Here is a 72089-nt window from a genome sequence, read left to right on the forward strand (position 1 = left end):
GCCCGGCTGCGGCGGTGATTTCTGGATTGCGGTGATGCGGGTGCAATGAAGCGGGGTGGGCACCCGCTATGGTGGTAACAATGCCGGGTGGGCACCGGCTTCCAGAAATACAGCGCTCCTAGCGCTAGGGAGAAAACGTGAAAGCGCTCTCAGCGCTAAAGGCCAACAACAAGCTCCCAGGCGCCTTAAGGAGGATACACATAAAGCGCTCCCAGCGCTTAGGGATTCCCACAAGTTCTAGAACCAAAGTCCTTAGGAAGGTAGGCAGGGGGCAAGGCTGGGCCAGGGGCCAGCTCACTGGGTCCTCCAGGGCAGGGAGGCAATCCCACGTGGCGGTTCCTCCTGGCCTCCAGCAGCAGCAGCCCCCCCTCCTGTTAGGATCCAAAAACAGAACAGTTTCTGTGGGGACACAGCCCCATTTTTATACAGCAAACCCCTTTGTTCTGGGTTCAGGGTGAGGGGGAAAACCAGTCGCAGCTGGTTGGGGAGCACCCTTGATGTGCTCAGCCCCTCACTCTATTCATTGGCAGGGCTAGGGTCGTCAGTCGCACCGCAGGGGGCGGGGCCAGCATTGTGTGTGGAAAACCCTGTCCTATTCAGGATCCAGGTGTACTCCTCCCACCCATCTAGCTGCTGATCTCCCCATTCACCACTCGGTGACTCATCCTGACTCTGGGGAATCCCTAGCCCGTCACATGACACGACCAGCCAATCACGCGACAGACACACTGCACACAGAAGTGCCCACTTCTAGAAGTGGCACTTCCACACTAGGTACATGCACGCCGCACACATCATCGCGCAGCGTTCACTCCCACGAGTCCGCACATACCAAACTCGGGCCTGCACACCCCACGCATCAGGAACTACTAGGGACACATACACTCCCCATGCATTCCTATGGGAGGGCAGGCCTATCTCACCACATGCACTCAGAGCACGCACGCACTTTACCCTGGGACACAGGGAAAGTGCGCAGAGACCAAACAATTACCACACCAAGTCATCAGTAAAAAGCAAAAAAAGTTCAGGGGTGAACCTGCCAGAAGGGCCAAGTCCAACACTACACCATCACATTCATCTTCGGAAACAGAAGTGAGGGGATTGTGGACCAGCACAAGAAGTACTCAGGAGTCTCACACATAACTATCAGACCAAACATTGGTGTCGCCATGTTGCGGGGATTCTGTACATACACAGAACTATGCACAGGAAAACAGGACCTCGGTGTGTACGGGTTAAGCCTTCCTACCGCCACAGTACCCCAAATCCCAGAACCGACTAGCTAGAGTGTCTCATTCATTCTCCTACATAATCACAAAACTACAAATGATTAGACAACCCAGTACACAAAACTCCAGACTCTCTCAGGAATCGCGGTAGCAAGACGTAACCTTTTGCTCACTCACTCGTACTTGTCCACAATAAGAATAGACAGAGTTACTGTTATAGTTCAAAATGTTTATTTTAATTATAGTGCTCTCTAATGCAGTTTATGAGCCATTACCAGCAGCAAAACGCATAAACCTAAAAACATTAGCATTGTAGCAAATCCATACACTATGAAAGGGAATGTCATCATATACGGACAGTGTACAAAGGACTATGAGGCCTAACCACCCTCTCCTTGGAAAGAATACTTTCTATTATATAAAGGAAGATCTCTGGGCTTTGTCAGCAGACCCCATACCTTAGTGCCTAGATGGTAGCTCTACATCATAGGAACTGCATAGCTCTTCTCCCTGGAAAGGTCCCTCTCCGAGTGTGTGTTAAAACAACATACCATCCCTTAATATCAAAACATGAGTCTTCAGCAAACTCAACTGTGTTAGCGTGTTTTGTCTAGGTGCTAGGAACTGACCAGAACAGAATAACATGGGGCATTGTTTTTCGACCTTGCGCTCCGTGCTCAGACTAAACTCCAGGAACAGGCAGAGAATACAGAAAGCAGACAGTTCTCATGTGAAAGGCACAAACAGAGTCTTGCAAAATAAAGTCATGTGGTAACGTGCGCAAAGCATCATAACGGCAGCAGAGTTCATGCTAACTTAACAATATCAACAATGACCCCAACTGCCATATGACAGTGGTACCTCCCACCGGGGCTGCAAAGGCCATACTGAGAAAACTGGGTGAATAGCTGTTAACCACACAGTACACGTTTACAATTATAGGAGACCTCAGCTTGACAGCACAGGGAGACATGGACAGGGTAACACAGACCCAGACTATTCCCAAGCCCGATACATGCTTAGTGGCCTTCCTGGGTGCCATGTGGCTGGCAGACCTGTGACAGGTCCAAAACCTAGATCAAAAACAATACTCATATACAGCCAACACCATGCAGTCTTTGGTAAGGCTGGACTATCTCCTAGTCCTCCAGCAACAAATCAGGTGGTACGGCAAAACGCAATACCTGCCCAAAGGTATCACAGACCATGCTCATGACCTTACAAACATGACTAGGGGGTTTGAGGACATGCTGGAGATGCGACTCATGGCACTGGTTGACTGGGACACCCAGAAATGCCTGACGGAGTCCTCCAAAAGTTACTTTGAAGATAACAAGGAGTCGGTGGATTCAAGAGTGACCTTGTGGGATGCATACAGGGCAGTGGTTCATGGGTAATTGATATCCCATACTGTGGGGAAAAAAAGGAAGCAAGAGTGTCGAGACTTGGAGCTAAAACTGGTGCTGGGAGAGGCAGAACACATCAAATTGCCAATGCCGGAATTGGCGATCCAAATCGAAAGGCTAGGTGGAACTACCACGCTCTAGTGAAGCAGGGGGCTAGGGTTCGCTATCAGGCGAAACAAGGGCAGATTTATGAGCACGGGAACAAGGCAGGGAAGCTCCTGTCCTGGCTAGTGAGGAGAGAGGAGGGACAAAAATTGATACACAGATTGGGAAGGAAGGACAGAGTGATAGTGGAGACGCCGTCGACCTTAGCGAGGGAGATGGCGACGCACCTACGAGAAGTGTACAGATAGCATGCAGCGTGCTATGAGAAGGAGTTGATAGACTTTGTCCAAGAATACCCTACCCCTACACTGGGAGAAGTGACTCGGGAAATGTAAGAAGCCTTGATGTCAAATTCACAGATAGTAGAGGCTCTGTCCGACTTAGGGAAGGCACCGGGTCCTAACGGCATCCCTCCAAAACATTTTAAGGGATTCCATGCTCAGATAGTGCCTCACTTGGGGGAGTTGTTCAGGGGTGCCAGATGGATGGGAAAACTGCTGAATGATCTGCACCAAGCCATGCCTGTGCCAATGTAGAAGGCAGGGAAGCCACAGGAGTACTGTGCAACCTATCGACCTACCTTGCTGCTCAACGTGGAGGTAACGGTCTTGGAGCGGGTTCTCGCAAGCCGCATGTTGCAAGTATTGGAAACCCGTGAAACAGCCAATATGTCGGGCTTCATGCTACATAGAGTGATTTGCCTAGCTCGAAGAGAGAGACTCAGGAAACCAGCAGTTGATGCTATCCTTATAGGAGGAAAAAGTGTTTGACTCCATGGAATGGCCTTATTTAATGGCAGTACTGGAGAGAATGGGATTTGGATGGAATTATCCAGGGTGGATCAAACTACTCGATTAAGATACTGTAGCCAGGGTGCTGATAAATGGAACACTGTTGGAAGAAATATCAATAGAAATGGGGACACCCCCTTGCTGTTTGCGGTGACCGTCAAACTGCTTGCTTTTTTAATCTGCAGTATTGCTCAAATCCGAGGCCTACAATGGGTCCCAGACTGGGAGTATGTAATATCCCTATGTGCAGATGTGAACCTTCTTTATGGGGTGGACCCAGGCCACTCCCTCCAGTGCATATGTGAGATTCTGTTGTTCTTTTGGGTATACACTGGGCTCCAGATTAAATTGGTGGCCTCTCGCCTTGCAGTCACCTTTCAATCCAATGGGTGCCAGCCGGAATCAAGTATCTAGGTATCTATATCATGACTGAATAGGAACGGTTCTGTGGGGATAACTTAGGTAGGATCCTGGAGGCATATAGTCAGGGCATGGGCTATTGGAGGACCCTTTCGTTTTTCACTGATTGGCAAACCAGCATTTTACAAAATTATTTATTTGCCCAGATTCCTTTATATTCTCCAAAAGGCACCCTATGCCCTTCTGAATAGGGTCTTCCAACAGGTAGAGGAGGTCACTCGTACGTTTCTTAGGGATCGGGGTCCTGTGGATTCCCCTAGTGACGCTGATGAGGAAAATATGGGCTAGGGGCATAGCGCTGCCAAACCTGAGGCTGTACAACTGGGCAGAAACCCTTGTGGTGGCAAATGTCTGGCTTTTCATGGACAAGCGCAAGCCATCCATCTTAGCAGATAGCAGGCCCTTAGAACTGAAGGTCTAGCTTTGTCACCATTACTAGGGGGAAGGGAGAGGCAAGAGGGCTCCCGCCACAGACAGCAGTTGTGATGGACACCTGGAAGAGGCTGATGCGAGCCACGGGCTGGCATTTGAAGATAACACTGATAACATCCCTCTGGAAGTTGGAGGCATTGTGGGATCTTTGGGTGATTGAGGGCCACAGAAAATTGGACCTACTGGGCATCTCAGTGTTGGGGGATGTCTGGAAGGAAGGTTAGTTGAGCCTCTTCACAGAACGATGGGCTGAATACGATGTGACAAGCAGTCAATATTTGAGATACCAGCAGATGCAATCTAGCCTTAAGAAACATGACCTTCATTTGGATGACCCACCAGAGGAATCCCCTTTCAGTACAGGATCCTGCTCTCTCCCTTGCATGGCCACACTATATCACTGGTCTACACAACCTTCCTGGCTCACAGTCTCCCCCAATGGACTCACTTAGACACAGGTGGGATTGGGACCTAGGCAGAAAAGATAATGATGCATGGGGTGAGGCCTACTGCTACCCTTGAGAGGTGGCAATGCAAGTGGTCTTCCACCTAGTACAGCTAAAATTGTTAGATAGAGCCTACTATACGAGGGTGACTATATACAAAAGGGGACATTGTGAGACTGACCTGTGCCTGACAAGTTGTTGGGGGAGAGGAACCTTGCTCCATACCATGTGGGATTGCCTGCCAGTGATGAGGTACTGGGAAATGGGTGGAGAGAGGATATCAGGAGTAACGGAGATGCAATTGCACCTCATTACTCAGTTAGTCACTTTGGTTATCTAGGGAGAGCAAACACTGGAATGATAGGGAGAGCAAACACTGGAATGATATGCATTGCTCTTCTGCTATGCTGCCCTGGCAGTCACAGGTTGAGACATATTCAAAGGATGGGGCGTCCCTATTGTGCCCTCAGTCCGGAAATGGGAAACAAACCTGCATTGGTTTATGAGGGTGGAGGAGCTTGTTTATTAAGCCCACTCCTGCCTCGCAAATTTGAAAAGATAAGGAACCCCTGGAAGAACGCAGACCCATTTAATTTATGGGGAATTGGTAGCCTTAACTGACTCAACTATCCATCTTCAGAGGCTGCCTGTCTGGACAAGTCTGGGGTGGGTGCGAGGGGCTTGTTGTATGTTGTACATTACAAATGCTTGTAAAAAGTTTAATAAAACATTGCTTGCCGATAGTAGTGAAGGGTCTGGCCTCCAGTTTCTCCAACACAGGTGAAATAAAAATGAACAAAACCCTGAATTATTAAAAAAACTCAGGGGCATATCTACAAGGTGGCGATATAAAATTATCACCGCTTTTGTGTCCGTTTTCAGCCGAAAAGCGGCGATAATTTTATCGCTATATTATCAAGGTCACACTATCTCGTGAAACCTTCCCTTAGCGCCTGAATTCCTAACGCCCATCTTTGCATCTCTAATGAGATGCAAAGTGGGCGTTCCTCCCCAGGATAACGGGAGAAATGTCGCTAAGCGACATTTCTCCTATTATCAAGACTCACGCAAAGCAGCATAGCGACAAGAAAAGTAGAGATAACTTCTGTAATCGCTACTTTCCTTATGCCTGCTTTGAAACTGACTTAGCCATGATATCCTACGTAAGGTGGATATCATGGCTAAGTATGTGAGGCCCTATCAGCAAGCTATCATCAAACTTCGTGGGATTATCGCTGGGTTTCCAGCGATATTCTCACGTTTGGCAGTTAACGTTAGGATTTTTATTGCTTTTGAGATAAGCGTTGCTAATAGCACGCTATCTCAGCGATAAAAATTCACGCTATCCAGTGATAATTATCCTAGCGCTAAGTGCGCTTAGCGATAATTATTACCGGTTGTTGCTGATATGCCCCTCAGTTAGGTCGCATCTGACTGAATACTACTTATAGATAGATATACAGGTCAAAACGTCAACAAACTATACAGACTCACCTGAGCAACATGACTATAGTCAGACAAAAGTATTGGATCCTTGTACTTCGGCTATTTTAACTGTGCATTGAGTCCCTTGTCTGAGATATATCACTTATTAAGTGGTGTTAACTGACAATATGTACTTCACCTTCTCAGAAAAAACATTATATGCTTGTGTGTTAATTAACTTCACAATGAATTTGATTTGCCTATGAGAGGATTGTTATCCAGCCTCCACCTGGCCGGTAGCCAGATGCTTCCTACTTTAGACATCAGCATAAATCAGTAATCTCAAGAACTGACTTCATTTATAACATCAATGGGAGCATTTGAACTCAAGAGTATGTGTTTTGGGCTTTTATCTGCAGTCTCTGTGTTCCAGAGAACTATGTCGTCAACGTAGGGGAACATTGCAGGTGTTATTACTAGTATTTGGAAAATCCTGTGTGGAACATGATAACAGAGTAAGGATGGCTTTGAGAAAGTTTTGAGACAGTTTAAGGACAGTGAGGCTTGAAAAGTGATGATTTGGATGTGAAGAAATGATCTAGGACTCTCATTTGAGCCACAAAGAGAACTTGTTAATGTCATTGTAAAACCTTCACTCTTTCCTAGGTATAGCTAATTTTTATAACAAGTTTACGGAGTAGCTTGCAAGGACATTTAACATAAGATGTGTGAGAAGCAAGAGCGAGCTTTCTCAAGAACTGACTTCATTTATAAGTCTCAAGAAGTAACGTAATTTATAACACAAGTAGGAGCATTTAAATTCAACAGGATACATTTTGGGCTTTTCTCTCAGTGTTGGGGAACGCTGCAGGTGTTATTTCATCAGGGCAATATACTAGTAGTTGGGAAATCCTGGGAGGAACTTGGGGGCATATGATCAAGACAGGCGATAAAAGTATCGCCACTTTAGCGGCAGAAAACTGCAGCTAAAACGGCTATAATGGGCTTGATAATATGCTCTATGGAATTCCAATTGAAGCCCATGTTAGATGTGAAGGACGTCTAACATGGGCTTCAATTGGAATTCCATAGAGCATATTATCAAGCCCATTATCGCCGTTTTAGCGGCAGTTGTCTGCCGCTAAAGCGGCGATAATTTTATCGCCTGTCTTGATAATATGCCCCATAATGAGAGAGTAAGGATTGTTTTGAGAAAGTTTTGATAATGTTTAAGAGCAGTAAGGCCTGAAAAATGCTGATTTGGATGTGAAGAGATTATATAGGGCATCTAGTTATATCTAGATGGGCTGAGCCAAAAACAAAACTTGTTTATACCGTTGTTAAACGAATAGCTCCTAAGTGACAAGGGGTGAACTACACTCTTTTCTAAGTATTGCTGAAAGTTATAGCAACTTTATTGAGAATCTTGCAAGAGGACACTTAACATGAGAAAGTGTTGAGTTTGTGTGGGATGCATTGTGTAAGAAGCAAGAATGAGTTTCTGAATTTAGTTTTTTTAAAACAGCAGACCAAATTGTGGGGCATTTATACCAGGAAGAAATATAATAGCAGTGACAGAGGAAAGATCGAAAGGTTTGCGAGATGTGCTTTCATAGAATGGGGAAACTGCTGAGGACGTAATTGCATCTACATCCAGACACTTGCATAGTTCAGAATTAAAATAATGAAACTATTTAGTGACCAAGAAAGAGTCCCTGATTGCAAAGGCGGGGGGGAAGGCGGAAGTGGGTAGAAAATAAAAATTTGAAAAAAAAAAAAAAATTTACCTCCTCCTCGTGTCGCCAGCACGCTGCTTCTCCGCCGCCTCTCCTCCGTCGCAGCAGGAAACACCCGGGTTCCCCTAAGCCAATCACAATGCTACAATGCAGCATTGTGATTGGTCTGAGCGCCGTGATTTGGAGCCCAGATGGGGACAGGGAGCCTGGGCATGTACCCACCAGGCTGTGTAATGCAGACTGGCGGGGAAGATGCAGAGTGTGCAAGACTGTTTAGCCGGTCCAAGATGGCTGGCCAAACAGTCATGTCCACTAAAAATGTGCTCACCACTCCACCCCCTGGCCCCTGCTCTGGCCAGCCCCACCCTCCCGCAGGAAAAATAAAATGATAACAACGTCCCATTATTATCATTTTATTTTTCCTCTGCATTGCTCTGAAAGCAGTTGGGCGACGCTCCTCCACCTTAGTGAAAGAGCTGCCCCTGCCTGATTGTACATTGGGTAGTGGGCAAGTTCAGAAACTTCCTATAGGGCACTGTCTTCTGTTTTGTACCAAAAAGGGTTTAGTGGCACTGTCTAGTAGAATAAGGAGCTGGGTAATCAGTTTAAAAGCATTTACTTTTGATGTGGAATATATTCCTGGAACAAAGAATAAGTCGGCAGATTGCTTGGGTAGGCTTGTGGATGAAGCTATTGATGAAGAAGGTGCAAGAAAAATGTTAGAAGACAATAAATAGTTTTTAGGAGAAGATCTGTGTGATCACGTGTGCAATGATTGCAGATGATGAGGGGTGAAAAGCTTTGGAAATTGATCCAAAGGTGTTGTTCAAGGAAGGTTGGATGCTTGAAAAGTCATGTGGGGTCAAGAGAGACCTTTCTTGGCTGTCAGTGAGGACCTGGCAGAGGTTAGGTGTTATTTGTTCCAATGTTGATTCCCCCAGTGATTCTGAAGGAAAAGTCCATTGATCTCACACATGACTGGCATTTTGTTGTCAGTAAGACAGGCTGAGGCAAGATTTTGTGTGGCCAGAGGTTAATCTTCTAGTGCAAAGACTGATTGGAGATTGTCTGGAGTCCTAGTACTAAATACAAAGAAACCACTAATACACCTCTGCAAACTTCGCACTGGGCAATGGGAGGAGGTGGCAATTTAAATGATGGCAACATTGGTAGGGCAAGAGCAGAACTCCTCATTGACTTATGGTGGTTGATCTATTTTTGCAGTGTCTAGTGATAAAGTGTGTTAGCAAAATTAGAACTTGTGATGTTGTGACATTTTTAGAGGATGTGTTCCTGAAGCAGGGTTTCCCCACTTTATGTTTCACTGATAATTGTGTGTAATTCTGCCCAAGAGTAATGCAATCTTTTCTTGAGTAGCAAGGAACCAAACATCGTGGATGTGGTTTTATCACCTTGAACTAATGATGTAGTAGAAAGGATCACTAAAACTCTCAAAGAGCGCATTCAACTAGCTGGATTGTGGGGCTTGCTTCATAAAGAAGGGTTGAAAAATCTACTTGCTACCTACACATTTCTCCACATCAAGTTACAAGCAATTTAGAGGCAGAAAGCCTAATAGTAGATGGGTTCCTGTATGATGAAATGACACAAGGGGTGGATAAAAACTGATATGAATAATACTTGGCAAGATAAAAAATAGTATTTACAGAAAAAACGTGAAAAGAAGAATGAACAAAGGCGGCTGAGTAGAAGTTAGAGTTGGTGATTGGATGAAAGTGAAAGTCCTCACTGGAGCTGACAAATGGTAATAATAAACAAACCCATGAAAGTTTTAAAACTCATTTGCATATATTGGGACAGAAAATTCCCCCTGTATGGTGGCAAATGTGTACCCCTGCCTTGCGTGCCCCAGCTGCATGGATATCAAGACCCCTTATAATGACTTTTGATCATGAGTGGACACAGATCTTGCATGTGTGCCATGATCTAGGCCTGCCTCATGTTAATGTGGTCTTGTTGGACAGTGAATGGTGCACCAAGCACTACTATCATGATGGTAGAGAGTTAAGTGACATGAGCACGTGGTGCAGCATACTCGGTTTGCGTTTCATAGTGATTAGTAATGTGAACAAGCCTTTTTACCTGTATCACAAGAGTGGTGACTAACTCACTTTTGGCCTACTTAGATTATGTGTAGGTTGGCCAGCACATGACACACTTGTGAGCATGCTGGGACGTGAATGTACCTGTGTAAGGTATATACCATAGAGGCTATTTTGAAAACACAGGGCCCAGAGAGGCTAGGAGAGATGGTGACTGCAACCCTAGAGAGGTCATGTGTATTGCTGACATCCTGAGGGCTGAGGTGGGAGCACAAACTGAAGAATTGGAAGCAGAGTATCCTCTGTGCACATCAAAGGTCTCTTTATTCTAGGAAGAGTCAGTGGAACCTAGGCTCATCATCAGGGAGATGGCAGGATCGACAGGGGTGGCACTGTGGATCTGGGAATCTTGATATAACAGAAGTCTTGGGCCTTTGAACCTTTATGATACATATTTCAGTTGAGGTTGATAGCCAGGTGTGATCCCTGTGATTTGCTTGACCTGTTGAGTAGGTCACTCAGAATTAGAGCCACTGCTCATGTGGTAGACAGTCCCTTTGATAAAGGGCAGTACAGAGGAGACAGCACTTCAAAGGAGCCTACACACAGAGCCAGAATTTCAAAGGAGCAGACACTAAATCATATTTGTATGTGGAGTTGGATTATAAAGTTGGGAGCCTGAGACCCACAAGTTGTACAACAACACTGTTCATCATGAGAAAGGAGAAAGAAGAACGGCAAGACTTCTAGCTGCTTGAACCAGGATTCGGAACTAAGTTCTGCTAGTCTCCCTACTGGGTGAGGGGCTATCATCAAATCAAATCAAATCAGGGATATATATTTAGCGCAGCATATCACCCGAAGGTCTCATGGCGCTTTGCGGAGGCTCAGGAGTTTGGTTTAGATAGAAGCCAGGAAATCAAGACCACTTTCTCTGACCCTGATGGGCCGGTTTTCTGCCTACCTGCCAAAACCAGTGAATTTAGTGTGGAGGAGAGTTCCTGGAGGGAGTGAGGGCCAGTGGGGATCCTGGCGAGTGGATCCCAGTGAGTGAAGTGTAAGTTGCCCGGTCTGGTAGGCTGCCCACCCAATCTTGCCATTGTTGATGCCCCTAGTGTGACCATGAGGGGGGACTGCCATAACGTGTGAGCAGTCACCTCTGTGTGTGTGCCAAAGTCAGTGGACCACTGTGAAGTGTTGGACCTCACCAGGAAGGGGGCCTTCATGAAGATAAAGCTGGTACCCCTGTGCGGCCCAAAGTATGTGACACTCCAGTGCGACTGGAGGTGGGCCGATGTATGTCAGTGCTGATCCTGTGATTCATCGTGCTGAGGAAGCTAGGGGGACCACTTACCAATTATCGCAGAAGCCAGGCAAGTATGCTCATCACAGTCAGCCTGAATTAACACCTGGGTCTCAGTTTTCTGTGATCACAGACAATCATTTACATTCAGAACTTTTAGGCACAATTTCTACTTAAAACTTTTAAAATTCATATCTCTGGTTCCCCTTCTTTGAATTTTGTCATTTTGGTGTCATTTTGTTTACGAAATGTCATTATATTCTTCTAATTCGGTATGGGATTTTTAGTGTATGGCACTTTGACTTTATTCATGTTTTGGTACTGCATAAATACTTTACAAGTTGTCCTAAATTAAGCCTGTCTACTCTATGCCATATTCCAGAGGTTAGCTCAGTTTCATTTATTGACTTAGATAGTTCACCCGGACTCAGGTTGTGGTTGTTTCTTGAAGTGGGTTGTCACTCACTTGAAATATTAGTCCAGTTTTGTATGCAATTATTCACTATTATTCACTTTTTTGTAATGTCCTGATCCTGCCTAAATCACTGCTATGTAATCTGTATATTTGTGACTATAATGTTTGTGTTGCTTCTCCTTATATTTGTCTCCCATATGTCCAACCTTCATCCAACAGATTTCAGTGGCAAAACATCAATGTCATATAAACCATACATATTTGACACAACCCTTGACTCCACCATGTGTACAATATGGCTACAACCCACAAAATATTTCAGCACGATCTCTATGATGGGAGGGTGTAAGTTTGTAACCCATCTGTACCGGGCATTGAGGGAAGATAGACAAGGCAAGACCCTTAAGATAGAACAAAGATGGCAGGAGATTAGCGAACAGCCGCTGGCGCCGTAAGATTGGAAGAAGATTCAGGAGGGAGATCGTAAGGTGTCAATAAGCACTAGATTCAAGCTAATACAGTTTAACATAGTACATATGACTTATCTTTACCCCAGATAACTACATATGATTAATACAACAAGCAACCCACAATGTACTAGATGCCGGTGCACGCAGGGCAGTTTTGTGCATATGGCCTGGCAGTGTCCCATATACAGGATTATTGGACAAAAGTACTAGATCAACTCAACGAAGTGACAGGATGGAAGATAGCTCTGGAGGTGCGGACTTGCCTTTTGGGCCAATACCTAGCAAAGAGACGAATAGCAATACATTGGTTGACTCCACAGGGCCCATCCATTGCCAAATGGAGGACAGACCTTAGGTAATGGGCGACGGCAGAAGAGGAGCACATGAGTAAACTAAGCATGATGAGAAACTACCAGAGGTACTGCTGGCCTGGGGGATGATGATTCAGGAGATAGCTGCCGCACCCATGTCCTCACAACTAGGCCCAAGAAAGGGGGAGCAAAGTGATACAGAAGACTCTCCAAGACAGGGAGGGCAAGCTAGACACACGCAAGTTGACTCTTGAAAAGAGAAAAGTAAAATAACATGCACCTAACATTGGATGTCGTAACTGGTAAGGAGATGGGGGGTGGCAGGAGATGTTAAAGTTAAGATCTCCATGTTTGGAGCACAGAGAAAAAATGGAATTGTCATTATACTAAACTGATTGTTATATTGTAACAGATAATGTGATGTATCGAAAATATGACATACATTGGTTAACAATTGAGATTTATGTGACAAAACAATAAAGAAACTTAAAAGAAAAAATGGCTGAGCATTGCAACTTTGGAAACATCTCCAATTAAAGGTCTTGGCACCGTTAGACACACAACACAACTCTAGATATATAGGGCCTCATTTAGAGCATGTGGACATATCCCCATGTCCATTGGTTTAGCAAATGGCCCACCTCTACCGCTCCCAGAAGCGGAACACTCACCATTGCTGCAGCAGATACACTTAAGAATCAGATAAATGCTGAATGGGCTACCCTGTGTTTTTTCTGGCCAAATACCCATTTTGATTTTTACAAGCAACTTCTTAAGCAAGGAGATTGTTAAAAAAAATAGCAATAAACTTGATGCGCAGGGTGTTTTCACATTGCACGTGAGGAGTATTGTTTTTTTTTCTGTCTGAACTCACCAAACCTCTCACGGCTGACCTGGGCATGGAAAACGCGTGAAGGTTGAACCTTATAGGGTGCGGTGAACATTATTACGCGCTGGCTGGTCTGTGGTGGACAGGCCGTAAGTTACATTGTTTCTGATGAAGGAACCGGCTGAGGCTTTGACTCCCCCAGCTGTTAATGAAGCATGAAACCCTTGAGTTTTGTGGGGCAGGAACATCACTACTTGAAAGAGTGCACCTGTCTGCCACACTCTAAATGAGGTCCTTAGGTATTTGAGTGTTTGCCATCTTAATGGTATATATTTTTACGTGTTATTGTCAAATTCCTATCCTACCAGAAATCGAGAGCCATCCTGAAGAATTTCATTTAAATATAAAACACCGACAAGCACAGAGAATGTCACATAATGGGCATCGCATAAACTAATGTAAGATAAAACAACACAACAATGCAAAACACAAGAACATAACTTAAAATACCCTATCAGAACTATAGCAAAAGTGGTTTAATAAAATTTCCATTGAATAAGAGACTCCTCAGAACTTCATTTTGCCTTAAGGGAAATATACGATTAAAGTGTCCTAATTGAAGCAAATTATTAATTAAACTGGTTTATTTTCAGGGCATATTTTACACAGAACTGTACCTACCTTTTGTCAGTGCAAGCCAGCCATTCAAAGAGATCTGTGAGGAATGCAGAATGGGTTAGTTTATTAATTTAAACAGCGACGACAATGATGAATACGTTTAATATGCAACTAATTAGAAGAATAGTACATTGTCCTAAGGGTAGTGTCTATAAATCATTCGTAGGCCTGAAAACAACTGCGCCGTGTGATTAACTTTTCATTTTTGTCTTTATGTATGCATTGCACTTTACATGTATCAACATTGCAAATATGCAGCACAGTGTAAAGTTGTGGGTCCTAGGACCACATGCTACATAATGATGAACACAGACACAGTGGTAATGCTTATTTAACTGGCCACAAGCATGTCAACTTGGGCACTTTTATTAACAGGCCCACGTCACTCATGATGCCTGTGTTGGATGGAAGTGGGGTGTATGTGTGTGTGGCCAGACCTCAAGGGAGTGGCTGGTTACCTTGTGCCTGCTGAGACACTAGAACGCATCCAGCAGGAAACTACTGGGCATATCAACAACAACCGGCGATAATCATCGCAAAGCGCACTTAGCGCTTGGATAATTATCGCCGGCTAGCGTGAATTTTTATCGCTGAGATAGCGTGCTATTAGCAACGCTTATCTCAATAGCGATAAAAATCTACACGCTAACAGGCTAACGTGAGATTAACGCTGAAAACCCAGCGATAATCACACGTTACCTTGTTGATAGGGACAGGCAAACTTAGCCATGATATCCTCCTTCCATAGGATATCATGGCTAAGTCTGAAAAATAGCAGACGTAAAAAAGCAGCGTTAACCGCGGTTAGCGCTGCTTTTTTTGTCTCTAACAGGGTTAGCGACATTCTTGATAATAGGAGAAATGTCGCTTAGCGACATTTCTCCTATTATTTTACTCTGGAACGCCCCCCTTTGCATCTCATTAGAGATGCAAGGGGAAGCGTAGAGTAAAAGGGTGCTAACATGCAAATTTGCGTGTTAGCACCCTGTTGTTGATAGGGCGCTAGTTTTATCTCTGCTTTTTTGGCTTTTAAAGCCCAAAAAGCAGAGATAAAGCCCTTGTTGATATGCCCCTACATTCCTCCCAAACTTTATTAAAACAAAATAAAGTCCAACCTGTGGGAAGAAATTAAAACAACTAAAACACCACAGCCTCGTGAGGCAGTCCTCAGGACAACAGCGGCCAGGTGCAGTTGGGAGCACCCGGGCATTTCGACACATGGCCATAATTTAACCAGGTACCACTGAGCACGAACAGTGTGAACAGGGGGTACGGATTCTTTAACAGCCTGTCCGCTGGTTCAATGTCCACTTATGCACTGTTGGATAGGCTTGCATGCTCTCGTGGTGATGCTGTTGGTGTAAAACAGTTCAAACATGGTGCATCAGGAGTGTCGATGGAGTCCCAAAAACGGAGTCCTCTCTTGGGGGCATCTGAGCACTGTGGTCACAAGTCTTGCCAGGACTGGGATAGGGTGGATGATGCTTGGAACAATCTCTTCTGAAGCCCTTGTGCCTCCCGAAACCTTGTCGGTGGAGCAGCTTCCAGACCATCTCTCGTACCAGGATACCTCAGTGTAGGAATGTCCTTGAGGTCCTTTTGCGGGGTTTCCACAGGACTGCGTGGACTGTGCAGGGCTGCTTGTGGGCCACCTGGGGGCAGTTGCAGGATCAATGAGAGGATCACTGACAGAATCATGACGAAGTTGTTCATGCAGCTGCCATGGAAGGTGACACAGTGGTCGGTGTGCTTTCCAACAGGACACGGGGGGATGGGCTGTCAGACAGTCTCTGGACACTTGGTTTCTCACTTTGATAGTGGTGCCTCGGTTTCTTGGTGCTTTGCAAATGTAAGGCTCCACCCTGGTGATGAGTTGCTCCTTCGCTGGATTGGCTGGTGCACATGGCAATGATGATGTGGTTCCCATTAGACCTGGACAACAGGTGGTGTTAATTTGCCTGCAGTGAGGATGACTGGAGGGACTTCACAGTCATATAGCACAGTATCTTTGCTGGTGCCGATCTTCTCCCTTGGCATCTGCGGTCCCAAGCAGGGATGCCATCTGACTCAAACTCCTGACGCTCGGGAACTCAGGGCCACACTAGGAAGTGTTGGAGGAGAGACGCGGTTTGCTCTTGCTAGCGGCTTACATGTGATTTTCACATTGAGTTGTCTCCAGGGTTGTAGCTCCGCTTAGTGACTGTCTTGTGTCTGTGTTTGCACTCTGGTAGTGGTTTAAGTTGTCATTCTTATCCCCTGGTTGATCTTTCCAGCGCACCTGTTGTCATCCGGTTCTTCAGGATGACAGAATTGCCACTTTTCTCTTTCTTCACAATGTGGCATCGTGCAATTTTCTCTTCTACGTGTTGCAGTGGTGGCAGCTTGCCACTTGGGGATGTGCAGTTCTCCTCAAGCCTATAATGGGCCAATGGGTGATGCTGTCTTAAGGCAGTGTTGAGGGGACTCCCTGCATAGTCCCCGGCTCACTGAGGGGCGGTGCTTCTACAGTTGAGATGTAGATGCTCTCTTTTCTGCATTCAGGCCACGCTAGATCTCTACTCTCCTCTTTTCTCCAGGGAGTGCTGGGAATGTGCAGCATGTCTTTTGCAGGCACCTGGCAGGCAACCAGGCTCTTTGTGTAACTTGTTTTGTTTCTGTGAGGCTGCTATAGGTTTGTTACTATCACCAGATGCGGTGTGGCGAAAACAGCAGCTAGGTGGCACTGCAGTTTCATGTACGCAGCAGTTACAGAATCAGTGGGCCTTTCCCCCTCATTCAGTGTTTTGTGCAGGAAGGTGCTGGGTTTTGCTCCATGCAGGAGTGGCTACTCTTGTTCCTGCAAGCAGGCCGCTGAAGGAGATCTCTGCACTTCCTTGCAGCGGCAAGAAGGTGACTGCCAGGGGAGCGTAGTGCTCTCAGCGCCCGTCCTTGCCTAGGTGCTGGTCAGGTGCGGTCTTGTCCTGCTGTTCGTGCCGCACTGTTCATGGGTTATTCAGGGTAGTACGGGAGCTCCAGCATGCGGAACCTGCAGAGGTACTCTGTGCACAATTCTGCCTAATTGGGAAGGCCCTCCCCTTTCTTTTCTCACTGGGACGGCAGGAAGCAGACGGGGCAGCTTGCTGGCACTTTGGGGATGGACAGGAAGCACAGGGTCACTCGCCCCTTTCATGCCAGTGACAATCAGTCGCAGGCCCTTTCACCACCTATCGTGATGGGCATGGGGCACACTTTCCTCAAGGCAGTGACTGCCTCGGCTCCGTGCATCAGCGGTGAGGCTGGTGGGTAATTACAGAGAACTCTGCAGGGTCTACATGTGCCGATGGACCGCCATGGCTGGCATAGTACCTTACTGGAGGCAAACATGCGTGGCTCACTTTGTTGGGAGAGTGTTGCTCCTTTCTCCCCCTCATGCCTGGATAAATGGTTACAGGTTGGGATAGCTTATGGGCACTTCACCAGGAAGAGGCTTTGCGTGGGCCCTGGCATACCTTGATGTGCACGCCCAACATTGGTGTCTTGACAGAGGCACTCATTTCTGATTGAGTGTGCTGCTCGCTTTGCATAGTCCCACAGCAGGCAAACGGTAGCAGGAGCAGCGAGGTCTGGGTTCACATCTTCTGGGGGTGATGCACCCGTTTTATGAGCAGGCTGCAGAAGGGACCCCTATCATCCCTTCATTCACGGGGTGATCTCCTAGGCAGCAAGGCATGGGGCCAGAATCTCTTGTTGCCATTGTAAAGTTGTGGGTTCTAGGACCACATACTCTGGAAATAAGTGACGTGGACACACTAGTGCTGCTTAGTTAACTGGCCAAGAGCACGTGCACTCTGGCCCTTTTATTGGCAGGGTCACCTAGCTCGTGACATTTGTGTTTGATGGGTGTGAGGTTTGTGTGTTGCCAGCCCTCAAGGGAGTGAATGGTAATCTTGTACCTGCTGAGACACTTGAACGTGTCCAGCAGGACACTACACATAAATCTTTCTATAAAAAGGAAAGAAAGATTTCTCATTTCCCCACAGAATCTGGCCATTATGAAACTTTCTCTCACACTGCATACTCTAGAATTATACTCATGTTTTGAACATTGTGGACGTGTCCTTAAGATATATCTCCCTGCTTACATTTCTAATCAGAGGACATGAGGGCAGAAACCTTTAAGAAAGAATGGGTGATTATGGCAAAGTTGCAGAGCTGCTACGTTCTTCAATTAGGTGAGGTAAGGCAGGATGTGAATTTCTCCACCAGTGTTGACAACTAAGAACTGAAAATGCTCGAAAATGCCTGTTTCATGTGTGAGGTTCACACCAGAAGTATAAATAGGATTATTCTGGGAATCCAGAATTCTGAAAATAAATAAATACAGCAGTTGCTGTTAAATGAAAGTTTTTCGTTTTTAGGTTTCGCGCCTAGCGATGCACTGCGCAGCAGTGCTCGCGCAGCGAGAGTCCTTTTGCCTGGGGTTCTGAAATGGACTCTGGAGTTGTACACGCTCGTGCGTGTCTTTTTAGTTTGGTCTTCTGTGATTGGGCTTTGAGTGCGTGTTTCTTTAAAACAGATCACACAATAGGCCAAAGGCAGGCGCATTGCTCTGCCCATGGCCCATTGGTGTCTGTTACGCACACCAAAGCCCATGTGGTTTCAATTATCGTGCCCAGACACAGGCGCGATAATTGAAAGCACACTTGCGAGCATGTCCTTTTTTTTTTACAAGTGCCACTTGTATTCAGATGGAGCTGGGAGCAGAGGAGCTGCAGCCACTCCTCGGGCTGTAGCGGGGTAAGTCACTCCTCTCTATTTTTTTATTACTTTTAGCGCATAGTTGGCAACATCATCCCGGCACCTTGCCTTTACCAGCTCTCGCTACTCTACTCTGTGTGCGCTGGCTGCCGCCCCTGGGACATGAGTGCGTGTCCTACCTCAGGCTCTTACTGGGTCTCATGAACTGTAATTGGAAAGTTGGCCGTAGAGGGGTGGGCGCTCTTCATAAGGGGATCTGCGCAGACCTCCGCTGGCACAGGGTCCGCTCTGGAGGAGTTGTGAAAGTTTCTGGCATCGCCCCTAGCTCTGAGCAGTTTGGGTTTTGCAGCAGGCGAGCAAGGGCATTCACGCTGCTTGATTTGTATATTGATTTCCATACACCCTGTGTGCGTCTTATAAGTCGGACTGAGAGTGGCCTTTCACCCCTTGCTGCGATGGAAGCATGTTGCTTGCTCCTGCTGGTGGGCAGGAGAGGAGCTGCGTTTTCTCTCTGACCTGTGGTCACAGAATAAGGGCGAATGCGCGCAAGCCTTCTATTTCCAGTGCAGAGAATAAAATGGAACAAATGTCAGACTTACTCCGATACCTGTAGGTTCCACTGTGCGATACAAATGGAGTTTGACTAACAAGATGTTATCCCGCCCCTCCCCCTCTGTGGTGTCGCGGTGAATGCTGCCCACGCACAGAACATGCCACTGTGAGGCGGGGGTCTCTTTCCCACCAAGTGAATGGGATATCGCAGGCTCTGTCAGCCCGTTTTTAGGCCTAAATGTGCCTCATGTTTGTCCATTATAACAGTAACGTATCCCAACTCATTCCCTCCCCCAACATACTTGCGGGAGCCAGCGTGAAAATGCAAAACTGGGGGAGCTTTTAAAATGTAACTGTTAAGAAAGTTTGAGAATTCTGGAAGAGTCATGTTCTGCTATTGCACAAAACCTTTGTTTGCTCCATACACACCGCCTTCAATGATCCTGAAATGAAAATTATTTCGTATCTTTCATTCCCGTTTTCTTCTTTGCTCTTTTGATTTTGTCCAGGGCCACTTTTTAATTTGTGAATGAAAGGTATGTGTGTGTTTATTTTCCGCCTGCGCCTTGCTTACAGATTCCTCTCTCCCTTGGTCAGCTGGACAGGTGTCTGTGATGGCTCCCTCCTTTGATGCCGGGACAGGTTTTTCAAGTCCTCTTTGGTACCTTGTTGTAACCGTGGGAGAAGCGGAGATGAAACAGCTCTCAGTCATTAAGTGTCTTTTGACCTCCCACCTCCCGCGTGTAACAGAACTGGAGCTAAAACAGGTGTGTCCGTGCTTTCTTCGATCCTGTGCTTCGCTGCGTTGTCTGTCTCGGGGAGTAGGGTTGCGATTGGAACCAGTTTTCCTGAGTGTGTAGTTCAAGAGCTAGCAACCCTGCACAGGAGTGCACCAGCTTCTACTTATTGTGAGTGGGCTGGCTTGTGAGAAAGTGACTATCACTTCACTGCAGCATCACTTCTGTGGTCCACGGGGATGGAGGAGGTGTGTCGCAAGAGGACGTGGGAGACGGTCTCAACACATTCACCGGCTGTTTCCGGTGTGGAGGGGCTAGGGGCTGGGGTGAGAGAGACAGCAGTGTGAGAGAGTGTGTGTGAGACAGCAGTGTGTGTGAGACAGCAGTGTGAGAGAGACAGCAGTGTGAGAGAGACAGCAGTGTGAGAAACAGCAGTGTGAGAGACAGCAGTGTGTGTCAGAGACAGCAGTGTGTGTAAGAGACAGCAGTGTGTAAGAGAGACAGCAGTGTGTGTAAGAGAGACCGCTTTGTGTGTGAGACAGCAACAGCAGTGTGAGAGGCAGCAGTGTGAGAGCCAGCAGTGTGAGAGAGACAGCAGTGTGTGTGAGAGAGACAGCAGTGTGAGAGACAGCAGTGTGAGAGAGACAGCAGTGTGGGAGACAGCAGTGTGAGAGACAACTGTGTGAGAGAGACAGCAGTGTGAGAGAGACAGCACTGTGTGAGACAGCACTATGTGAGACAGCAGTGTGTGTGAGAGAGACAGCAGTGTGTGTGAGAGAGACAGCAGTGTGTGTAAGAGACAGCTGTGTGTAAGAGAGACAGCAGTGTGTGTAAGAGAGACCGCTTTGTGTGTGAGACAGCAACAGCAGTGTGAGAGGTAGCAGTGTGAGAGGCAGCAGTGTGAGAGAGACAGCAGTGTGTGTGAGAGAGACAGCAGTGTGAGAGACAGCAGTGTGTGTGTCCTAGGGAGAGCATGGTGTGAGAGAGACAGCAGTGTGAGAGACAGCAGTGTGAGAGAGACAGCAGTGTGGGAGACAGCAGTGTGAGAGACAACTGTGTGAGAGAGACAGCAGTGTGAGAGAGACAGCACTGTGTGAGACAGCACTATGTGAGACAGCAGTGTGTGTGAGAGAGACAGCAGTGTGTGTGAGAGAGACAGCAGTGTGAGAGAGACAACAGTGTGAGAGACAGCAGTGTGTGTGTGAGAGAGACAGCAGTGTGAGAGACAGCAGTGTGTGTGTCCTAGGGAGAGCATGTGTGTGAGAGAGACAGCAGTGTGAGAGACAATAGTGTGAGAGACAGCAGTGTGAGAGACAGCTGTGTGAGAGACAGCTGTGTGAGATAGCACTGTGTGTGAAAGAGACAGCAGTGTGAGAGACAGCAGTGTGTGTAAGAGACAGCAGTGTGTGTAAGAGAGAAAGCAATGTCTGTGAGACAGCAGTGTGTGAGCATAGCATAGCATAACAAAACACAACATAGCATAGCATAACAACACAACAAAACATAGCATAGCATAACAAAACAAAACATAGCATAACAAAACACAGCAAAACAGCATAGCATAACAAAACAAAACATAGCATAATAAAACATAGCATAGCTTAACAAAACAAAACATAGCATAACAAAACACAACAAAACAGCATATCATAACAAAACATAGCATAGCATAACGAAACAAAACATAGCATAACAAAACACAACAAAACAGCATAGCATAACAAAACATAGCATAACAAAATATAGCATAGCATAACAATACATAGCATAGCATAACTAAACATAGCATAGCATAACAAAACACAACAAAGCATAGCATAACAAAACAAAACATAGCATAGCATAACAAAAACACACAACAATATACTTTTTAGAAAAGAAAAACAATATAAACAAGCATTTGCAATGCAATAGGTCTCGCATTATTAAAGTTTGAGCTATTGGCATTGCAAAATAATGGAACACCAATAGCTCAAACTTTAATAATGCAAGACCTATTGCATTGCAAATGCTTGTTTGTTTTTTACAGTAAATCGAGAGGACCAACATGCCTTTTCTCAGGGTGGTGAGGAGCCCTCTGCACCCTAGTTATGGCTGCATTTCACTACCGAGCCCTGCAGACACCTTTCAGCTGCTCTTTGCCCTGCCTCTACAACTGTTCCAGAGAGAATGGATGCCTGCTGGTAGTGACAGACGCAACTTATAGGGGAATACATTATGCTCATCGTGTCGCGCATTACAAAGAGGCCTATGGGAATCTTCCAAGTACACAAAGCGCTGTTTTAACCTTGTCAACAACAAGACAGACTGACCTTAAAGGTTACAGATTTCAACATACCCCTTTCAGATTCAGTTTGCACAAACCATTTGGGAATCCAGATACTTTTAAGTCTGCAACCAAGACCTCATTCCTGTGCCCGGATGGACTGTTATTGCTTTTTGGGTCCCTAAGCGCAGCTAATCAGTTTGCACATTTTTACAGCTTTGGGTGCTTTCCATGGCACATTAAGTGTGTATCAAGACTGTCATTTAATGTTAAAAAAAAAGGTGTAATTGCTTTTTGTTCATTCGCATGGGCCTGTGGGCCCTGTAAAAGGGAACGCCAAAGATCCAGAAGGCAGTAAGTATTCGAAGAAGATTATAGGCGAGCAGTGGGAGCAGGGCGGCTAGCGAGCCAGCGAGGAATTGTCTAATGCTGATGACTCCTTACTAATTCAATCTTGGTTTAATTAAGTATATATTTCCTAACACGAGAGAATCTGACGTTGGAGCAATCTCGTGGCTGGGAACCATTCTCTCATTATACGTTTCCTATGCAATCTTCCCTCTAACAGGAAAAGCGTCCCCATTCAAAGATATTTCTCTGATAATTATGTCTACAACGTGCACTGCTCCATTTCGTGAAATTGTGCCTTTTGTATCTAATGCAGTACCTTAATGTTAAAAGCAAATAAGCACCTGTGTGTGCATGTGTCATGCACAAATTAAATATATCATTGTTTACAATCTCTGCTTCTGGAGTGAATTTTGTTCTTTCCAAAATACGCAATTTCAATGCTTGCATATTTGAACTGTTTTGAAAAGGCACTCACATAGAACAATCCCATTTGCAGGTGGCAGAGTGCATACTGATGACACTTTTTCGCCAGCACTATGGAAGTAGCTAAGATCATTTTCCACAAATGTAGGCAGTGGCAAGAACAGAAAACAAACAGGGCTCTCACAGTCCTCTTCAGTGTCAGACCTTCCTACAGGGCAATGGCGATTCTCCAATTAAGACGCAAAGAGAATCTTGATTTCATTAAACACAACGGAAGGTACCATTATGCAATAACCTTTTATTGCTGCCCCAACATGCAGCCCTTGAAAGAACATTAATACATCATTAACCATAGAATGTTCGAAACATATAAGCATTCAGTGCTTCATCATCTTTTTATTGGCTGCTCCTTAACAGATAAGTGCCTTAAATGTTATGTGATTTACTGCAATTAGATTTCTAGGGCCATATTATCAAGGCACGGCGATAACATTAGCGCCGCTTTAGCGGCAGGAAACTGCCGCTAAAGCGGCAATAATGGGCTTGATAATATGCCCTTGTGAATTCCCATAGAAGCCCAGGTTCTGGTGTGAACCTGGGCTTCTATGGGAATTCACAAGGGCATATTATCAAGCCCATTATTGCCGCTTTAGCGGCAATTTCCTGCCGCTAAAGAGGCGATAATGTTATCGCCGTTCCTTGATAATATGGCCCACAGTCCTTTGTTCTAGATTTTGGGTACTCTTGAACAGTGACAGCTCCTCCGCTAAGGTGGAGGAGGATCACCCCACTGCTCCAAAGGAAAAATACAATGATAATAACATATCGTTATTGCCATTGTATTTTTCCAATGAAAGTCAGTGGCTTCCGGAGTGGGAACGGGGCTGGGCAGCGCAGGGAAAGGAATGGTTTGCACTCCCTAAGTGCACATGACTGCTTGGCCGGCCCTCTAGGGCCGGCCAAGCAGTTCTGCACGCGCAATTTGCATGTTCCCCACCAGGCTGCATTACACATCCTGGTGAGGAACATGCAAAGCCTCCCTGTAGCCATCTGAGCTCCGAACTACGGTGCTCAGACCAATCACAACGCTGCATTGCAGTGTTGTGATTGGCTGTGGGGAGCCAATCACAACAGCGTTGTGGTTGGCTCAGGAGAGCCTAAACCCCGGGTGCTTCCTGCTGCTGCTGCTGCTGGCCGGGACTGGTGCTGGAAGATGAAGAGGACGGAGGAGAGGCATCCGTCTGTCTGTTTCAGTTAAGTCCTTTTTGTTTTTTTCCCCTCCCACACCCGTCTTGGACTGTTTCAATTTATGGATGGAATCCCCTATTGTCAGAATTCAGTTTGTTTGCGTATGATTCTGATATATATATATTTTTTTAGATTCATGTAGAGAAATATTCAATATTTCCCATACAGATTTCCAGTAAATAGCTCTGATTCTGTCTGTTTTGGGATATTCTGGGGCTTTCTAGGTATGTAAAATATTCATTGTGAACATTTGGACACTAATAGCTGAGGCAATACAGACACGTCTACTGGCGTCGAGAGTGGTAGGTCTTTGGACCGCATTTGGCCTCCTTCGAGGCTCAGGACACCCATTAATTTGAATTCATTTAATGTATTTGGGCTGCTGCTGGCCGAACTAATGCCTGCAGGTCACACCTGCAGGCATCGGTTCGGCCAATGGGAAAAGCAGACTCCTCTGTCTCCGGGCCATCTTGCCTCATAGGATTTGTTTTTTAAAATGGGTCCTTCATTGGATTCGGATTGGGGAAATAGCTTTGGTGCTTGCGATCACCCGTAACTAAATCGCCATTTTGGGAGACGAGGGCCTGTGTTTTAACTCAAAGTGTTCCCATGCGATGAGGGACTGTGACCCGATCTACGGCATAATGTGTTGCACTGTCACACTTTGTAAATGAGGGCCACATTTTTAAGCTATCCAATTCACTAACGGGGCCACTTTTATCTTTGTGCCTAGGCCTTGGTCTGCACTAGGGAGGCGTTCCATGGGCATTGTGGTGGGTGTTCCCACACAACACCCATGGATTTTGACGCTTCCCCACATTTGCAAGACTATGTCAACATAGGGATGCACCAAAACCTTACGCCTCCCGATGTGAGGTGTAACAAGGAGAAATAACTTTATTTCGCCTCATTTATTCCAATTTCTATGTGTGCTGCATTGTGCAGCACACATAGTAAGAGGAACATGCCTCAATGGTTGGTTTCTGTGCAGGAAGGTGCTCCTTCCTGCACTTGAACAATCCTACCAACAAAACAGGTACCCTTGCACCATGGTGCTAGGGTGCCTGCATTGGCGATAGGCAGCAAAAACAGTGCCAGTGCAGGAGCAAAGGACAGGAATGCCCTGAATTTGATCAATATGGTGCATCTCTGCCCTTTCACTTTTATGTAGAGCAAAGCAGCTTTCTATCCCACCCCAATCCATGTCCTCTTCACTTTCTAATCTATAGTGGATCAAGTAGAACATTTTTCAGGGGCAAAGGGTGTGGCTAAAAGTCAACCCTGAGATGTCACTGGAGGTCCAAAGATGTGTGATGTCACTTCTGTTACCTCTTAATTTTATGGTATGTCGACCATCGTGAAAAAACAAAACTGAAAAGGTCCCTTAGCCGTCTTACCGGCCACGTGTGAAAATCAGATACTCCCAGTATAAAGGCATGTCTACAGCAACTTCCAGTTCTATCAAGACAGAAAAGCACTTGCCCATGACACAGAATAACTCAAAAAAGGAGAGATACTCTGCTCTTGTATAGCTACATAGACAAAGAAAACAGTCACTTTGTAAGAAAGTCACACAAAGGGACTATCTTTCCTGTTTATTTGGAAACAGCTAAAAAAGAGAATATTGATATGGTGAATAAATGAAAATGCATAACAATGTTTTTCTTTAAAGTGGGTTGTAGATTCCCACCTACATTTTGTCTGTTCTCTTTGGTTGCAGACTACTAATTGAGTTTCACACTGAAAATATAGAACATATGTCTCTCACAGCAAGTAGTAGTTCATATCTGGGATTTTGGGTCATTCTAAGTATAAATTGTGTGAAGCTTTACAAATCTGTATAACTTTGTTCAAGGTTTCGATACAAGATTGCAAATAAAGTTATTGTTCAATGGCTTAAAATTATGACTTCATCTGGAGCTACACATTTCAAAAAATGACACTGCGAAGACCTACTCATATGTGGGATATATTATTTTGATAGACACTGATTTACCCTGCAGTGCATTAGGCATGCATGCAGCCCTATGCAATTATCTTCCAAACCCCGTGGTCAGCTCACTTTAAAACACATTTATAGCATTCCATTTATATTGAGTAATGCAGCGCTGCATTATTGATGTGTGGTAATAATACATTACATCATAGAAAGACCTAGTGGGATAATTTCAAACAGAAATGTGTAAAACTTGCATTAACGTGATAATTCACAAGTGGGATAAAATAAAGGGTATTATTCAGGAGCTCACTTTTTCTCGCTTTGAAACGATTCTTATTATGGTCCTCTCTTACTCAAGTCATGGATATGAATGTGAAAGGTTATAGCATGAGAACACCTTCAGAACAGGAAGTTTTGAAACCTCCTTGACATTCCATATTACATGACTGTTAATATCATATCTTTCTAACAAATACATATGGTTATAAATCTTAGCACAGCTTACCAAATGTTACCTAACTTTTATGCAATTCTTTTCCTTTTTGTTTTTTGATGCTTTATTTGCTTGCTATGTATGACATTGATTGTACTTTGTATCTTTCACTTAATAAAATTACCTTTTAAAACTTAAAAAAAAGTGTACATAAACCCCTATATTTTGAGTTTTCACCTCTGAACCAAACGTGGTCGTATTGTGCTACTAGCCCTGATTTCTCGTGCTACTTCAAACGCAGGTCTGGATTTACCACAATGTGAGCACATAGCGGTGTCACCACGCCAACTGAATTCACGGGCAATGGCGTTAATCAAGCCGCTGTCTGGTGACTTCAGATGAGCGCTAAGAACAGTATCCATCAATTTCACATGGCTAATGGATGAGAGTTTGTCTTTAGTAGCTGAGGTCTCCCAGTTGAGTAGATAACTCCATTTTAGTCCTGGTTAATTCTGATTATTAATCTCTCTTTTGTAGTTTAAAACAAAAAGTATCCGGGCGGAGGATGGTCTCCCTCGGCTTTCTGTGATGTTTCATTATTTATGGCGATGTAAAGACCAAACATGGCTGTAGTGCTCTTGGGGATGCTGCTGGTGTTGGTGGCCATCAGTAGCTGCAGATGATGGTGCTGCCCCTTCTGGCGTTCCCATTGCACACATTACACTCCCGCTCAATGTCAATGTTACTTGAATAGAGTGTGGCCTTGTAAATGAGAAGACACATTTCTAGATACCCTTGCACCGCATTACAGGATCAAACTAGCTCTCAGGAGTAACCTTACGTGTGTGCAGCCTAACATATTGTACTACTCAAGGATGTATTTAATAAGGGACTGCATGGATCACAGGGCCAGAGGCCTCCCTCCATTGGCCTGCGCAGTCTTACACCGCTGCTACCTTGTCCATTCCTAAATTCAAGCTGGTGTGGCAGCAGTGATACACTCTCCCCTGCGCAGTTTCACCTGCACTAGGGCTGCACTTCATGTTTAGGTCTCGCCTAGCATTGCAGCGAGGCATGCAGTATCCACTATAGTTTGGAAGCTTCGTGGAAGCTCCGCCCACTCTCCAGCCCATCTTCTTGATTAGCGTAGGTTATAAATGCTGCCTTCCGATTGGTTTTAAACTTGTTAGTCCCTCCCCATGACAGCCATGTCAGTCATTTGTATCCTTCCATGGCTACTGGCCCCTTCACTGCACAGACTACTTTCTTTCCCTTCGTACCCAGTCCGTGACTTCTTGGGTGCCCCACCCCCTTCCCTCGCACTCTCAGTCATGCTCATGCTTGCTTGCCCGCACTCCCGTTTTAAATGCAATGTCTCGGGTAAATGCGATTGCTATTGTATTGCCAATGCTTGTTTGTGTCTGACATTCCTCTTCGCCACTCACATGGCGGCTGTGGCCCGTGAGCGGCTGGACCATTACTTCCGGGGCCTTGGATTATTAATACCGTGCTCTGCTGCGCTCACTGCTAATAAACCGCACTTCAAGGGGACACTGCGAAGCGCGCGGCTGCAGGCTCAAGACCCCGTGCGTGCAGGGCGTCAGGATGTGGGGGCTGAAGAATCAAATTGACATCTCTAAAATGTGCTTCTTGACTCTATTTAAGTTAAGTTTGCGCTTTAGTTATTTAACTAAAACAGTCTTGGCAGGACCAAATGCGCGATCCGTACATACAAGTAAACATATACATACGAAGAAGATTTCAAAAGTACTTGTTGCACAGGAAATGTGGTTTCCCTTCACGCTAGCATCACGGCTCAGTTTTTGCGTGTGTATCCTCACTTACCATCCAGGGGCCCCTCCCTTCTCTCTGCCTGTCAGAGGAGTGCTCGGCAGGAGCACCCCTCCCTCTGTGTTTAACTTTGACAGGAGGCGGGAGAGGTGAGGGTGCTGGTGCCGAACCTGGACCCAGAGCCCTGGGCAGTAGCCCTGCCTTTTGCACGTGTTGGGACTCGGTGTTGGAGCGGGACCCTCCTTCTTTCCCTTTCACTTCAGCTACATCGAAGACCCCCGAAAGACACCAGAAGGGGGGAGCCCCAGCCCGGTGTGTTGTGGTTTGCTGGCTGCAGCGGCTGTTGCAGCTCAGATGTCACTCGGCGCATTTCTGCATGTGTCAGAAACTTCAAGGCCCATATTTGCTCTCTGGTTTACATTTCAGCGCATTCTATGTTGCTTTTTTTTTCTCCTTGCCGGGATCAGAGAGGGAGCGCTTCGCCTTCTTACACCGTGTTATGATTTTGATGACAGCTAAAATGTCACCAGTAACATTTTGTAAGAAACTGGGGGAGTGTGTTTGGGTTCATTAGCACACATTTTGGGGTATATTAATCATGTCTTCCAAACTCATATTGCCTAGGAGGCGCCCCGATGTGGAGGGACCTTTTTACATGCATCTAAACTATTGAGTCTACACATGTAATTGCCCCAATGTTGTTCAATGCAAAGGAACTGCTTGTCCAATAAAAAGAAAGCACCCAGCTTTGTGGGACCTGCAAGCATATGTGGCCAACTCATTGTCTCTGGGAACTTTCACATGTGACCCAGTAATGATAATGGTGAGCGGCAGGGAGCCATGCTGTAATGCCAGATGCAGAACACAAACACGTTCGAATACTGCAACAAAGCAACAATCGTAATAACCTCTCGCCCTAAGGTGAATAATTAACTGGCATTTGGGTCGGAAAAGTAATTGAAATGTGTCATAAATCAGCATTTCCCATGTTTTTATTTTGTGAAGCAACCACATAGTAACCAGACCTGTAGGGTTTGTAATAGGTTAAGTTAGAAGGTGGTAGATGGTGCTGTCAACCTAGCTGTTCTGCCACTTAAGAAGGGACTCAGCTGCCATGGGGCCTCATGCCATGTGTGACATCTCTCATTAGTGATGCAGATTTTAAGCCCAAACTACTAATGTTAAAAGGGAAAATATAAGCCCCACGACACATCTTGTTGCGGGGGTCTAAATGCAGGACTGGTTTGAGATTCCACACATTACATGGACGCAAGTTCCAACTGCTTGAAAGAGGTGAGTCTGCAGGCCTTTCCTATGTTTACCTGGTTAGATGTGTCCAGGAGACAGGAGTGTCTTGTTAGTGGCAGTCCCGTGTCTTAATTTGTGAAAGCACTGCATTCTGGGAAGTCAAGTCTTCTTTGTGTTGTTAAAGCCAGCTGTGGAAACACATTGAACAGTGATTTGTAAGTGTAAGTCCAGGACCAAAAATAGACAATGACTCACTATAATAGCTAGGAGTAGAGAAAGTGCCATCAGCGCCCTTTGAACTGATGAAATAACGGGGTTGACCCCTATTTCCCCAACCTCAGCCACTCACCTGCCTCATATATGCTGCTGAGAGGTAGGTGGAAAGAATTATACGGAAAGTCCTCCAGACTCCTAGAAGTCGTGCTTACTTTCTCTTCCTTCTGCTGCCTACAGCAGGAAGGACCGTGACACTGGTCCTAAATGATAAGCCGCAGGTAGTAGCTCCTACCCCTTACTGCTCCTAAAAGACGGCCATGGTTGCGCCCTAGTGACACGGTCATCTCTTGCCAATGTACACTTCTAAAGTTTCTTCAGTAAATCGCTTTAGACCTAGACTTGCACTGCACCTGCCTCACCCTGCTGTGCAGAGTTTAGCTGCTATGCAGAGGATAGGTGCTGTGCAGATTTTAGCCACAGTGCTAAAGGGACCAGGGCACCAGTCGTGCTCTGCAGACTTGTGTGGAAGCAAAGGTGGTGAAAACTAGGGCTCCGCTCTTGCGTTGCACCTGCCTCGCTTTACTGTGCTTGGGTAGCTGCTGTGCATGATAGGGCTGATATAAGCAACATTTTTATGAAAAAGAAACTTGGCAAATACGATAATTGTAAGGAGAATCAGGTAACTATAAACAATACTATTTGGGTGCGTCCATACTTAATCCAAGTGGAAAGAAATGCAGTTAAAAGAGTTCGAGCTATTGGCATTAAAAATAACAATGCCTTTTATCTATGTGTTGGGTTTAAAACACATAAATAAAAGCCATTGTCATATACAATGCCAAGCGCTTAAACGCTTAAATGTTGCTGAACCCACAATAATATGCTGCATAGGTAAATTCATATAAGGCCCCAAAAGCGAGACCGATTGCATTGCAAATGCTTGTTTTTTATTGTATTCGATGCCCTGGCTGAGCTGGGCGAACCCAATGGAGACAAAGCGCCACGAGACTCCAGCACAGACCTAGAACACCTAAAGCAGCGAGCTGTATTGGAACCTGAAGTAATACTACAAAGCTTCAGTCTTTTGTCCATCTTTCATGTCCCTTTTGTACATACCACTAAGAGGTTTGTAAAGAGGCCGCAGAAGAATAGAATTTATAAAAGAAACAAAAGCTAGGAAAATAGAACTTATAAAAAATCTTATATAGAAATTATAAAGGACTTATAAAAGAAACAAAAACGAGTACACCGATTTTAGAATGTGCAAGACCGTATTTACTGTTCAATCTACTTTGCAAATATTTATGAGCAATAGTGCGGATTTCAAGAATGTATTAAAGGGAAAAATGAAACTTACAATGACCTTTTTTCGTTCTTTTCAGTACTCCATATACTTATAACTGGCCACTTTGCATACCAGCAGAGTTGGAGGCAGGATTGGTGTTAACACTCAGAGATTGCTGGGCCTCCTGCCCTCTAGCTGATCCCACGTCTCTCAATGATAAGCTGGCCTTTTGAAAATTAAGTCAATTGACGGAAATTGGACTCTGCTGATACTAAAAATAGTCGCGAAAGAGACAAAGGTGTGTCATTAGCAGTCATCACAACCTAAGCAGAGCGCGCATGCCCCAGTGCTGCTTGAAGGACAGTGAATCCGAGGTGTCGCGAAAGTCATCAGGTTCATAAGATCAAATTGATTAAAATATTGTAGGAGCCACTGCTCGGAGGAGCCTCAGCAAACACACCTCACACAATACAAATGAACTGCATTATGCTGACAGGCAGCCACCAGAGATCGGCTGCGGACGTTCAGAACATGTACAGAGCTGCTCAGCTCTGCATCCAGGCGAGGAAGTGAATATATTACACAAAAAAGTACATACTGAAAATAAACAAGATTAAAAATCTACAGAGTTGCAATGTCTTTGTCTACAGGTCGGATGCAATGCGTTCATAGCATCTTACTGTGGCCGCTGCTATGGCTTTTTTTGTACCCCTTTAGCTCAGAAATAGAGGGAAAATGCTGTCTACACCTCTCCTATGAGTGAGTGATTTATATGATGCAATTCTCGCATAACTGGCAATATATATATTTTTTATATGAAATATATTTATATTTATAATTACGACTTCCCTGTTTGATTAAGGATTCCTCGGAACTCCAGTGCAAGTTTAAAAGATTTATTTTTCTTCTTATTCGGCAACAACAGTTACGTCAACGCCTTTCGATACTGACACCCACCTTAATCATGACCAAGGTGCGTGTCAGCATCAAAATGCGTTGATGTCCCAAGATGGCTGCCAACACTTCCTCGTTGAACTGTTGGCAGCCAATCAGAATGGTGCATTTCCCTGCACAACATTGTCTTTTTCAGCAAATGCTTTGCGACCAGATAAATCACTATAATTTTCAACTTAAATTTCTCAACAACCACAGAACTGATTTACACCAAATAAGCAAAAGGCACTTCTTTGAACCAACATCTACTTCCCTGCCAATTTTGGTGTAAGTCCATTCAGCGTTTTAGGTTGTAGCCAGGTGTGGGTAAAGTTTCCTATGGGAATTAACACTACAAATGGGCCCCAATTTGTCAGTCCCCACTGCAGGGATCACCCCAAAATGTTCCATGACACACAGAGCCTACCTTGACACTGTCATGAAGATTGGTCAAGTTACGCCAAAGTTAGTTATAGCCAAGTAAAAAAATACTTATCCTCTGGAAACATGGCCCTAACTATAGCTACCTACTGGAGACCACCAGTAGGCTATATATATATATTACCAAACTTCACCTCCCTTCACAGTAAAGCAAAGGACGCAGCTGGGTTTTACAGGTTGTTTATTCGAAATTGGGCATGAGTGGTTTGGGCAGAAAGCCTTTTTCAAATGCCACAGTTCAAAGCGTGGTTTCCTGTTGAATGTCTCTTTATGGGTTCCTCCATCCCCAATGGTAGTGGGCTCACCTGCACTGCATTATCCTGCAAATAGCTCCGTAGTCCAGTGTCCAGGACTGCTTCTCCCATTATCCAGCAGGTTGAAAATCCACTGCAGCGCAGGAGGAAATCACGATGAAAATACAGGGAATAACCAACCTTGTATCCCCTAATCTCAGCCACCCAACTCACAGGATAGTGAGTCTGGAGACATAAGTACATTGACAACGTCTCTCCAAGTAATGTTGGCCCGCCATTTGACAGCAGTTTCTCGGCACCTGGGAGTGTAAGCGGCGGGTCACGGACATCCAATACCTCGGCTAGTTTGCAGTTGCTAGTTGCCCATGTGTGCGTGACCACTTCGTGAAAGGGTCCTTTGTGCGTGCAACAGGCAGCACGACAAAATACTACCAAACTTCACCTCCCTTCAGAGTAAAGCAAAGGACGCAGCGGGGTTTTACAGCTCGGTTATTTGAAACTGGGCATGACCGGTTTCGGCAGACAGCCTTTTTCAAATGCCACAGTTCAAAGTGTGGTTTCCTGTTGAATGTCTCCCTATGGGCACCTCCTTCCCCAATGGTAGTGGGCATACCTGCACTGCATTATCCTGCAAATAGCTCCGTAGTCTAGTGTCCAGGACTGCTTCTCCCATCATGCAGCAGGTTGGAAATTCAATGCAGCGCAGGAGGAAATCACAATGAAAATACAGGGGATAACCGACCTTGTATCCCCTACTCTCAGCCACCCAACTCGCAGGATAGCGAGTCTGGGGACGTAAGTACAGTGACAGTATCTCCCCAAGTAATCTTGGCCCGCCATATGACAGCAGTTTCTCAGCACCTGGGAGTGTAAGCGGAGGGGCACGGAGATCTGATACCTCGACTAGTTTGCAGTTGCTAGTTGCACATGTGTCCGTGACCACTTTGTGAGAGGGTCCTTTGCGCATGCCACAGGTATATATATATATACCACTCTTGTGACCGCCAAACACTTTTATCAGATGCCTCCGTTAGTGTGCCAGTGGCTGCACGCATTTAACATGTCCAATTACTGAAGGTGATTTTTTTTCCATCCACAGGCACTGTAATTGGAAGGATTAAAAGATCTGGCAACCAATGGGAGTGTGTTTTGTTAAATAAATGAAAAAACTGATAACATCAGACCCCCAGTGGAGACAAGCATTGAGAAAGGCGTATTCTTGCTTGGCACAATAAAAGGGCTGTGGAACCCGCTGTGTGCTCCTGAATGTTCCTGTTGGAGCGTTGTTGTTGGACATGTTAAATGTGTGGAGCCACTGGCATACTAAAGGAGGCACCTGATCTGAAAAGTGTTTGACGGTCTCAAGAGTGGCATTTGGTGAAATGTTGAAATGGAGACTGCCCGAACTGTCCCTTCACTATAGGGACAATCATACCCATGGACACTGAGTCCCCATTACTAAATGGTAAGCGTGAGTTACAAAAAAAGCATTTATGGGTGAGATAGCCTCGATGTGATAATTGTGGCCAATCAAGGTGGTCAGAGAGTATCATATTTATGTAAGAAAAACCGCTCATGAAATAATAAATAGAGCTTGAGATATATTCTGGAACTTGCTGTCATTGTGAGAGACATTACCTACTGAAGGTGATTTTTTTCAATCCACAGGCACTGTAATTGGAAGGATTAAAAGATCTGGCAACCAATAGGAGTGTGTTTTGTTAAATAAATGAAATAACTGATAACATCAGACCTCCAGTGGAGACAAGCATTGAGAAAGGCGTATTCTCACCGAAACGGGTCAGCTTGGCACAATAAAAGGGCTGTGGAATCCGCTTTGTGCTCCTGAATGTTCCTATTGCAGAATTGTTGTTGGACATGTTAAATGTTTGGAGCCACTGGCACGCTAAAGGAGGCACCTGATCTGAAAAGTGTTAGGCGGTCTCAAGAGTGGCATTTGGTGAAATGTTGAAATGGAGACTGCCCAAACTGTCCCTTCACTAAAGGGACAATCATACCCATGGACACTGAGTCCCCATTACTAAATGGTAAGCGTGAGTTACAAAACAAGCATTTAAGGGTGAGATACCCTGGATATGATAATTGCAGCAGATCAAGAGGGTCAGCGAGTATCATAATAATTTAAGCAAAACTGCTCGTGAAATAATAGTAAGAACTTGAGATGAATTATGGAACTTTCCGTCATTGTGAGAGACATTACCTACTGAAGGTGATATTTTTAATCCACAGGCACTGTAATTGGAAGGATTAAAAGATTTGGCAACCAATGGAAGTGTGTTTTGTTAAATAGATGATAGAACTGATAACATCAGACCCCCGGTGGAGACAAGTATTGAGAAAGGCTTATTCTTGCTGAATCATGTCTGCTTGGCACAATAAAAGGGTTGTGGAATCCGCTGTGTGCTCCCGAATGTTACTATTGGAGCGTTGTTGTTGGACATATATATAAATATATAGCTCAGGGTGTTAAGCTCTCTCTCTCCACAAGGCTTACTCAGTCTTTCATCTTTCAGAGATTGATACGATAAGCTAAGTACCATTAAATTGGGTAATGCAAACATTTCTCGCTTACTGTGTTTTAACAGTGGTATGAAGCATAAATATATTTTTGAGTGCTCTGCACTCTGGGTTAGTAACCTGACATCAAATTTGCTGTTGAATGTCTATGTCTCATTATGAGTTGCATTTTATTCCATACAAGACCGGTAGTAAAGGCTACTGGCCTATTAGAAAAGTACATGGTCTGCATAAACTCTAGGCGCACAGCTTCTAGCACACGAGGTGCCTCATCTATCAGAAAATGATGCAGTGCAGTTCCTCAAGCCATTTAGCTGCACCGTGCGGTGTCATTTTCATAGATGCATCGTATTAACAATTCAAGGCATCCTTTTGCTTTCCCCTGCGATGGTGCACAATGGCTGCCATGCACTAGCATAGGTACCCTTATGTCATTTTGCAAGGGTTCTTGAGCTGCAGGGAGGCGTAGGATTCTGATGCAATCCCAGTTTTAAAAAATGTTGTAAATCTGGGAATTCGTCAAGTTCCATGCATGCTGTTTTGGAACGCCCACAGCAACACAGAGTAATGCGTAAAAGGAGCCCATATTTACAAGGCCATGAAAAGTCATGTGTGGTGATTTTACGTGGTCTTTGAAAAATGGGCAAGCCCATTGCGCTGATTATGCATCCAAAAAACGTGATGCATCGACAATGCAATAGGCTTGTAAGTAAGCCACCAGGCAGTAGCAACTGGTATCAGGGAAATGTGGTGGGTCATTTCTAGGGGTGTGGGGTCTCTGTAACAAACAGAAAAAGAAATTCACACCTGCCTGTCTTCCACTTGCCATCTGCTCGCCGGTCTTCTGCTCCTCTGGGACAGGTTGAAGCTCCCAGCCTCCTATACATTGAAACAAGACACTGCTCTCATACCCATGAGAGCAGTGTCGGAATTGGGTGGATCGATCTTGTTTTTTGCTACAGTGGATGCTGGGAGCTTGTACTGGCTGGACTCTCCACCGAGCAACACATCGAGGTTGGGTGATGTCAGTGCGCAGGACGGTTTGGCCATCCTAAGATGGCCTACCTAACCATCATGCACACTGACTGCATTGCCATCACTCCTCCTCACCCTGCTGCAGTGCTGTGGCCCCGCCCCCAAAACTCAACCATAGGACAAAAAATAAAATGATCTACATTTGGATCATTTAATTTTTTTTGTTTTCCACTGCGGGCAGTGCTGCAACGCTCCCACTCCATAGCAGAGGAGACGCCACTGCCCTCAAGTGTCTAAAGTTCAAGAACATAACTCAGAATTTCTCTGAATTAGTGCAAAACTTTCAATATACCAAACCAGTAAAAAGTGAACAGTAATTGCCACTCCAAAATGAGGACATCATGGTTCTTACAAAGGCTCCCAAAGATTGTAGAAGGCTGTAGATCGTCCATCTTGAGCAGTTGGATTTTTTTTTATGCCTACGTGGTCCATGGGACACAGACTCAGACAACAATGCATAATGAGTGGACACAGGGAGTGAGAGAGCCAGTTGGATGAAGATTTGTTGAGTGGCTCTTTCTGTTTAAGATACTACAAAAAATGTAATTTGTTGAGAAGTTTGGAGAGTGGGTGTAATCACTCTGTGGAGCACCAGTTTACATGATTATAATCAATTAGACGTTATCCAGACCATTTTAGCTGAAGAGAGGAACGAGACAGTGATGTCCTCTCTCAGCCACCATGTTCACCTTGTGGGGGAACAGAAATTTGCTGAAGAATGAAGAGTGATTCTTGAGAGACACCCGCAAGAGAGATAGATATGAGAGGATAAGAGGCATCCAGGTTGACCTGCTGTCATTAGGTGCTGAGTGTAGGAAATTAGTTAATGAACACTTCCCAAGTAATACATCCTAAATCGTAACACATGCAACACACAATTTAAATAAATAAATCTGATTTCACCTACCGGTAGCTAAAGCACAGAGCATACAGGCTTTACTTAAGGAAAAGTTTGTAATGTACTTAGCAGTACCAAAATGTTGTACTTGACCCTCTCTGCAGGGTCACCCCTAAACGGTTTTCCTTTGCCCCTACTATTTTGCAGAATTTTTTCTTGTTTTCTTTTATGACTCTGCACACTTTACCGCTGCTAACCAGTGCCTAAGTGTATGTGCGCTCACCTTCAAACATGGTAAATTGGCTTACACCCAATTGACACATTTCATTTACTTGTACGACCGAATTAAATGGTACTGCACGTACCCAGGGCCTGTAAATTAAATGCCACTAGTGGACCAGCAGCATGCATTGTGCCACCCACTTAAGTAGCCTTTTAACCAAGATTCAGGCCAGCCACTGCAACCTGTATGTACAGTTTAAACTGTTATTTCGACCTGGCAAAATAAACCTTTTGCCAGGTCTACATCTTCCTTTTTAATGCATATAAGTCACCCCTAGGGTAGGCCCTACACAGCACAGAGGGCAGGGTGCAGTGTATTTGGAAAGTTGCATATGTACATTTAAGTTTTACATGTCCTGGTAGTGAAAAACCTTTAAATGCATGTTCACTACTGTGAGGACTACCTCTCACACAGGATAACAATGGATTTCCCTATTACTTTTAATAACTTTCGATTGGGAGCAGGTAGGAATTTCAAGAATGGTGTTGAAAGAATTGTAATTTAAAGCCCTCTTTAGTAGTAAAGTGGTAAAGTTGAATAGTTGAATAGGCGTAGCTGGCATTTGTTCTTAGTGTATTGCTCCCAGACAGAGAGCCGAAGGAAAATAGGTGGTGGCTGGATGGGCCATCTCTGACTTGATGAGGGGAGGTGCTGTCAACTGTCACACTTGCACATCACAAACTCTCAGCATGCGCACAATCGCAAAGGGTTTGACAGAAGGCTTTCATGTCCCAAGACAAGCCGGACTGTTGTGATGCTCTGCAAGAAGGGCTGCCCTGAAGTTGTTCCACCTCAGTCCTGGAACCTTGAATGTGGGGTCAAAAGGTGCTCTGCAAGCCCAGCTGTGGTCCTGTGGGCAAAACCAATGCAGCATAATGCGTCCCTAAACAGGTCCACTTTGGAACCAACACAGCACGATTCATCGATGATGCCAGACTTTACATCGCAGCCTGTAGTCTCCTCTCAACCATCACTATGTGACGCATCCTTGATACAGGCCTTTGCATTGCAAGCCACTCATTGTCAGCATCCTCGACAATGACTCCCGACTACACATCAGAGTTCCGCAGCTTCTTTGCAACTGTGGCTGTGTGACTCATCCTCCATGCCAGTCTTCGAATCACAAGTTCCTTGTTAATGCCATCCTCAATGACGATGCAGGATTTGCATCTCAGCCCTGAAATGTTCTCGAAACCACCAGTGCATGACACAGCCTAGAAGTGGGATCTCGCAATGCTCCGCAAACCAGAATTTGAGGTACTTTGTTCAGCGGACCTAAATGGGTTCCTGTATCCATTTTGCGCTCCATCACGGTTGGCCTAAACTTGTGGATTAGTCCCAATCTGTTACAACCAGAAAACAACAGTTGGTACATTGTGCTTCTAAGCACTATTTTTACTAAAATCTTAAAAACTGTATATCTCCAGGTCTACTGATTGGATTTTTATCATTTTGATCTCAATTTATTACATTTTTACATTATTTTTCTAGATTGATGCTGGATTTTTCTAGTGTTGTGCTTCACTTTATTACTGTTTTGAAGTGCTGCATAAATATTTTACCTAGTGCCTCTAAGTTAACCCTGACTGCTGTTGTGCCAAGCTGCAAGAGGGTTAAGCACAGGCTTGTTTGGGGTTGCCTGTGACTTCACCCCGACAGATATTGTGATTGCTGCTTGAGTAGGGTTTCACCCCCTCAAACAGTAATAACAATCCCACAACCAATTTTCAAAAATAAATAAAGAAATTGCAAGAGAAATGACACAACATTACTTAAACCCAACGAAGTACAAAAAAGCCCCAAGGAAAAAGTAAAGTGCCAGTCAGAAGTACAGTTCATGGCTGACTATGACCTAGACCTGAGGTGTGACATTTGCATTACACCGGCATACTTAGCGTAATTTCATGTTACTATTGTCATAAAAAATGCAGAAAATTATGCTGATATGTCATATTGTGTAATTATGTCCTGTTCATGGAAAGAAATTGCTATGAACATGCTGTCCACTGTAAAAATATTCAAGTAGTGCATCAAAACAACATCTTGGTACTTATTTTTAAGCTATTTGTGTGCACAAAATGCATTCAAATTAGATGTGAGAATGGATTTTGTGCTAAACAGCACTAAATGCCAGTTTTGCATTTTACATAATCACATGTCATTTCACATAATTAAGCAAAAGCAAATTATGTGAATTTGACACACCACAAGGTGTGATTTCAGACTGACTGTGATTGGCGGACCCTGTCACTTCCCTGCATGCACTATGCAGACACTCAATTTCCCACTTCATGCACCAGATTGTAGCAGGGTTGCTGACAGAGCTGTTAAGGATAAGGAGGACCCATGGGGTGGGAGGGATCACGTTGGAGAGGATATGACACTGTCGGTAGTTCTTAAAATACATAGGATCTGCACGTTTAGACAACATAAACTGAGGGACGCTTTTGACAATCATTAGACAGAAGCAAATGTATGAGATTACAAGCACCAACAGAGTAAATAAATGGTAGAATTCTGCCATGAAGCTAGAAAAGTAGAAATATATGTAGGGATATATACGTGGCAGTTATCAAGCGTACTCCTACGATGCAAACCCTACATTAGTGTGCCTAAGTGTACCTAGCGTGTATGTAGGTGTAAAGCCAATAATCCCCTAGAAAAGAGATAACCCTATTACCTGATGTGGGAGAAAGAAGGAGCCCTGTCTTGGTCTCAAGTCGGACACCCTGCAAGGGATGTTAGACCGCTGCATGTTGTAGCTTCTGCAGGCCTGGACCTCGGTGTCCTTTTTCAGTGTGGAAGATTCCCCTCTGTCTATCTAGTGAAGGTAGGTTCTTTTATACCCTAAAGATAGCCTCGGGGTTCGTAACACTATTGATATGTTGTGAGTACAATTATGTAAATGATCCTAAATCAATACCTGCAATTCTGCAAAGTAGTTCTTTCACCCTAGGATAAAGATGGGCATGACTTTTATACAGATATGTTAATCCTGTTATGTACGTCATGTGCATAATAAATGAGGCTAGTTTCAAGGAAATTGATCGACATTTATTCAGCACATAACTGGGTAAAAGGTCAGTGCTAGAACTGTTAGGCAGAGCAGGGTAGGACAAATTTTGCTATTTAGGCCTATTGTAGGGTATAACAGCACCACAGGTGCAGAAGTATATCTGTGAGAATCAACGACGGACCATGTATGGTGATTATAAAGGCGTTGTTTGCCTGGTCATGTGCTATAAACCGTTCATGTCTTTCTGTGCTCCTGCGGAGGTCAAGAAAGTTTAGGGCCGAAACACGTCAACGTTTCATGTTGCAGCACAAACAAGAAATTAAAAGAAATTATCAAAGATGACTGTTTCTCAATAGATTCCCCTGTTCACATATGGGCTACCTCCAGGTGGATTAGGATGTGAAACAATATACACACCACGTACTCTGAAAGTCATACACTAAGAGACAAGCAGTGATTTCTCGTTTGTGATGTAGAAATTATATTGATTGATTGTATGTTTGTGTTGGTGGTGTGTATATATGTAAGATGAATTGTATGTACAGAATTGATTCAAGGTAATAAGTAACTATGTTGTAACTATGGCACCTGCATCGTGTTTTCTTTATTAAAAAAATGCTATTAGCTTTTCTTCAAACCATGAAGGGAAATGTTTGATATGTTTGAAATAAATTATGATAACTAAGTTTTATACCAATAAGAAGGCAGTAACCTATTGGTTGATTCTGTGTGTTGTATTGATGCATATTTGTTCCTATATTTAGGCCATTTTACTTGTTTGTTGCGATGGCGCAGAGGTCAGATACAACATGTGGTTCGTCCCTGTCAAAGATTATACCTTCTGACTTAAAGCTTACAGTCTGGTGGATGCACTGTCATTCCTGAATCTTGAAAGACAGATCCATCTGCCTCGCAGATGGATTTCTGTATACTATGTTTATATTTTAACCTGAGGAACCGCCGATTCTGACTCAGCTGGTTTTGAGGCATTTATCTATGATCCCTTCATCCACCATCAACAGATTCAACCATGCCAACATTGGTATTGCCATGGAGTCTGCCATGTTTATAGCTCTCTGCCCTAAGAGTTGTAAGGAGGGACCATCACAAAGGAGGGCAGCAATGGTGGATGGGGTCTCCGGTGGCGGATGCATCTGTCAACACACACATGCTAAAATCAACTCATCAACTGCACCTGCACCTCCAAGTACAAAACACAATTCTCATACCACATAAAGCATTTCTCTCTCAAAACACACAACAACACAGCTCCTTATTGCGAAAATCAATTATCACCAACAATTTCATCCTATTACTAATACCAAAAGTAAAGGCTACCCACTATAATCTCATTCATATCCCATAGAATATTTTTATTAATTTATTGTAATTTGAGTACATTCTTTCCAGTAGTATAAACTAGATCAGATATATCTCTGCTAGGAAGACTACACGCTGTAAGAGTTACATCTGAACGATGTTTATACATTTGGTGTAAGTACTAAGCGTGTTTTGTGGTAGGTTATATGCATATGTAACAATGAATAAATAGTTTTTGTTATAATTCAAGGACAATTCATTTTTGATGACCATATATTGAACACATATATTGCATCTACTATATAAAAGTTGTTATTCAATTTGTTTTTTTTAATTCTCTCCACACTACCATAATGTTACATGTGTCTGCTGACCAGAGTGTTTTAGCTTTCAAAAATCACCTTATTGTTAAAATATGGAAGAAAAGATAGTATAAATGAAATAGTTCTACTGCGGCACCTCTACTGTGTATATAACTATTAAAATTACTTAATGTTATTATAGTGATAGAGAATCATGTAACACAGATATCTTGCACTTTCTCCTGAAAAACATTGTTTCTAAATCTAATATAAGATAATAATGTTATTTCTCCTTAACATTAAAGTGACGCATTGTTAAAGTACACATTTTAAATATAAGACAAATTAATTGAAAAATCATGGACAATTTTATGCCCTCTATTAACTCCATAACCAGTCTGGCTTAAGCATTAATTATGAAGGTTGATACACAACAGCTTTAGGGACTCTATTCAAGGACACCTGTGGGATATTTTACTCTGAACCATGAGACAGCAGAGTGGAAAAGCCTAGATGTGACAGATAACATACACTACACTATTGCAGGCCCAACATCTGATAACACAATTCCAATTACTTTATTCAGAATTATTTTTAAAGACAATTTTGCAGTGTTATGAAGATGCACATTTATCAGGCCTAACTGCTTTTCCAGTGTTTCTGGTCCATCGCGTCTTCTTGTGCCGCTTGTACGGAGAAACATTGTAGGCCACACCCCCTTCATACCTACTCCATCCCCACTTCCGGCTGGCTGTCGGGCTGGTGGCGGGAGCCGAGAAAGAATTTAAATGGGAAGCTCTCCTGGACGTGCTGCGGATTAAGGTCTGCTTGCTGCTTGGTGGGCAGTGGAAATTTGAGGAAAGGATTGGGAAGCAATTTTTTAAAGCATTTTTAATGAATTGTAACTGACTGTTGAAAGCTAAAATCTTGTTCTTGCGTATTTGCACATTTATCGGGCCTAATTGCTTTTCCAGCGTTTCCGGTCCGTCACTGCTTCTTGTGCCGCTTGTATGGAGAAATGCTGTATGCCACACCCCCTTCATACCTACTCCACCCCCACTTCCGACTGGCTGTCGGGCTGGTGGCGGGAGCCGTTAAAGGATTTAAACAGGAAGCTCTTCCGGACGCGCTGCGGATTAAGGTCTGCTTGCTGCTTGGTTGGTAGGGGAAATTTGAGAAAAGGATTGGGAAACATTTTTTTTAATTTTTTGATGAATTGTAACTGACTGTTGAAAGCTAAAATCTTGTTCCTGCGTATTTGCACATTTGCACATTTATCGGGTCTAATTGCTTTTCCAGCGTTTCTGGTCTGTCACGGCTTCTTGTGCCGCTTGTACGGAGAAACGCTGTAGGCCACACCCCCTTCATTCCTACTCCTCCCCCACTTACGGCTGGCTGTCGGGCTGGTGGTGGGAGCTGAGAAAGGATTTAAACTAGAAGCTCGCCCAGACGCTCTGCAGATTAAGGTCTACTTGCTGCTTGGTGGGGAGGGGAAACTTGAGGAAAGGATTGGGAAACATTTTTTTAAAGCATTTTTAATGAATTGTAACTGACTGTTGAAAGCTAAAATCTTGTTCTTGCATATTTGCATATTTGCACATTTATCGGGCCTAATTGCTTTTCCAGCTTTTCCGGTCCATCACGGCTTCTTGTGCTGCTTGTACAGAGAAACGCTGTAGGCCACACACACTTCATACCTACTCCACCCCCACTTCCGGCTGGCTGTCGGGCTGGTGGCGGGAGCCGAGAAAGGATTTAAACGGGAAGCTCTCCCAGACGCGCTGCAGATTAAGGTCTGCTTGCTGCTTGGTGGGAAGGGGAAATTTGAGGAAAGGATTGGGAAACATTTTTTAAACCATTTTTAATGAAATGTAACTGACTGTTGAAAGCTAAAATCTTGTTCCTACGTATTTGCACATTTGCACATTTATCGGGCCTAATTGCTTTTCCAGCGTTTCCGGTCCGTCACAGCTTCTTGTGCCGCTTGTATGGAGAAACGCTGTAGGCCACACCCCCTTCATAAATACTCCACCCCCACTTACGGCTGGCTGTCGGGCTGGAGGCGGGAGCCGAGAAAGGATTTAAACTAGAAGCTCGCCCAGACGCGCTGCAGATTAAGGTCTACTTGATGCTTGGTGGGCAGGGGACATTTGAGGAAAGGATTGGGAAACATTCTTTTAAAGCATTTTTAATGAATTGTAACTGACTGTTGAAAACTAAAATCTTGTTCTTGCGTATTTGCACATTTGCACATTTATCGGGCCTAATTGGTTTTCCAGCGTTTCCGGTCCGTCACGGCTTCTTGTGCCGCTTGTACGAAGAAACGCTGTAGGCCACACCCCCTTCATACCTACTCCACCCCCACTTCCAGCTGGCTGTTGGGCTGGTGACGGGAGCCGAGAAAGGATTTAAACAAGCTACTCCCCCGGACGCAGCAGGCGCGCCGCCAGCGTGCCAAAGGCAAGTCCGTCTGCTCCCGTCCGTGCCCGAATGTGACCGGGGGCCGCTCCTCTTGCCCATTTTTATCAATATTCAACCAGGGAGCTGATTTCATATCAGAATAACTATTATAATAATGACATTACCCGCTCTTCCCTAGAGAAAGCGAGTATCCTAGCCTTTAGACACACTTTCCCTGAAATTGACATCTAAACTCCTCCTACGCTCAGCACACCCTCACAACCTGCCCCTGTAACTCAAATAACCCAGGAGTCAAAGGGCCTTAAAGTTTACTATTTGAATACTTGATCGATGGTGAGACTGAGGAATCTGCCCCTGACATCTTGGTCGCAGTACTGGACAAGTACTATATTCTGCAGGCCAACCGCCCCCCAGGGAAAGCTGGCGGTGGGGTGGCAGCTATAATTCACCAAGACTATCAGTTTACCTCCGTAGCGATCACGGGCCCACCTTCAGTTGACAGCTTAGTCTTAAAATTTGAATCCCCCCAGCTACCTATTATCTGTGTCCTTTTTTATAGACCTCCTCAACATATGCCTACATTTCCTCAGGCATTGGGCGAACTGATATCTCACCTCGCCATTAACAATGCCAGAATCCTGATAATTGGGGATTTCAATTACTGGCCCAATGATGAAAGGGAGTGCCCCAGCTCGATAGAACTGACTGATCTTTTAACTGGGATGAATTGTACCCAGCACGTTAAGGTTGCAACATATATAAAAGGCCATGTCCTTGACCAAATATGGACATCCAATCTGGAGATCTCTATTCCATTCATTTCTCCTTGTATTTGGTCCGATCATTTTCTAATAACCTTCTCTCCTATTTATTGATGCCTTCCCTTCGAAACCTCAACATTTAAGGAACGTGCTGTCAAGAAATTGGCGATGTATGAATACTGATCAATTCAGATCATTGCTAACTGACATGGCTCCATCTGCACAGGAGGCATTTCAGACTTGGCTCGAGCGGGTCAGTGATCGCATTGCTCCTCTTAAGAAAATTACTATTTTAAGACCCCATGATGCCCAACGATGGTTTTCTGACGATTTAAAAAACAAGAAACTTATTTTAAGACAGGCCGAATGCAGCTGGAGACATCACTATCTCCCTGATAAGTAGGCTATATATATAGCTCTCCAGAAAGAATGCAAAAACGAGATTCTCCGAACCAAGGAAGATTATTTTTCAAATAAAATTCTTAATTCATCTAATAAACCCAAAGAAATGTTCTCTATTGTGAACGAGGTTTCTAAACTAGACAGGGTCATGCCAAAGCCAGTTCCTACACAGAGTCTCTGTGAGTTCCTTAACTCCTTTTTTCTTGAGAAAATCGCAGTCATTAAAGCCAGCATTCCCCCTTCTAGTTTCCCTATATCTGACCCGAACATCTGTCAGAATGAACACCGATTGGATCAAATCCCTTGATCTCGAAGGAGAGCTTTCTTGATTTACTTAAAAAGGTCGACTCTGGTTCCCCCACTGATTTTTGCCCCCTCACATTCTTCGAGAAGCTTTCTCTATTTGTCCTGACCCCCCTCTTTCATTCCTTAACAACTCACTTAAACATGGCATTGTCCCTGATATATTCAAAAGTGCGGAAATCATCCCTATTCTGAAGAAACCGGTTGCGGATCTGTTAGTTCTAAGCAATTATCGCCCCATCTCCCTGCTGCCCTATTTGGGCAAAGTACTTGAGGCATATGTTGCTAACTGCTTCAGCTCATTTATTGAACACCATCAGATCTTGGACTCCCATCAGGCAGGATTCAGATCTGTCCATTCCACTGAATCTGTTATACTTATTGTTTTGGATGAACTAAGAAGAGGAGTCAATAACGGCATTCCCCATGTCCTGGTCCTCTTGGATTTGTCAGCAGCCTTTGACACGGTTGACCACAATATTTTGGTTGACCGTGTCAGAAGTGCCGGGATCCAGGGTCTGGCATTGAGATGGCTCTCCTCCTTCCTTGGTAACCGCTTTCAAGCAGTTTGGTTGGCTAATTTCTCGTACAACAAGAGGGAACTGACTTGTGGGGTCCCTCAGGGCTCCTCTCTTTCCCCCCTCCTTTTTAATCTGTATCTCCTCCCTCTAATGCGATCTTTGAGAGAAAAAAGGACTGGGAAATTCAACTATGCTGACGACCTCCAATTTGTGTTTAAAATCAATTATTCAGCATCGTCAGTTATTCACTTTCAATCTACCATGATCTGTATTAGTGACTGGATAAATCGCAACCAACTCAAGCTTAACCCTGACAAAACTGAGCTGATTCTTACAGGTGGCTCTGCCAACCCATGGCATTCCAATTTCTGGCCATCTTCTCTAGGTAACCCCCCGGAGCCTGCAGACTCTGCCAAAAGCCTAGGCATTGTGATTTCTAGTTATCTGTCAATGAATGCCCAAATAGGCTCAGTAGTTTCTACAAGTTTCTTCCAACTACGGAGAATAAGGAAGATTAGTAGATTTCTGTTTAGGGAAGCTCTGACCTTGGATATTTTAGCCTTGGTTATCTCCCGATTGGACTATGCCAACTCCCTATACCGTGGCTTCCCCGTTTATCAACTTAGACATCTTCAGCTGGTTCAAAACCAAGCTTCCAGACTCATTTTTCACCAACCCAAATGGCAGGATGTGGCACCCATAATGAAAAACTTAAACTGGCTTCCCGTGGCCAAAAGGTGTGCTTTCAAGTTGGGCTGCACCATTTTTAAAGCTCTTCACGGCAACATCCCTGCTTTTATTTTGTCTAGGATTCAAAGATATATCCCCTCCCGGGATCTGCGTTCCTCTCACCAAAACCTGTTGACCACTCCCTCTTTTAAACGTAAAAAACTTGGAGGCCTTAGATTTGCTGTCCTGGGACCACAGTTCTGGAACTCTCTCCCTGTTGAGATGAGATTGACTTCTTCTTACGCACAGTTCAGAAAACTGCTTAACACCCGTTTGTTTGTTCAGTCATATAACATTTAATCTCAGTTTCCTGCAACCTTCTTTCTGCCTTATCAGCGCCATGAAACCGCATGGTGTACGTGCACTATACAAAAGCTTTTAACATAACATTTTAACATAACAAACATTATATTTTTCTTCAAAGGTCAAGCAGCCAGATCTGAAACATCATTATTTGCATTTGCCTCCCTGCCTGAGAACAGAACATCTGAAGTTAACAGTGGGAGCAGAACTGCAAATGATGAACATTTAGAAAGCCAGCCTGGACTATCAGGCTTGTGTGGCTAGCGTCCTATGCCTCTCATTTCCCTCTCTATGAGGAGGCAAAACCAACTAGATCCAGCAGGGCCCTATCCCCATTACCCACTTCACTGATTCCTACAAGCCCTCTTTGACCCCACAACCCCATCAGCTGTGGCCACCCCTTTCCTGAATCCTGTGCCAACTACAGACCTTACATCTGCTGTGCAGCCAAGACCTACTACATCTGTGGCCATGCAGACTAGGTTGCAAGGTTGTATTGAAAGAGCTGGGGGAGGGCCTGCTGCAGGGAAAGAGACTCAGGGTGCAGCCAAAAATGTTACCACATTGGCAGAAACTTGATGGGTGCAGCTAGATGGTAGGTTGAGCATCTAACACAGATGAATTGGCTCCTAAGGGCCCAAAATGATTTAAAAACACCCAAGCGGATCTCCCTAGGGCTCAAAATAAACTACTGGACTAATACCTGAGTGTGAAGACTTTATATCGTGCAGGATGGATTCAAAGCATTGTCTGTAGGAATGTCTAATTTAGTATCTGGTTTCCTTGGAGAAGCACCATCTGCTGCCAGCTCAGTAACACAAACATTCCCAGCTGATAGCTCCCTGGAAAGAGGAACATGGAGCTCTCTATCAACACTTCACCTGTTGTCACTCAGATTGCTTTAGTGGTCCTTAGGAAGCGTCAGTCATCGGCTCATTTTAGGATAACACTAAACAAGCCGCCAACAAAAGATGCCAAAAGGGATGCCCTGTCCACACTTTTTCCATCTACTCATTGGCTGTTGTCTGGGAAAGGACTCTAAACAACTGATGGCTCATCTTGATTTTCTCAAACACCATAGAAGCTTACTCATTTCTAGGAATCTGTAATGTGATACTTTTTAGGGGATATAATAGCTACATGAAATATGACATTTCTGACCTGTCACAGGTTTAAATAATAACATATTATTAAGCATTGTTCTGTTAATAATATAGACAAATTTAACTCATCAGATAAATTCACTGCTGTATTATATACACAAAAACACATTTTTTTATTAAACGTAAATACAATTACAACCATCCATATTTTGTGAATTTTTTTTTTAATATTTGTTCCACCGAGGGGAGGCATACATCAACAATGTGTAGAAAAACATTTCAAAATGGAAACCATGCAGAGAAGATACAACAGTAGGCGGTACATGAAAAAGTTATGAACAGACAGCAATAATTAAAATAGCCATCATGAACTCAATTGGAAAGCACCTATTATGAAGATAACTAGTCAGTGTAACATTTTCTGAACTACTGATCCAACAAATACATAAGTAATACCACTGGGAGTCTACAGCCACACATTGTCATGTCCTGATGCTTTCAACTTTGTTTATACTAAGACATACTTATCAATCCAGAATCTGCATATATGCTTTACCTTATGAAAGGCAAGTTCTACACTTGGAGAGCACATGTGCCGGTTATCTTACCTGAATCTCAGTTACACTGGTATGACTCCACTACTGGGATCAAGTCTATCCATATTATTTTCACAACCAATCATTCAATGTTCTGCCAGTATGCACTATAAATCTGCCTAACACCAATATATGTTCAAGACAAAACCCTTTCCACCATTGATTGCTAAAGTCCCAGTAGATAACAAAATGAGATGAACATAGGAAGCAATAAACGGACATATTAATGTGATTGTGCAAAATATTGTTTTCAACATTCAAATATGTTACTTTCCCTAAAGCCAAAAATATCTAGACCTGTAACACAGACAGTTTCACATTGCACGCGGATAATTATAGGTCACTTGTAGACTATGGGGCCGATTCCGGTCGGAAGGGCTTCGGACCGAATCGGATCATGTCGGCCGGATTCCTTTCCGACCGAGCCATTCCGATGGGCTCGGTCGGAAAGGAATCCGACATGGATTTCCGGATTGCGGACGACAGGCTCTGAGAGCCCATCCGCCGTCCGGAAATCTCCCAGTACTCCCCCGGCTGCCTCTTTGCGACCGAGGGAGTACGATGGCAGCTTTTCACTGCCTTTTCGTGCCGGTTTTTCCGGCATGAAAAGGCAGTCAGAAACTGTCTTTGGGGGCCCCCAGTAGGGCCCCCATAGGTGCAAGGCTGCCGAATGCACCTTGGGGTGCCGCCCACAGGGTGCAGGGATGAACTGCACCCCTGCTTTCAAGGATGCAGGCATGCATTCCGCTCGGAGGGGTAAATAACCCATGCCTTAAGGTGCTAAAATATCTGCTTCACAGGCATCCTTCTCACATGGGCCTCTTTAAAGCTGGCTTTCCTAGCATTGTTTGGTTTATTATTGTAGTTAAAAGCAATGTTCATCTGGGATAAACTGAGTTTCCAGAAAAATATAAGGAGAAAAGGAAACAATTTAAAAACGATATCCTAAACTACATTGTTGCACAACAAATTCACAATTAACACTTCAGGTCAGAATACAAGTTTTAGCAACTTTCGCACCCCTGCATCACCAATAGTCACTACCGCCCGCCTGCCAGATTACAACTCAAAAGTTTACTGGCAGGTGGGCAGCATGGCAGTTCCCACTAAGGTGCCTTTGGCAACGGCACCACAATGGGAATGCCACACAGATTCCTGCACTGCATGGACTGTAATGTCCATGACATGCAGGAACATTTGTGCATGCACACAGGGAGGCACATGTTGTACCCCCCTGTTGTCATTCACATGTCATGAGGCATCAGGGGGCCCTGTAGGCCCCGCTTTGTATCCTTTACTGCCATGGTTTTCAATGCGGAGAGGAAACTTGTAATATTCTTGGTGGGACCAAGCAGTCATGCCAAGCATATTGTGGCCTCAGGACCACAGCGCCACCTCCATGAAACAGCAATTCCCTGGTGGTGTTGGCGGTCTCATAGCGGCCCGACCGCCGAAGTAATAATCAGGCGGTTGAATCCCCGTTACGGTGGTGGCTGGATTGCCACGGTCACCAGTCCATGAGTCTGGCAATCCTTGAATAGCGAGACTCGTAATTGGGCCCTTAGAAACAAGACAAATCCTCCTCGGTGCAAGGTATGTCATCAGTTGTTTTATGGAGGTGTTGCATAACACTAGTGTGTCATGGGTGGATACAGAAAATACTGCACAAACACTCGTGATGCAGAGAGCTGGTATGCAAACCATCTGCAGATTGTTGTAGTGCAAATGATTTAAATTTGGTACACCTTCTCCAAGACATGAAGTGGCACCAATGAGACATGTGTTCATCTATGGCACCAAAAACGTTGTATTCTCCTAATCTATAGAACTCAACCTTGATGTTGTTGAGTGTAGCACTATTAGTAGCAAACTGGATGAAGTCAATTATACGTCTGTGCATAAAATGAGGACTTGGCTGAGGATAGCTGAGAAAGCTGGCTGTGACATCCCATTGAAGTCGCTAACAGTGTACTGGCAGAAGCCAGTACCAAAGAAATGTAAAACTGCCATTATCTTCTCAATATGTGGAATGGTGGTCTAGATTTTGATGTTAGGCATCTCCCGATTGGACTATGCCAACTCCCTATACCGTGGCTTCCCTGTTTATCAACTTAGACATCTTCAGCTGGTTCAAAACCAAGCTGCCAGACTCATTTTTCACCAACCCGAATGGCAGGATGTGGTACCCATAATGAAAAACTTAAACTGGCTTCCCGTGGCCAAAAGGTGTGCTTTCAAGTTGGGCTGCACCATTTTTAAAGCTCTTCACGGCAACATCCCTGCTTTTATTTTGTCTAGGATTCAAAGATATATCCCCTCCCGGGATCTGCGTTCCTCTCACCAAAACCTGTTGACCACTCCCTCTTTTAAACATAAAAAACTTAGAGGCCTTAGATTTGCTGTCCTGGGACCACAGTTCTGGAACTCTCTCCCTGTGGAGATGAGATTGACTTCTTCTTACGCACAGTTCAGAAAACTGCTTAACACCCATTTGTTTGTTCAGTCATATAACATTTAATCTCAGTTTCCTGCAACCTTCTTTCTGCCTTATCAGCACCATGAAACCGCATGGTGTATGTGCACTATACGAAAGCTTTTAACATCACATTTTAACATAACAAACATTATATTTTTCTTCAAAGGTCAAGCAGCCAGATCTGAAACATCATCATTATTTGCATTTGCCTCCCTGCCTGAGAACAGAACATCTGAAGTTAACAGTGGGAGCAGAACTGCAAATGATGAACATTTAGAAAGCCAGCCTGGACTATCAGGCTTGTGTGGCTAGCGTCCTATGCCTCTCATTTCCCTCTCTCTGAGGAGGCAAACCAACTAGATCCAGCAGGGCCCTATCCCTGTTACCCACTTCACTGATTCCTACAAGCCCTCTTTGACCCCACAACCCCATCAGCTGTGGCCACCCCTATCCTGAATCCTGTGCCAACTACAGACCTTACATCTGCTGTGCAGCCAAGACCTACTACATCTGTGGCCATGCAGACTAGGTTGCAAGGTTGTATTGAAAGAGCTGGGGGAGGGCCTGCTGCAGGGAAAGAGACTCAGAGTGCAGCCAAAAATGTTACCACATTGGCAGAAACTTGATGGGTGCAGCTAGATGGTAGGTTGAGCATCTAACACAGATGAATGGGCTCCTAAGGGCCCAAAATGATTTAAAAACACCCAAGCGGATCTCCCTAGGGCTCAAAATAAACTACTGGACTAATACCTGAGTGTGAAGACTTTATATCGTGCAGGATGGATTCAAAGCATTGTCTGTAGGAATGTCTAATTTAGTATCTGGTTTACTTGGAGAAGCACCATCTGCTGCCAGCTCAGTAACACAAACATTCCCAGCTGATAGCTCCCTGGAAAGAGGAACATGGAGCTCTCTATCAACACTTCACCTGTTGTCACTCAGATTGCTTTAGTGGTCCTTAGGAAGGGCCAGTCATCGGCTCATTTTAGGATAACACTAAACAAGCCGCCAACAAAAGATGCCAAAAGGGATGCCCTGTCCACACTTTTTCCATCTACTCATTGGCTGTTGTCTGGGAAAGGACTCTAAACAACTGATGGCTCATCTTGATTTTCTCAAACACCATAGAAGCTTACTCATTTCTGGGAATCTGTAATGTGATACTTTTTAGGGGATATAATAGCTACATGAAATATGACATTTCTGACCTGTCACAGGTTGAAATAATAACATATTATTAAGCATTGTTCTGTTAATAATAAAGACAAATTTAACTCATCAGATAAATTCACTGCTGTATTATATACACAAAAACACATTTTTTTATTAAACGTAAATACAATTACAAACATCCATATTTTGTGAAATTTTTCTTTAAAAATATTTGTTCCACCGAGGGGAGGCATACATCAACAATGTGTAGAAAAACATTTCAAAATGGAAACCATGCAGAGAAGATACAACAGTAGGCAGTACATGGAAAAGTTATGAACAGACAGCAATAATTAAAATAGCCATCATGAACTCAATTGGAAAGCACCTATTATGAAGATAACTAGTCAGTGTAACATTTTCTGAACTACTGATCCAACAAATACATAGGTAATACCACTGGGAGTCTACAGCCACACATTGTCATGTCCTGATGCTTTCAACTTGGCTTATACTAAGACATACTTATCAATCCAGAATCTGCATTTCTGCTTTACCTTATGAAAGGCAAGTTCTACACTTGGAGAGTACATGTGCTGGTTATCTTACCTGAATCTCAGTTACACTGGTATCACTCCACTACTGGGATCAAGTCTATCCATATTATTTTCACAACCAATCATTCAATGTTCCGCCAGTATGCACTATAAATCTGCCTAACACCAGTATATGTTCAAGACAGAACCCCTTCCACCATTGATTACTAAAGTCCCAGTAGATAACAAAATTAGATGAACATAGGAAGCAATAAACGGACATATTAATGTGATTGTGCAAAATATTGTTTTCAACATTCAAATTTGTTACTTTCCCTAAAGCCAAAAATATCTAGACCTGTAACACAGACAGTTTCACATTGCACGCGGATAATTATAGGTCACTTGTAGACTATGGGGCCGAGCCATTCCGATGGGCTCGGTCGGAAAGGAATCCGACACGGATTTCCGGATTGCGGACGACAGGCTCGGAGAGCCCATCCGCCGTCCGGAAATCTCCCAGTACTCTCCCGGCTGCCTCTTTGCGACCGAGGGAGTACGATGGCAGCTTTTCACTGCCTTTTCGTGCAGGTTTTTCCGGCATGAAAAGGCAGTTGGAAACTGTCTTTGGGGGCCCCCAGTAGGGCCCCCATGGTTGCAAGGCTGCCGAATGCACCTTGGGGTGCCACCCACAGGGTGCAGGGATGAACTGCACCCCTGCTTTCAAGGATGCAGGCATGCATTCCGCTCGGAATGCATGCCTGCATTGTCTTGTATACGAGTGCGACCGAACCCTGTTCGGCCGCATCATACTAGAAAGGCCGTAACCGATGACAGCAGGTCGGTCGGTTACGGCTCCTGACCGATGTCGGATGGACCTGAGTTCGTTCAGCCCCTAAGTGTTTGAGTTTGTTTTTCCCAGATGTGACCTCTGTCACAAAGGTAATAGATATAATGGACCACGGGGCATAAGATCAAGGCTTATATCGCCGCTTTTTCGGCACATAGCGCCGAAAAAGCGGCGTTTTTTTATCGCTTAATTAACAAGGACACGCTAACAAGCGTTAGCGCGTGTTTCCTTGCTACTTTGCATGTCTGCGATCAATATCGCTAATGAAATGCAAAGTAGGCATTCCTCTCCTAATCCTCATTGGATCCCTTGCAAACACAACATCGCCCTATTATCAATACGGGCCGGACCCGCGAAGCGATAATAAAAGCAGCGCTAACCGCGGTTATCGCTGGAATTTAACACCTGCTAAAAATGTGACTTAACTATCTCTTCAATGGAAGATGGATTGTTATGTTAAGTCCACATTTGAGTATCACCAAGCATTACACATATCGCAGGTTTTGTATCGCAGGATTCAGCCTGCTATCGCTGTTTTTTCCCGCTATCGCTGGATTTAACTTCACCTGTGAGCAATGCGTTGTTAATACGCCACTAACAGGGCGAGAAAATCCAGCGATATGCAGCGATAAAAAAAAAAGGGCTAGCCTCGGTTTGCGATAATTATCGCAGTATCTTGATAATATGCCCCCACGTCTCATAATTCACATATATAATAATGCACTTGCAATAAGGCTTATGAGAAATATATTTTGTTTGTGAAGGACTATCCTTTGTAAAACAGTACATCACTCACTATTAAACATTGTAATTGCTCAAAATAAATTAATCAAAAACATCGTGTAAAATATTAAAAATCAATATGAGTGTTAAACATATTTTCAAGCTTTTTGGGCCTGGGCAAAGTCAAAAACGTTTTTCTCTTTGCATTGTACAGAGGAACACAATAAAATGTGTCATTAAAATAATACATTTTCACACAGGAAATATCCGTGTAGGGTATTGTCAAGTTAAATCATAATTCATGCCTCTTACCACCAAGCAAAAATCTTTTCAATAAGTTCATACCTAAAGTCACAACCTTCATCCTCATCACTGCCATCTTGCTGCTGCATCTCACCCAGATCACCAGACTTTACTCTGCAGGGTAGTGTTGTGCAGCATACAATATAACACATCTGTCTTGCAGATATCTTGAAGACCTTCCCAGGTGAATGTAGAGGGGTAAATAACCCATGCCTTAAGGTGCTAAAATATCTGCTTCACAGGCATCCTTCTCACATGGGCCTCTTTGAAGCTGGCTTCCCTAGCATTGTTTGGTTTATTATTGTAGTTAAAAGCAATGTTCATCTGGGATAAACTGAGTTTCCAGAAAAATATAAGGAGAAAAGGAAACAATTTAAAAACGATATCCTAAACTACATTGTTGCACAACAAATTCACAATTAACACTTCAGGTCAGAATACTAATTTTGGAAACTTTCGCACCCCTGCATCACCAATAGTCGCTACCGCCCGCCTGCCAGATTACAACTCAAAAGTGGTCTGCCAGGTGGGCAACATGGCAGTTCCCACTAAGGTGCCTTTGGAAACGGCACCACAATGGGAATGCCACACAGATTCCTGCACTGCATGGACTGTAATGTCCATGACATGCAGGAACATTTGTGCATGCACACAGGGGGGCACATGTTGTACCCCCCTGTTGTCATTCACATGTCATGAGGCATCAGGGGGCCCTGTAGGCCCCGCTTTGTATCCTTTACTGCCATGGTTTTCATGGCGGATAGGAAACTTGCAATATTCTTGGTGGGACCAAGCAGTCCCGCCAAGCATATTGTGGCCTCAGGACCACAGCGCCACCTCCATGAAACAGCGATTCCCCGGTGGTGTTGGCGGTCTCATAGCGGCCCGACCGCCGAAGTAATAATCAGGCGGTTGAATCACCGTTACGGTGGTGGCTGGACTGCCACGGTCGCCAGTCCATGAGTCTGGCAATCCTTGAATAGCGAGACTCGTAATTGGGGCCTTAGAAACAAGACAGACCCTCCTCGGTGCAAGGTATGTCATCAGCTGTTTTATGGAGGTGTTGCATAACACTAGTGTGTCATGGGTGGATACAGAAAATACTGCACAAACACTCGTGATGCAGAGAGCTGGTATGCAAACCATCTGCAGATTGTTGTAGTGCAAATGATTTAAATTTGGTACACCTTCTCCAAGACATGAAGTGGCACCAATGAGACATGTGTTCATCTATGGCACCAAAAACGTTGTATTCTCCTAATCTGTAGAACTCAACCTTGATGTTGTTGAGTGTAGCACTATTAGTAGAAAACTGGATGAAGTCAATCATACGTCTGTGCATAAAATGAGGACTTGGCTGAGGACAGCTGAGAAAGGTGGCTGTGACATCCCATTGAAGTCGCTAACAGTGTACTGGCAGAAGCCAGTACCAAAGAAATGTAAAACTGCCATTATCTTCTCAATATGTGGAATGGTGGTCTAGATTTTGATGTTAGGCAAAAGGACTGAATGAAAATGGAAGGATTAGTCTTCTATAGTACTTCCTAATAATGTGCCTTTCCTACATGGTTATCCTATCAGTATGTACACTGTTTTTGCTCATTGAGGTATCCTCCCCCCCTCTTCCTTAGGCTGGTGGATGGAAGTATCTGAAACATATAAGTGAAATGGGTCCTTACTTATTGGACAGACATGGATGTCAACCATATTTAACCAATTCACGTATTGGAGAGATGTATAAGAGATGTATACTGAAAAAGTATTTTAACTCTTTTCATTTCCTTTTTTTTTTTTTTTTTAAATGCTTTATTGAAAACATTTTGTGACAATCACTATAATTAGACATTGTAATGTATCAATTTATAAACAATCCACTTCATTATAGTTACTGATTACTTTTTTACAAGGCCAGTAGGTCTGCTGTATGTATGTTGAACTCTTGATAAAGCCAATAGGCTAGCCACTTCTATATCTTGGTGTTTTTTTTTTTTTTGTTTTTTTTTAAATTTTTATTGTGCAGAGAAAAAGGGTACAAGCACGGGCCTACAACCTCCTGGGCCGGCCGCTAGTAGTCAGAAATGATCAAGCAGTTCAAAAACAATGACTGGTCCGCAGGGGCTCCGCTAAATGACAGGAGATCAGGCTGCACATAAGGGAAGTCAGGATACACCCTTTTTACATAGATATCAACAAAAGTAAAGAAAAACAAAAAACAAGGCGAAAAACATTGAAAGGGCGTCTAACCACAGCAGAGGAACTCCACATAGGACCACCCTAGGGTGGTCAATAAAAAGGGGGTCTGAGAGGGAGGGGGGGGCCACGGGAAAACCAAATCTATACTCAGATGAACAAATTAAGCAAGGAACCCTCAAGGATCAGGGGGACAAGGCAACCTCAGACGTATCCACCAGGGGGGGAGAACAGATAGTCCCTCGATACACATTCCACTGACCCCAGATTCTACCCCACGCCCCCGGTTTACCACGAGCCACATACACCGTCTTCTCCCTGAACATGCACCAGTCCATGTTCTCCTTCCATACGGACACGGTGGGAGGCCGTTGGGAACCCCAAAGCTGCGCAATATCTCTCTTTGCGATCATGTTCCCAAGGGCCGCCCACCGAGCCTGGGCCGCATTATAGTCATTGGGCTCCCACACATTCAGAACACATCGGCGCACCTCCGGCAGCAGAGCGACCCCAGTGACTCGTTTCATAACATCATGCACCTGGCGCCAATATTCCGCCACCTCGAGGCACTCCCAGAGGATGTGGAGAAAGGTGGCACTGAGCCCGCAGCCACGCTTACAGAGCCCGTCGTCGGAAAACCCCATCGAGACCAAACGGGGACCCGTCACATAGACACGATGGAGAATCTTAAGCTGGACCAGACGGAGACGGGCCGGGATGGCAAACTCCTTAGGGGATGACAGCGCAGACTGCCAGTCCTCGTCGTCCAACTCCACCCCATCTCCCGTCCATGCCTCCCGAAGACGCACCAAGAGATCAGCCCGATTATTTATTAGTTTTTTATAAATCAGGGAGATAGTACTGTCGGGGACGTGTCCGTCGAGTATACGGTCCTCGAGAGGCGAAGAAACGGGGACCGTGGTCTCCTCCCCAAAGACCGAGAGTAGGGCGTGCCGAACCTGGGCATAGCGGAAGAACTCCCTTTCACTAAGCTCGTACTCGCTCTGAAGCGCCGCGAAGTATTTAACCGCGCCTTTAACCCATAGGTCCCTCACTCTGCTGATGCCGATCGTATCCCAGTGCTCAAAGCCTTTCGTTGTCCAGAGGCTTCCCAAGCGCTCTGAGGTGAATAGAGGAGTAGCACACGTTAACCGCTCACTCCAGCCCACAGCTACATTCGCCGCCTTCCACACACGTACCGCAATCCTAGTAGGGCCCGTGAGGGTCCTTCCGGCAGATCGAGAGTAAAGCGCTCTGTTATAGTTACCGCCGGGAAGCAGGAATTTATCCATCTCATATGCCGGGTTCGAGCCAGGAGCGTACGTAGCATGGTTAATGGCAGACAGCTGGGAGGCCCAATAGTACCTTCTAATGTCAGGAAGCGCGATGCCCCCGTCATACCAGGGAAGAGTCAGCTTTGCCAAAGCGATACGCGCACGACCGTCCCAAACCAGTCTCCTCTGCAAACTCTCCACTTCCCTAAAGTAGGCCGCCGGAATGATATCGAAGGAGTTCTGGAGTGCGTAAAGAAATCTGGGAAGGGACATCATTTTAAACAGTGCTGCGCGACCAAGTGGAGACAAGGGCAACTTACACCACCGAGCCGTGTCCGCCCTCAAACGCCGGAGGGGAGACAGGAGATTCTGCTCGTAGCGGACCGTCGGATCCAACGAAACGTATACCCCCAAGTATTTAAAGCCGGATTGAGATGTTTGGATCGGAAGCCGAGGCGGCAAGAGAGGAAGGCCACCGGAGATAGGATACACGCAAGATTTGGACCAGTTAATTATCAAACCCGAATTTCTCCCGAAGGAAGTAAGGATATCAAAAAGCACATTGAGCGACTTCCACGGCGAGGTGAGGTACAGAAGAATATCATCTGCGTACAACGAGACCCGATCCTCGAAGCCCGGGGCCCACCGGATCCCTCTGATCGAGGGCTCCCAGCGGAGCCAGGCAGCGAGCGGCTCCAAGGCGAGAGCAAAGAGCAGAGGGGACAACGGGCACCCCTGCCTAGTACCCCTCCCGAGAGCGAAGGGCCGAGAAACCCGCCCATTGACAACAACCTGAGCCATTGGACCAGCATAGAGGAGCTTCACCCAACTAATAAATCCCTCCCCGAAGCCAAACTTCGCCAATACGGCCCAAAGGAATGGCCACTCGATGGTATCAAAGGCCATCGTGGCGTCTAAGGAAACCAATATGGCCGGTTCAGAGAAGTACTCCGCCCTAGCGAGGACGCCATGTAGACGCCGCAAGTTGAGAGCGGTATTACGATGAGGGATAAAGCCGCATTGATCCGGATGTATCAAATCACATATAACTCCCAGCAAGCGATTAGCGAGAACCTTGGCAAGGATTTTCGGTTCGGCATTTAGTAGGGAAATAGGCCTATATGAGGCACAGCGGTCTCGTGGCTTACCGTCCTTGGGAATAACAACTATAGTAGCCAGACGCTGGTCGTCGGGAAGGAGCCCCGCTCAAGCGACTCCAGAAACATACGACGGAGGAAGGGCACGATTTTATCCGGGCGTAGTTTATACAGTTCAATCGGCAGTCCGTTGGGGCCCATAGCCTTGCCCGAGCGAAGGGAACGAATCGCGGTAGCAATCTCATCGACAGACAGGGAGGCATCCATCTGCTCACGGTCCTCGACGGATAGGCCGGGCAAGGCAATATCCCGCAGCAAGAGACGAGAGTCATCCTCATCTCTATCAGACACCGGGGAGTACACCGCCCGGAGGTGGTCAGCAAAACACTCCACAATCTCACCAGGGTCAGTCACACACACTCCATCCGAAACCCAAAGCTCCGGGACCACACGATTCACTCTCTCCTTCTTGTCCAACCAAGCAATCAGTTTACCCGCCTTGTCCCCGGCATCATACAACCTACCCTGTTGATCCCTATACATGCTCTTGGCAGCGTCAGTGACAAGAGACTTATATTCAAACTGCTTCAAGCTGAGGGCATGAAGCCCATCCTGAGTGACACCCGTCTCCAAAGCTGCCTCCAGCCCTGATATTTCAGTCTCCAGCTTCACCACCGCCTCATTCTTAACCCTCTTAGCCTCCACTATCTGGGATAGGGCATGCCCGCGGAGCACCGTTTTGAAGGCTTCCCACAGGGACACTGAGGACAACACCGACCCCTCATTCTCGAGAAAATACTGATCGACTTAACAAGGCTATCACGAATCTTGGGGTCTCGCAAGTACCAAGGGTTAATAGGGGCGATCCGCCCAGCGGACCGCATCCCGGTGTCGAAAAGCAACCACAGTGGGGAATGATCAGAGATACCCCGGGCCAAGTGCTTTACCTCTCGAATCCGGGCAGTCTGGGCCGCGGGCATAAGAAAATAATCCAATCTGGAGAGACTCCCATGGGCCCCAGAGTGAAATGTGTACTGACACTGTGTCGGATGCATTAACCTCCAACAATCCACCAGACCGAAGGTATCCAAGAGTCCGCCGAGCCACGCCTGGGCCACGCCTGGGCAGCAGGGAGGGCCCTGGGCGGGTGGCGATCCAAATCACCCGAAACAACCGAATTAAAATCCCCACCCATGAGCAAAAGACTGTCAGGAAGCTCAAGTAGCATACGACCAAAGTCTGAGAAAGTGGAGTTCTGGAGGCCCGGGGGAACATAAACCGAAACCAAGGAAAGGGACTGTCCCTCCCACCTCCCAGTCAGAGCCACATAGCGCCCTCTATCGTCTAGGACAACCCTGGTGATCTCTAGCGGAAGTGAAGATCGTAGGAGAATGCCCACCCCTCTAGAGCCAGTGGTGAAACCGGAATGGGCCACGAGTCGGTATCCCCCCCTGTTCATGGCATGACAAACATTACCAACCAGATGCGTCTCCTGTAAGAATACCACATCAGGAGTCAAACGACGCAAATACTGCAGCACAACACCCCGTTTGATACGATCCCCCAATCCGTTGACGTTCCAAGACATCAGTCTCAACCCGTCCCCCCCATCCCCTCCAGTAGATCAAAGGTCCCCCAGCAAATAGCGCGACACCTGAAACTGAAACAGAGCCAATACCTCGCCTTGAAAACAAAAAACACAAATTCAAACAACCTCTCCCACCCACCACCCCCCCCAAATTCAACTCCCCCCACCCTGCACCCCAAAAAACCACCCCAACTTGCAGTGTGCCTGTCGCCCTACAAACCCCATTCTACGAAAAGACCCCGGAGGAGGAAAGGGACCCGTCCCTGCCCGCCCCCAACACAGATCATAGTTAAACAAAATGTACAAAAGAAGTAGAACCCAGCCGAACAAAACAAAATGTCAAAGTCAGGACCAAAAGTCACTCCGAAGGAGGCCCGCCACCCTCGGCACCACCAGAAGGCCCAGGCCGGTCACCCCGGTCCGGCAGAGAATCCAGCCAGTCACTCACAGTCGCAGGACAGTCAAAAAAGGTAGTCCGGTCTTCGTATTCCACTCGGAGCCTAGCAGGAAAAAGCATCGAGTACTTAAGACCCTGGTCCCGGAGACGGCGCTTCACCCCCTGGAAACCCATCCGCTGTTTCTGGACAAGTTGGGTGAAGTCCGGGAAAAAGTTAACGGATGAGTTCTCATATCGGACCGGGCCATGTACCCGTGAGGCCTGCAGAATCGCATCTCGGTCTCTGTAGTGAAAAAGTTTTGCGACAATAGGCCTCGGGGGAGCTCCCGGTCGCGGCCGACCGCCTGGGACTTGATGGGCCCGCTCCACGGCAAAGAACTTACTCAGGCCAGCGGGGGCAAGCTGTTTGAGGATGAGTTCCTCAACCATAAGATCCACAGGGCGATTGTCGGAGGTCTCCGGAACACCTATGACGCGGATGTTATTGCGCCGAGCCCGTCCCTCGAAGTCCTCCAGCCGCCGGGCCATCAGGTCGTTGGTCGACTTGAGGTCGCCGAGAGCAGTCTGCAGGTCCGACACATCCGTACCAAGGGTGGACGTCCGCAAATCCAGCGATTGAACCCTCTCATTGGTCTTAGAGAGATCCGCCCGAATTAGCGTAACATCAATGGCCACCGTGTCGATTTTACGGGCCAAGGCCTCGTACTGCTGAGCGATGGTCTCCTTGATGCCGTTAATGGCGCCCATGATGTCCTGCAGGGACAAATCCGGAGGGGCGGACGGAACACCCCCAGCGTCATCCGGGAGAACACTGGCCGTCCCAGGGGACCCTTTACCATGAGTGTAGCGGGCCATGTTGTTGGTCTGGACCGGTCCCCCACGTAGGGATGTCTTGGTCTTACGCCTCTCGGGATCCCCCCTGCCTCCCGTGTGGAACCACGCTCGCCGAAGGGGACCACCGAGCAAGCGTCAAAGTGGCACAGGCGAAGCCGACACGAGCCGTACCAGGGACCGCAATGTGGCGGTGCGAGAGGATCAAAGTCAATGGGCACACTGGGTTAAGGCGGAGGCAAAGGCACGAAGCGAAGGCCGAGAAAAACACAGCCGCACAAAGCAACTCCACTGTCCAGCCACTCAGAGATCCAAAAGTGAAACCGAAAGTGATGAGACGGCCGCTGGCACAGCCCCGATGCCGTTGTTGTTCAACTATGCCCCGGCTCCACAGTTCACCTTCGCACCGGGCACAGCCATCAGTTGGGCCTCAAAAGTTCAAACCACCATAGATCAGGTCTCCCAGGTCCGATTTGGTTTCTGAAAAGAGTTTAGGGTTCAGCCAACGTTCATCTTCCAGAATCCGTCAACCAAGTCAGGATAAAGTCAGGATAAGTTCCGAGGAGCAGCGAGGGTCCGGGGAGCCCTGTGCTCACGCGACCATCTTGGATGCGTGCTAGGCTCCTCCCCCAACTCTTTTCATTTTCAAACTAATTTGCATTTTTTTTCTCTTTTTCATCACTTAATACTATCCTTCTATTTGTATTATTAATCCTTAAAGCATTAACACACAATCTAATATAATATCAGAATAAGTTCTCTCGAAATGCCTATAGTTGTATTATATTATTTTAATGTCTATTATTAATGTCTTACATTATTGTTTGTATGTTGTGATGTTTGGACCTGCCCTTGAAGTAAAACTTCAACCCAACAATATAACAACATAACATGCTTCACCTTTGCCCAGCCCCCCTCACAAACATCATACATCATTTTCTACATTATTGACCTCTTTCATCCCCCAGATAACTCCCTCTGTCCACCCTCCCACACCGTATGGCATCTTCAATCCGTGTCTCCTCAACTAGGGTTACCTGTAGGGAACTGATGGGGTCCAGCACTATGTCTCTGAAAGGAACTAAATCTCACAAATGTTATTTCTATTCAGACACCCTCTGGACGCATATATAGGCCACTTTGCTATCAAGCGACAGTCTAAGTCTTTCTGTCATCCCTCCACCGAGGGTGCCTCCTTGTCTTGCAATGAGCAGGTCATGTCTCTGTTTGCTATTTCCAGACCTAGCCAGAGCAGAGCCAGCTAGCTTGTATCTGTTTGACGCCACATCAGTGGTTATTTGAATAGCCAGCCTAGGGTTGAGGCATAGCGGGCATCCAGCACCCTACTCAACTCGTTGAATACCGACTTCAAAAGGGTATATGTTTCCTACACCCCCATATGATATGTTGGAATCCCCAACCGCCGTGTCACACTAGAAACACTGAGGAGATACGATCACCCCCATCTTCCAAAACTTGCGTTGGCTAAAGTGTACTCTATGGAGGTAATTCAACTGAATGAGTTGAAATCATTCTGCTATGTTTGCTGCCCTCGCCTCCTCACACTCCACGTCTTTGCGTTGTTGGTAATCATAGTGCGATAGACCTGGGTCATTTTATTGTCCCACAGTTCCCTCATTGGAAGTTTGGCCTCCAATGGATTAAGCTCTGGGAGCTACTGTACCCCTGTTATGTAAGGTATAAATGCATGTCTCAATTGAAGGTAGCATAAGAACTGGCTGTGGTATATTCCTCCTGAAGGTTTTAGTAGGATTTCAACACCACTTCTTGGGTCACATCTCAAAAGGTTGAGATTCCTATAACATATCATTTCTGGAAGCCTTCTAATATCGATACTTGTGCCAGCATCCTACCCTCACATAGGGTGTCCCTAGTTTAGGCCCATGCCAGCCCATGGTTTTTAAGGTCTCTTTCCAGAGCCACAGCACCGGTCTAGTCACTGGAGAAAGCAATGAGTTTGACTGTTATCCATTCAGTAAATGTCCCACAGATGCACCCCGCATTACCCACTTCTCCAAAGAAAATGTTGGCTCACCCGGTGTTACATATCTTCACACATTAATGATGAGCAAATGGGAGGCTTTGTACTAGGCCACCATGTCAGCAGCCGAGATCCCCCCCCCTTGCAGGTGGACAACAAATATTTAGATAGGGTCATCGAAGGATACCCCTTCTTCGAAAGAAAGTTCTGAAGGAGAGAAGTGAGCCTATTGAAGAATGAATGGAAAAGGATGTAACTGAAACAGAAAGCTGGGAAATGCCACCATCTTAAAGCTAGCATAGCTGCCAAGCAGCGACAACAGCAGTGCTGTCCAGAATTTAGTGTTGTTCACCAATTTATTAAGGAGAAGTTGCATGTTATTCACCCAAGCCAAAGTAGTGCCCAATGTCATGTTAAAAATATATCCATGTTTTGTAACCCCTCCCTGGCCACCTATTGTTTGCTTGCCCAGGCCAGATCTTGTGGATAGTCATTGACCAGAAACAGGGACAATTTAGAGTTATTGACCCATAGAAGAACCTTATTAAGCTGACATTAATGTTCTCTATTATTAGTAATGATTTTTAAAATCTCTTACATTTAAAAATGTAAAACAATATATATATTTTACCTTCAAGGTTTTTTCTCTTAACACAACCAAACATATTTCGTTTTTTAGGACATGCAGTCACACCTTTTGGCATGGGAAAGTTGTGTAATAAACTTGTCAAATGATATTCCTGTGAACCAAATATTAGCCTCTTGCATGCTCATGACGAGCTCAGCTCGTCATGAGGCACAGTGGAGCTGTGCTCATGATGAGCTGGGCTCGTCATAACGGCCGCGCTCCACTCACGCGTGATTGATTCCACGTCTGTGAGGGAGAATCAATCAGTGGGCAGAGTCGTGACAAGCTCAGCTCGTCATGAGCACAGCTCCACTGTGCCTCATGACGAGCTGGGCTCGTCACGAGCACCGCTGCGCCGGGCACTGCCCACCCGCGCCGTGGGGGAATTACCCCCGCGGCGAAGAGGTTAGCATACAAGATGTTTTGCAGCACACTTAGAAAGAGGAAAATGCCTTTGAGGATTGTTTTGATGCAGGAAGGTGCTCCTTCCTGCATAGAGAAACAATCCTCCCTGCACCACAGCGCAAAGATGACTGTGTTGGTGCAAAACAGCACATTGTGCGCCAACGCGAGGAGAGGACAGGAATGCGCCATATAATGTTTAATATGGTGCATTCTGCCCTCTCCCTTTCACGCAGGAGTCCTGCTGCGATGCTTACATCTGGTCCTTCATGTTTAAAGTGGAATTATTTTTTTTGCCATGACATACGTTTTTGGGCATGACAATATAGTAATTATTGTGGTTCATTTTAAACATGTTTCTTCTAACTTGAAAGTGCCTTTTAATCATCTACAGTCAAATTCACTTAACCAAGGGCCTTAAATGTTTTAATTTGTTGACTGGCCAACACATGCATTTTTTCTGACTTGTCCGTACATAGAAGACAGTGCTGTTAACTAATTTTTTGGCAGAATTACTACTCATTCACAATGTTATATTAGGCCCGTAAGTACCAGAAAATATGCAATTACTTAACAGTACATAATAAATAGGTATATTGCTCATCCACCACATTCTCATGGATTCACAGTGATTTTAAAATTAAAAAATTGTGTCTAACTAAATTAACAATGACAATACACATCTGTTATATATTGGCCAATATGATAAAACAGTGGTCCTGATTTTCAGTTTGGGGGGCGGGAACTCTTGCCCAAATGTCACACTACTCCCATCTGCATTATTCCTTATGCCATAGGATATAAGGCACTTGTAAGAAGGGAAACAGTCACAGACTTAGATATGCCTCCCGAGAGGGAGAAAGCTTACCTAACTCAGATATGTATGGATTAATCAAGGCTACATAATGTATGTGCCATTTGCTACTTCATTTCTACCAGTTCTCGTCAATGACCTAGTCAGGCAGTTTTCAGTTTAATGTTATCAACTTAAAGCCTACTTTAATTATAATCCTTGATGTGAGATAGTAGCTGCACCTCGTTGGGTCTTTGGTTCTTTAGCCAGTAGCTTCAAAATTACTGCTCAAAAGAAGGTGGTTCAACAATTCAAAATGCGCCCCTATTTCTACCTCGGAGTGCAGTCTTTTTCATTGTAGGAATAAGAGATGGGTCAAGACTGGGTTGGATTTCTGCAACATGACTATTGCGCTGTATGTTAAATTCGTGGTAAGACGGAGAAAGGAAAGCCAATAGGCAGGATAAAGGAAAGAAGACTTGTTGGGGGTGGAGTTTCACAAAGATATCCGAAGGACAAAGGGGACAGAGAATGTAACTCCTGCCAGCATGGGAAGGTAATGTAAATGTAAATTGATACTTGTATAGCACACTACTCACCCGCAAGGGTCTCAAGGCGCTTGTACAAATACCGCTGTGGAACCCATCCTGGCTTTCCCTGTGAGGCATCCACTCCTGGGCACCCCCAAGGTGGAGGCCAGGCATCCTTAGCGTTGTGGGGGCCATTGTGGAGATTAAGCAAGCTATTGCCCAGAGTTGCAGAGTGGGACTCCATGATTGGAATTGCACCGAGGCGAGAATTATCAGGTCCGGGGAATTTTTGAGCCCAAGACCCGCCAAGGCGGGGAATTGAACCCTGGTCCCGGGCTAGATCTCTGCATCAGGGTCTGCCGCTCTAATCATTGAGCCACACTTCTCAGGTGAAAAGATAGGGGTCTGTGTTTGGAGATAAAAGTAAGATAGCTCACTGAGACGAGCACATGCTGCTAAAATATGTGTGTGATCTGCAGATCCAGACTTGTCAAGACTAATTTAGCCAATTATCATTTATAGGTCAGTAACATGATTAACAATTTCCATTACATAACAATAATTGTATGCAACATTTTCTCTGCATAATACGCTTTGGAAAAACACGCCACATTAATGAGTTATTCATATTATCAGAAATATATTGGTAACTCATATCGTCTTGTATGATATTCTGTGGGTGTTTACGATGTGTTGGATGTGTTTGGAAAGGTAATACCTGAGCATGATGCAAATACTAATTTAGTACTCTATATTTCATCAACTCAGTATGCGGGCATTACATGGGCGACAGCACAAATATGCCTCTGCAGACTGAGCGTTATGTTTGAGGTGTAATCAAAAGCTGAATAAAAGTTTTATGGCAGTGATTTCCATGCCTGGAACATTTCATTATTTATGAAGAACGTTATATTCGTTTTTTTAATAAACAGGCCAACTCTCTCACTCTCAGTTCACATATGTTGATGTATTGAATTCAACAACAATGATAGCATACACTCCTTTTCCATGCAACAATTCTGATAAAACCATCATTTTGCAATACCGTATTTTTATGTTGCGAAATAGTTAAATATTTTAATACAATTAAAACATATACATGGAATAAAGTTGTATTAGAATTACAGTAACGTATTTATGCTAGATAATTGTTGATCCTGCCTTTTGATGTGAACGAAAATCTGAAAAAAGATTCTCACTAGATTGTTCTGGTGATCAATAGGGCAGAATAATTAAAATTCGATGCTACTCTGTCTCTATCAATAGCTCTGTAGGGAATGATGGATGACAGACTTAATTCAATTTGTCAGACACCTTGGCAACATGCATAGATCACTGCGATATTTTTAGTTATGTATTTCATTTCCCAATAACACTCTCAATGCACTCTGCAACATTCACAGTCACTTCCAAGCAATTACAGCATTTGCTCAGAAAGCACTAATATAACATTCAGTAACCTTCACTGCATTATGAATCTGTTGTTTAATTATGTGCATGTGTTTATGTGTCTGTGTGTGTATAGATATATATGTATATATATACATTTATATATATATATGTAAATACACACAATTTTATGTATATATATATATATATATACACACACATATATAAAAAAAACTGAAAAAACAAAGGTTAAAGGAACGTTATAGTTAGGTATTAGCATTTAAAAACCTTAGAAATTCACTGAAAAAACTAAAGGTTACTGGGATGTTATAGATAGGGTGACATTTCACTTGCACAAAATGAGAGAAATTTAGCAGTTCAGCTAACTGTAACTCACACCCCCGCAATGCACTGATTATGACCTCACATATTACATCGCTCATGACATGGTTAGTGACATCACTCATGACATCTCAAATGACATCACTGATAACATCATCCAGTGACTCTGAGTGATTTAAAATGTTTATGAGTGTTAAATATATATACCAAAGTGTATTGATGAATGAGTGGGTGTATGAGTGCCTGTATCGATAATTCAGTAGTTGTGTGACTGACTGTATAAGTGAGTGATTCAATGTCTCAGTGAATATATGGGTCACTGACTAGGTTGTCTGAATGTCTGTATCAGTCTGTCAGATGGTGTCTAAGTGGCTGTATGGGTTGGTGTGAGGGTACGTGAGTGGGTGCATGGTTGATTGATCGGTTGTCTGAGTATCTGTATGGGTTTATGAGTGTCTGTGTGGGTGGGTGAGAGGGTGTGTGAATACCTGAATGTTTGAGTGGGTGGGTGAGTCAGTGGGTGTATGGGGTAGTGAGTGTGTAAGAGAAGGGCTTTATTAGTGACTAAGTGTGTATATGGATTTGTCGGTGAGGGAATGGATATGTCAGTGGTATATTGGTGAGTAAGTGGATATGTGAAAGGCAGTATAGTTGTGTGTTGGAGTATATGAGTGACTGTATGTATGAGTGAGGGATTGTGATAGTGGTTGTATGGGTTGGTGAGTGCGTATGTGAGGGGTAGTATCGGTGAGTATGTGTTAGTATCTGTATAAATAGGTGAGTGGGTGTATGTATAACTGTATAGTTGAATAAATGGCTGTCTGATTGACTCTATAGGTGAGTGAGTAGCTCTATGATTGACTGACAGTGTGTGAGTGGCTCTATGGGTGTATGTGTGGCTATATCAGTGGCTGTATTAGTGAGTGAGTTGGTGTATGAGTTGCTGTGTGGGTGAGTGAATAAATGTGTGTAAGCACTGGTATGGATGTGTCAATGGTTTTGAGAATGGTTGTGTGGAAGTTGGAGTGGGTGTATGAAAGGTTATATTGGGTGTGAGTGGGTTCATCAGAGATTCTGCTGATGATGTCATCAGTGATATAATTTGAGATGTCATCATTGATGTCATCAGTGATGTCAGAGAGCATTTCATGAGTGATGTAATATGTGAGGTCATAAGCAGTGCATTGCATGGGCGCGAGTTACAGTTAGCTCAGCTAACTATAACTGCTGAATTTCTCTGGTTTTGTACGAGTGAAATGCAAACCTAACTTTAAAGTCCCTTTTTTCAGTGAATTTCTAAGGTTTTTTAAATTCTATTTTCTTACTATAATGTTCTTGTAACCTTTGTTTTTTTCAGTGAATGTTTAAGGTTTTTCTCAATTTTATTTCTTAAATGTAATGTCCATTTTTTGTAAAGTGAACCTCTAAGATTTTCTATTTTCTTTCTATAATTGGATACTGGATATTAAATGTATATTATATACCACTCATATTTTGATTTGGTATGTGTTTATCAGCAGGAACATTAATAACTGGTGTTCATTTAATAAATTTTGTGAGTCGGCACAACATTGTCGCATTTACTGTAGAGAATCTGTGATCGGCAAATGTATTTCACATACTAAAAAATACACTTAAAGACATGTGTGAAATTAGGTTTAAGTCTAAATATTTAGTGAGATATTGTTTTAGCTTTGTTTCTGTGATAAATTTAGGAGAAAACCATCTTTACAAAAATAATGTTATATTCACGACTAAAGACTTCGTCGCTGAAGTCACAAAGAGCGCGCAGTTTGTACAAAGTGTAAAACATATATATAGACACATTCCACAGTATATTTAACAGTAAAGCTTTATTAATGTACTTTTCAAACTCATATTTGTGCACTGAGTTTCCAGCAAACTCATCTTCAAAGAGTATTTTCCGCAGACATTGAATATTTCTTTCAGAAACTCAAAAACACATATATATATACAGATGTTTTAATTGATGTCTGACACTAGTTTATCATTGATCTCCTGTTTATAGTTGTATGTCTATTTAACAAAATAACTTTTAATATACATTTCCCATGTTCTCGGCGACAGCGGAAGCTGTTCATAGCAGATACTGCATGTTTTACAGAAACTCTAAAAGACATATATACACCTATTATAATTGATATTTGACACTAGTTGTTTACTGCTCTCTTCTTTTTAAGAAAATAATTTTTATTTAGTCCCCGTTTTTGTAAAGACAGTAGAAGTCGCGATGATGTCAGTAATCGTGGAGATCACGTGTTTTTCAACAACTCTGAAACATATATATATATAGAGAGAGAGAGATATTGTGAACAAGTTTCAGTATAGCTGTGCACTATTATAGTATTGAAAGTTCTGCTTTTGTTTCCATTTTTTAAGAAAACTACTTTAAACTTTTACATTTCTGCTTTCACTTGGTAACCATGAAAATGTGGATAACCCCAAATATGTCAGTCACTGCGAATTTTACATGACTGAGAAAGCAGGGAATATCATTGGATAATATACTTTTCAGCAAAATGAATAGGATGTACGCACCCACTCCTCTTTCTTGAATCTTCTTTTCCAGAAATTTATTGTGGGTGATTTTGCCTGGAGACTTTTTGGGGACTTTATGTACCAAAAATGGCAACAGAGCAAAGAGTTGGGGATCAGGTACAACAACAGCGGGAACAGGATGTGGAGGCGGTAGACACAGAAGATGTTGAAGATGAGGAGCCTCCCCAGAAGAGGGTAAGTGTGGCTTGGGATTTTTTTTATTCCATCTGGGGAATCAAAATCTGTTGTAAAACTAGTTTAGAGGGACAAACAAAAAATATTCATGTGGGACGACGTCCTTGTTGTATCATCTTAAAACCTATCATGGAAAACGTCTGCAACTGGCAATCAAGCAGAGAGAAGCTGGAGGGCCATCTACATCACATGTAGCAGCACCTTCACATGTCCAGAACAATACTACAGATATGTCTTCAGAGGTTTCGAGAATCACAGCACATTGCATGTACTGTGGTGTTGTTATAAGCACTGGTGAGCTGTGTGTTGAAGCTATTCCCAATTCTGCGAAAAATCATACATGCTAATTTTTCTTCCCCTTTTATATTTTTTGCACATTTGTCAGTGCGCATTTTTCAAGTTCCTCCTGTCCCAGTTGGCATTTTTGTTATTACAAAAAAGAACA

Source organism: Triturus cristatus, chromosome 5_2, assembly GCF_964204655.1.
Source record: "Triturus cristatus chromosome 5_2, aTriCri1.1, whole genome shotgun sequence".
Taxonomy (NCBI): domain Eukaryota; kingdom Metazoa; phylum Chordata; class Amphibia; order Caudata; family Salamandridae; genus Triturus; species Triturus cristatus.